Source organism: Pollicipes pollicipes, unplaced genomic scaffold, assembly GCF_011947565.3.
Source record: "Pollicipes pollicipes isolate AB1234 unplaced genomic scaffold, Ppol_2.1 Scaffold_2555;HRSCAF=2994_pilon_pilon_pilon, whole genome shotgun sequence".
NCBI lineage: Eukaryota > Metazoa > Arthropoda > Thecostraca > Pollicipedomorpha > Pollicipedidae > Pollicipes > Pollicipes pollicipes.
In genome coordinates this window covers 46,782,898-46,851,845 of record NW_023596136.1, presented here as the reverse complement: position 1 = coordinate 46,851,845, position 68,948 = coordinate 46,782,898, and the positions used below count along the sequence as shown (strand labels likewise).

General features: G+C 55.9%; 4 protein-coding genes across 8 annotated transcripts; all 4 read left to right on the top strand.

Moving 5' to 3' along the window:
- Positions 1-1,807: 1,807 nt before the first annotated feature.
- LOC119102129 (serine/arginine repetitive matrix protein 2-like) lies at positions 1,808-21,456 on the top strand. The gene is given in 23 exon segments (XM_037225487.1): positions 1,808-1,868; positions 4,156-4,269; positions 4,367-4,450; positions 4,453-4,580; positions 5,081-5,251; positions 7,367-7,465; positions 8,096-8,263; positions 8,510-8,716; positions 9,226-9,375; positions 10,786-10,979; positions 12,500-12,588; positions 12,881-12,987; positions 13,365-13,484; positions 13,985-14,112; positions 14,433-14,472; positions 14,508-14,689; positions 14,986-15,205; positions 15,489-15,766; positions 15,950-16,549; positions 17,016-17,287; positions 17,701-17,832; positions 18,552-18,642; positions 21,272-21,456. Coding segments are annotated over 23 exon segments (3,705 nt in total). The 3' UTR covers positions 21,342-21,456.
- A 2,055-nt stretch (positions 21,457-23,511) lies between these two features.
- Positions 23,512-32,093, top strand: LOC119102118 (protein zer-1 homolog). Its single transcript, XM_037225477.1, has 3 exons — positions 23,512-23,658; positions 29,732-30,454; positions 30,740-32,093. Exons 2-3 carry the CDS (start codon positions 29,775-29,777, stop codon positions 32,091-32,093), a joined length of 2,034 nt encoding a protein of 677 aa, XP_037081372.1. The 5' UTR covers positions 23,512-23,658; positions 29,732-29,774.
- A 3,464-nt stretch (positions 32,094-35,557) lies between these two features.
- Positions 35,558-44,723, top strand: LOC119102720 (serine/threonine-protein phosphatase 2A regulatory subunit B'' subunit gamma). 2 transcript variants are annotated; one of them, XM_037226189.1, is made up of 11 exons: positions 35,558-35,615; positions 36,437-36,503; positions 36,945-37,084; positions 38,581-38,685; positions 39,171-39,283; positions 39,835-40,003; positions 40,389-40,577; positions 41,450-41,586; positions 42,008-42,221; positions 42,721-42,848; positions 43,933-44,723. In XM_037226189.1, exons 2-11 carry the CDS (start codon positions 36,461-36,463, stop codon positions 44,054-44,056), a joined length of 1,362 nt encoding a protein of 453 aa, XP_037082084.1. In that variant the 5' UTR covers positions 35,558-35,615; positions 36,437-36,460; the 3' UTR covers positions 44,057-44,723. The 2 variants fall into 2 exon arrangements, with proteins under 2 accessions (XP_037082084.1, XP_037082076.1); XM_037226181.1 differs by having other exon boundaries at positions 35,566-35,633.
- A 1,110-nt stretch (positions 44,724-45,833) lies between these two features.
- On the top strand, positions 45,834-60,538 carry LOC119102689 (zinc finger protein 501). Of its 4 annotated transcripts, none has more exons than XM_037226150.1 (3): positions 45,834-45,892; positions 50,435-50,536; positions 58,652-60,538. In XM_037226150.1, exons 2-3 carry the CDS (start codon positions 50,443-50,445, stop codon positions 59,704-59,706), a joined length of 1,149 nt encoding a protein of 382 aa, XP_037082045.1. In that variant the 5' UTR covers positions 45,834-45,892; positions 50,435-50,442; the 3' UTR covers positions 59,707-60,538. The 4 variants fall into 4 exon arrangements, with proteins under 4 accessions (XP_037082045.1, XP_037082053.1, XP_037082066.1 ...); XM_037226158.1 differs by having other exon boundaries at positions 45,838-45,912; XM_037226171.1 differs by lacking the exon at positions 45,834-45,892 and adding an exon at positions 45,919-45,973.
- The last annotated feature ends 8,410 nt before the right edge of the window (positions 60,539-68,948 follow it).

The following is a 68,948-nucleotide window of genomic DNA, read 5'->3' as shown; positions in this document are numbered from 1 at the left end:
GCCCTGGGATGTTGACGGGGCGCGCCGTTGCGCACAGGCGAGCTGCGTTATTGTGGGCAGCTGTGCCGCCGCCAGCTGGCACCAGCAGGAGGCCAGAGCTGCTCCCACCGCCCGTGGGCGCTAGCCTGTGCCAGGGGGAGACGGTGCTACAGGGCAGTGTCGCAGCTCCCCCCCCCCCCCCCCCCCCCCCCCCCCTCCGCAATGTCGGCACTCGGCCGCCGGCGGTTTCGCCGCCGTACCTCTCTGAGGCGGCCGCCTCAGCGGGGTGTGCCCGACCCAGCCGGGTCGGTCGGAGCTCCTCAGCGGAGTGTACGCGACCCAGCCGGGTCGGTCGGAGCTCTCAGTGGAGTGTACGCGACCCATCCGGGTCGGTCGGAGCTCTCAGCGGGGTGTGCCCGACCCATCCGGGTCGGTCGGAGCTCTCAGTGGAGTGTACGCGACCCATCCGGGGTCGGTCGGAGCTCTCAGCGGAGTGTACGCGACCCAGCCGGGTCGGTCGGAGCTCTCAGCGGAGTGTACGCGACCCAGCCGGGTCGGTCGGAGCTCTCAGCGGAGTGTACGCGACCCATCCGGGTCGGTCGGAGCTCTCAGCGGGGTGTGCCCGACCCATCCGGGTCGGTCGGAGCTCTCAGTGGAGTGTACGCGACCCAGCCGGGTCGGTCGGAGCGTATGCAGTGGGGTATGCTCAACCCACCCGGGGTCGGTCGGGGCGTATTCAGACGGGCCATTAAGAACTTGCCGGCGCCAGATCCATAACGCCTGGTGCAGATGGCGCCGGTAATTTTCGCGTGCGAGGCAGTAGTAAATCCGTCCATTGTAGAGTTTATCGGGCTGAGTTCTGTGAACGAAAACTCGTTGGAGTTTCTCGGAATGCAATGAGAGGCATAGGGTGCTGAGATACATTCGGCCAACAGTGGGTATTGTGGGGGGGGGGGGGGGAGAACATTGCCGATAGTAATGATGCTGATTTAGTGTTTCCTCTCCCATTCCTTGTTCGTCGCCAACATGCCCGGTAGTATTGTCGAACTTTCGTCGCCGCCGTTGTGTAGTCTTCCTTCATGCCCGCGTCCTTCCCGCCCCATGTTTCTCCTTCGCCGTCGGCTCCCGTGCGCAGCGTAACCAGCCAGCCCCAGGGGCAGCTCCAGCGTGACATCCGGGACTCCGGAAAACAGGTCTTGAAAGGGAGGCCAACTTATCCGCCCGTCTTGGCCGGTCAGGCCCTCGTTTGCTCATGCTGGGACCCGCCCGTGGCTAGTCCAGCTAATGGCACGGTCACCGAGCGCTGACGCTGCAGCGTCCACCGTCCGTCCGCTGTGTCCCCCCCCCCCCCCCCCCCCCCCCTGCTCTTCCGCCTCTTCCACTCTCCCCCGGGCCGTGACGTCCTGGCTGGGTCCAGCCGTCGTGAGTCGGGCTGCGCTGGTCCGTGGCTGCCCGTTCTACTGACGCTCAGCCCGGGACGTCGATCGACCACCCTGGATACCGGTCCGCTGTAACAAGGAGAGGTCCGCCGTACCGAGGACACCGGTCCGCCGCTTTTTGTTTCAACCGGTCGGCCGTTCTCGGCCCGCCTCTCCCGAGCAGGCGCGGGCGGCGTGTTTAGCCGGCTGCTGGGCTGGCCCGCTGACTGATGGCCCTCGCCCGGCGCGTCGCGGCCGGCGCCGCTGGCAGACGGCGTCTCAACACGGTCGACCTTCGCGGCGAGGCAGCCCGCCGCCGGCGCCGTCGCCGTGCGCCGGCTCTGTTTGGGTGGTGGCCGTGAAGAGGGCAGGCGGCGCGTCGGCCGCCGCGCCCGCCACTGGGTGGGAACATGGAGGTGGCACGGGCTTGCTGGCTGCCGCGGCGGGAAGCCGACGCTAAGTCTAAGCTATGTCAGTCCTAGTCTAAGTCAGCGGTTGACATCTGAGATGACCAAGCGAACCCGGTGGGATGGGGCGGAGCGCAGGAGCTGCCACCTGCGGCAGCCGGCGTGCGGGGACGGGCACTTTGCTGGAACAGGCACGTGCGGGGGTGCGAGGCCAGTTGCCACGGCGGAGGTCAGTGGACGGCCCGCGACGTCCCCGATTCGGGGCGAACCGACGACCCGCCGCCGTCAGACCTCCCGAAGTCGGGGCCGTCGACGGTGTGCGACGGCGACCGGGGTCGCGAGCTGGCCGAGGTGCGGCGGCGCCGACCGGTCTGCGGCCGGCCGCGCCGCCGGCTGGCACCGCCGCCCGGCTATTTCCAGCGCCGCTGACGGTCGCCGGAGGTGCCGTCGGTTCGGTGCTGTCCCGTGCGCGGCGGAGGCCGAGCTTCGGACGCTGCCAGGCGGCTCCGCGGGCGTCCGAGCCCCAGCGAGGTCGTCTCGTTGTCACTCGCAGCGGCTCTCCACCTGCACTGAGCTCCGGCTCGTGTTGTTGTATGTGAATAGTAGCACCGATAAAGGCGTGCCGGATGCCTGCGCCACAGATCAGCGCTCATCTCGTGTTATTCGATGCCAATGAAAGCAGCGCGTAACCATTTGAGCTATGCGTGACTGACTCCCAAAGAACGCCGTCGGTGCGCTTGGAAGTTGATATTATGCTGCGGCTGCCGTGCGGAAGCTCGACGTGTCAGTGGGAGGCCCTGGGGAGGCCCCGCGGGGATCGCGCAACATATCTTGGCAGCGGTGGGGGACATTGAACGGGCCTTCGGCGACCAACACTGGCGCCGGGGATCGGTGACCAGCCATGACTGCGGATGTGGTGACCTCTGCTGGTTGCCAGGGGCCGCGGGTGGAGCCGGGCGGTGCGCCAGCCGGGCGACGCCCCGCGCCGTGTTCCGAGGCTCGGCCTGGCGCCTCCCATCCCACGACCGACGACCGCAGCGGAGCGGGTCGGAGCGGTCCATTGTCCGCGGCCGGTGCATCAGATCCGGCCGCGGGGCCGGAGGAACCGCCACCGCCGCCGCCGCCGCCGCCTTCGGCTGATGTTTGGCAGCGGCTGGTCCGGTAGGGACGGCCGGCGCCGGCGCTGAGTGACGGCACGGCTGACTCGGACCGGTGCGGCCGCCGCCGCCGCCGCCGCCGCCGCCGCCCTGGCGCTCGAGCGCCGCCGGGACGGACCGGGGCGGGGCCGACCCCAGGTCGCGGCCTGGCGGGGGACCGGGGCCGAGCGGCGGCCCGCAGACGGCCCCGGCAACCGGCCGCGAGACTATCTTTGCCAGTTGTTGTGAGCAGTTGGACGAGACGAATGGCAGCAGTGGCGTTATTGCTCGCAGTGACGTTGATTAAATAATATGGAAACGGCTGTTCCTAGCAGGTAATGAGGTGTGTGGGACTTGTAGCGTCTAAGCGTCAGGCTAACGTGCAGGGAGGCAATGGTCGCTGTGCGGACGTGTGCGTGTTGGAGAGGCACGGTTACTATCCGCCCCGGCGAGGAGACGTCCGCTGGTGCTAGATGTTGACGCTGGGCCTCCTGCTACCGCAACCGTCGCCCACTACGGTTTTGGCATGCAACTGCTCTGTTTTTTACAGATGCTGAGTATATCCGCCTTCCTGTGTAATATCTTATGTGATATTCGTTATGACGTGATCCTAGACGCTACGCTGTCCGTTGCTCGCTGACCGCCGACGCTGCCCGCCCGCGTGTATTGCCCGCCGCCGACCCGTGATCCGTCCGTCTCCGCTCAGCGCTCGCTGTCTGGCGTCCGTGCCAGGCTGTCTGAAACGCCGCCATCGGCAGTCTTGGTGCCCGCTCCCTTGCCCGGTCCTGACTGCCGCTCTCCTGCCCCGTCCTGACGTTCCGCTCGGCCTTCCCCCTCCCTGGACGGCCGACCTCCTGCTCCGTCCTGATGTCCTCTCCCCTGCCCCCGTCCTGACGTCCGCTCGCCTTCCCCTCCCTGACGGCCGACTCCTGCTCCGTCCTGATGTCCTCTCCCCTGCCTCGTCCTGACGTCCGCTCGCCTTCCCCTCCCTGACGGCCGACTCCTGCTCCGTCCTGATGTCCTCTCCCCTGCCTCGTCCTGACGTCCGCTCGCCTTCCCCTCCCTGACGGCCGACTCCTGCTCCGTCCTGATGTCCTCTCCCCTGCCTCGTCCTGACGGCCGTTTACCTGTCCGGCGCCGACGCCCCCACTCCGCTGCCTTGTGCTGACGCCCCCGCTCGCCTGCCGCATGTTGACGCCCGCCTCGCCCCGGCAGGCAAGGACCACGTGTGTCGCTTCATCGGCTGCGGCCGCAACGACCGCTTCAACTACGTGGTGATGCAGCTGCAGGGGCGCAACCTGGCCGAGCTGCGGCGGGCGCAGCCGCGCGGCGCGTCGGAGTGGGGGCCGACGCCCCCCACTCCGCTGCCTTGTGCTGACGCCCCCGCTCGCCTGCCGCATGTTGACGCCCCGCCTCGCCCCGGCAGGCAAGGACCACGTGTGTCGCTTCATCGGCTGCGGCCGCAACGACCGCTTCAACTACGTGGTGATGCAGCTGCAGGGGCGCAACCTGCCGAGCTGCGGCGGGCGCAGCCGCGCGGCGCGTTCTCGCTCTCCACTACCCTGCGGCTGGGCCACCAGATCCTGCACTCCATCCAGGCTATCCACGAGGCGGGCTTCCTGCACCGCGACGTTAAGCCGGTGAGGCGGCCGTGGCGGGCCGGGCGGGGACGGCTGGTTGGGGTTGGGCTTTGGCCAAGAAGCTGGGCGGTGTGAGCTGGGGAAAACTGAGCTTCAGTGTTCTAATTTTCGGCGCATGGTGAACCGGTAGCAACAGTGCTTTGTTTGGTGTAGGGATTGTCTCTGCGTGACATGAAGCTACTGCTACTGGCGTGGGTGTGGGGATGACGCCCTGGAGTATGCTTGAAAGCAAGTGTTACTCCAGGGTACACGGTTCTCGTTACAAGGTGGCCATGTCAAACGCCACAGACGCTGCAAAGCCATCACGTCAGACATGGGCAGACATCGTGCTGACTTCATGTCCGCGCGACACGTCGACGGCTCTCGCCGCGCGCGGTCCCTGCTTCATCGCCCGCCGTCGCCGAGTCTCGCGCCACCCCGTGCGCGTCTGCCACGCCGTGTTGGCCGCGCCCTGCCCCCGGCAGCGGCGGCACTGACGGCCACCGCCCCTCCCGTTCCAGTCCAACTTCTCGACAGGCCGGCACCCGCACAACTGCAAGAAGGTCTACATGCTGGACTTCGGGCTGGCGCGCCAGTACACGAACGCGTACGGCGAGGTGCGCACGCCGCGCGCCGCCGCCGGCTTCCGCGGCACGGTCCGGTACGCGGCCATCAACGCGCATAAGAACAAGGTACGCCCGGCGTCGGCGGGCGCGGCCGAGAGTGGCGAGGACCGGCCGGAGTGTGGCGAGGACGCCGCTCGACCGCGGGGCCTGGGCGTCGTGGGGACTGACGCGTGTGAACCGAGTGACAGTGAGGTGTCGTGTCAAGCTATTTTGTTAGAAGTGAGTGATTGGTGCGGTTGTTTTGCGGGCGGTTTAGGCTTTCGGTGCCTTCATGCTCTGGATCTTGTGGTGTGCTCCCTGAGCCCACTGTCCAAGAAATGCGTTCAGCTGATCATTTTGCCCCCGGTCTTCTGGCTAAACAGACATTGGAAGGCTCGGCTCTCGTGCCGTGCAAGGCTGCCACGCGGCCTTCGCCTACCCGGCTACATCAGGATTTTAGTCTGATCAGCAAAAATAACGAGCGAGAATAGCAAACCGTGTTGGTTAGAGGTGACAAGGTCCTTTGTCTCTGCCGCTGCCCATGTGCAGACTGTTCGCCTGAAATAGTCTCCCTCTCCGGAGGGACCGGAGCGCTGTTTCGCGTCGTCACTGACTGATGGGTGCAGCGAAGCGGTTCGCCTTCCTCTTGGCCCGCGCCACTCTCCTGTATTTGCTTTATTTCTTTATGGCAAAGTGGGCCGAGTGAAGGTTGCATGCATCTAACGCGACTGCGTCTCGGTTTCCTCTCCCGGCCGGATTTCGTTGACCCCGGTAACGGCGTTTGGCGAGTGGGCCCTGTTGACTTCTGCCGCGGGCTGCCTCTGCCGTATGCAAAACATCATAAGGCTAATGCGGCTCACGCTCCAACTCGGAGCTGCTGCGCCACCGCCAAAGGTCCCAAAGCCGTCTCAGCCAGGATGAATGGTCCTGCTCGTGGTCTTGCCGATCACTGGCAGTCAAACCAGGCGGAGAACAGTCGTACGGCGCACGTCTCGACGGCTGGAGGATCTCTGCGGCTTTGCGCGCTGCGCCGTTGGCCGACCGGGCGGCGGCGGAGACGGACGGTGCCGTTTGGCCGGCCGCCGCCAGCGCTGGACGGCCGCCGTTTGGCCGCGGCGGCCGGCTGGCGGGGCCGCGCGGGACCGCGGCGCGGCCGCCTGTTTTGACTGTACCTGTTTGCGGCCGTTTTTCCCCCCCGTTGAGGCCCATTCATCAGCGTGGTCTCGACGCGGGGATGCTCTATCAGTCGGTGTGTTTACCCGAATTCGCCGAACTCGTTCCGACAGTGCCAGCCGTGTTGGCTGCGGCGGGCGGCGGCCGCCAGACGGCCCGGCCGGCGCCGCCTGGCTCCGCTCGGCTGGCGGCGTCAGATGCGCGTGCCAAGTGGGCTCCCACTGATCTCGTAGATTAGTTTGTATACGTGTCCCTGAGGATTATTTACCCTCGCTTGCGTGGAATCGTTCAAGCTGCTCGCTACTTCCGCACAAGCCGGAACCGAGCTCTCGCTAGGGGACTTATGGGCTAGGTGATACCTGTGCCATCCACACAGAGTAGGTGACGGGTGGGCTTGGGTGCAGACTTTGGGAAGTTACGGGTATGGGTACGGTTACGGCTGAGATGTTTGCGAAATACCGGGTAGATCGGTTAAGATATATTGAGCAATGTTACTGCTTGTGTTTTCTCCTGGTCTGATCAAGCTTCATTCACGCCAATTTTGTTATTATCAGTTCAGAGAATGAGGTTGAAGGTAAAATGCCCTGAAACTTTTCAATAATTTAGAACTTAAATGCTGGGAAGCGGCAAATGGGTGGGTGAGCGGTGATTGCAACTGATCAGGAATGGGTAGAGGATGGCTATGACCACGGCGCCATGAGGTAGCGCAGGGATTGTGTAGAGCAATTCTCACCTATGAATGCCTCTGGCCCTCACAGCTCAACGCTCGTTTTGCAGTCGTGTCGTTCTGCACTGCCCGGATCCCCTGCTAGTGGAGCGTCGCTCATATCCTGGCATGATGCCTTTCCCGCCTATTCTGCCTTGGCGCTCCGTCAGTGTGCACACTCCCAGTGTGTTTCGGAGCCGCTCAGCACCGCCGAACGCTCCGTCCGGTGGTGGGCGCCCGGAGCATGGGCTCGTGTGCTGACACGTCACCCCCGCCTGGTCGGCGACCGATGGGGCGCCTCTGACGGCCGCCTCGCCCCGCAGGAGATGGGACGCCAGGACGACCTGTGGTCGCTCTTCTACATGATGGTTGAGTTCGTCAACGGCTCGCTGCCCTGGCGCAAGATCAAGGACAAGGAGCAGGTGCGCCACAGGCCGAGGCCGGCCGGCGACAGCAGGGACGGGCCCCGCCGTCGCCGCCCCTCGCTCCCAGCCGCGTCGCTGGCAGCGGCCTGACGGCGCTGAAAGGCGCTGAAAGGCTGCGCCACGCCTGCCGCGCCGCTTGACGGCTGGCCGGTCCCGGCGCCATGGTAGGAGTTCCGCGGCCGGGCGGCGGGCTGGGGAGGGCGCCGGCGTGAGTCGCCGTGTGGTGGACCGCGCCGACAGGCGAGCAAGGGGGAGGGAGCGTTGTCGGCGCCAGTGGCGTCCCTCCGCCTGTCGAGTTGGACTCCACCTCTGCCTCCGCTGTGAGACCTCGGCGGCAGACGCCTCGCCGCCGCGCGTGACGTCACGTCTGACGTCACGCGACGTCACCGGCAGCGGCGGCCCGGCCGTCTGCCAGCGGGCCGATTTAGCGCGCGCGGTGTGCGCTCGCGTGCGGGAGGGCTGAGTTGTGGGCGCCCGGCGTCGGCCGAGCGGGCCGTTTGGCGTCGGGCCTGCCGCCTTGCTTCTGGGTAACGCACAGTTGGTGTGGCTGTTGGCCGAGGATGGCGCAGTGGTCGTCACCCCGGCTGTGCCCTGGCCGCCGCCGCGCTGACGCCGCTCCGGCCGCAGGTGGGCATCATGAAGGAGGAGTACAACCACTACCAGCTGCTGAAGCACCTGCCGTCCGATTTCCGCCAGTTCCTGGAGCACATTCAGTCGCTCGACTACTATGACAAGCCCGACTACGCTATGCTGTCGGGCCTGTTTGAGCGCTGTATGAAGCGGCGGGGGGTCAAGGTCAGTTGGTCGGTCACTTCGCCACGCCACAGCTTTTTGTTGGGTTTTGCTATGATAGTACATCAATGAGAGGTTTTTGCTGCACTTTTGATGGTTAAAGAGCGTTGTTGATAAGCATACCGCTATGAAGAGGATTTACTTACTCATCATTTGCTTTTTCGCCTTAATTGTGGTCCGTTTTGGAGCGCATGCACACGATCCTCTTGCCGTGCTGTCGTGTCCGACGGTGGCGCGCCGTGCCCACAGGAGAGCGACGCGTTCGACTGGGAGAAGGCGGCGGCGGAGACCGCACCGGCCGGCGGCCCGGCCTCGACGCCGGCTATCATCAGCAAGCCGGCCGCCTCGTACCAGACGGACCTGGGCAGCGCCGCTTGCGACAACCAGGAGAACTACCGGCCGCCGACAGCCACCTCGGCACAGCAGCCGCGGCTCGCTACTGACACACGGGAGAAGGTGACGCCGACACTGGCACTGACACCGACACCGACACCGACACTGACACTGATACCGGCACCGACACTGGCACTAACACCGGCACCGACACCGATTCCAGCCGGCGGTCGCTGCCTGTTGCTGACACCTGGAAGAAGTGTCGCGCTAACGCCAAAACCGACACAGGCACACGCGAGAAAGTTCAGCGACTGAGGTATATACCGACACGCTGGGGAAGACGTGCCGACACCGCTTTCGGCCCTCATCCGCGGCTGGTCACCAACTACCAAGGAGGACACGTTGACACCGACGGGCACGAACACAGCGTCTTAGACTACTCAGGAAGTGACCGGCCAACTCCAGATCACTACCTCGTCGATTTTCGCACTTGAAGCGAACTTGACGCCCTGAGGCCTGCCCCGCGCCGCGTTGGGTGACCCGCCGCACACCCGCTCTCGCCACGCGGCTCGCCGCCGCGCGCAGCACACGACTCGTCTCATGCCGGCGGCTTGACCCCGCTCCACCGGCAGGTGCTGGTGGACAACAACCGCAACGCCACCAAGGTGGGCGCCGGCGACGACCCGTCGCCGAAGAAAGCGCGTCCGGACCAGGAGGGCAACCCGCCGCGGCGGCCGGTGGCCAAGCTGCGGCTGAGCGCTCTGGAGGCGGCCGACGGCACGCAGGAGGTGCAGGCCGGCGTCGCCGCGGGTCACCGACGGACAGGTCAGCCGGCCGCGGCGGCTGGAGGGTCATGCAGGGCCGCCACCGACGGAAGGATTACCGACGGACGGGTCAGACGGCCGCGGCGGGTGGAGGGTCGTGCAGGGACGGTTCACCGACGGAAGGGTTACCGACGGCCGGGTCAGACGGCCGCGGCGGGTGGAGGCTCGGGAGGGGACGGGTCACCGACGGACGGGTCAGACGGCCGCGGCGGGTGGAGGCTCGGGAGGGGACGGGTCACCGACGGACGGGTCAGACGGCCGCGGCGGGTGGAGGCTCGGGAGGGGACGGGTCACCGACGGACGGGTCAGACGGCCGCGGCGGTGGAGGCTCGGGAGGGGACGGGTCACCGACGGACGGGTCAGACGGCCGCGGCGGGTGGAGGGTCGTGCAGGGCCGGTGACCGACGGACGGGTCAGCCGGCCGCGGCGGCTGGAGGCTCGTGAAGGGACGAGCCACCGACGGAAGGGTTACCGACGGACGGGTCAGACGGCCGCGGCGGGTGGAGGCTCGGGAGGGGACGGGTCACCGACGGACGGGTCAGACGGCCGCGGCGGGTGGAGGCTCGGGAGGGGACGGGTCACCGACGGACGGGTCAGACGGCCGCGGCGGGTGGAGGCTCGGGAGGGGACGGGTCACCGACGGACGGGTCAGACGGCCGCGGCGGGTGGAGGCTCGGGAGGGGACGGGTCACCGACGGACGGATCAGACGGCCGCGGCGGCTGGAGGCTCGGGAGGGGACGGGTCACCGACGGACGGGTCAGACGGCCGCGGGCGGGTGGAGGCTCGTGCAGGGACGGGTCACCGACGGACGGGTCAGACGGCCGCGGCGGGTGGAGGCTCGGGAGGGGACGGGTCACCGACGGACGGGTCAGACGGCCGCGGCGGCTGGAGGCTCGTGAAGGGGCGGGTCACGGCCAGCGGACGGACAGGTGGATGTTCGTGCCGCGGCTGTGCCTAAGGCGTACTTTTGCTTGTCGTCGTACATCCGGTCTGTTCGGGAGGGGATTGATGTGGTGCTCTTTTAATGTGTGTTGGCCGTGCGTATGTCGGTCGTCGCGATCAAAGGGATTACAAGGGTAGAAGGGTCATGACGGAACGGAGCGGAAGGTGCAACGTACGTAAACGTCGCTGGATAGGAGTCACAAACAGATAAGTCAGAGGAGCCCATGACTGTGTAAGAAACATTGACAACCAGTACAGGTCACATCTCCGCGAACGTCGTCAGTCGCTCCTCAGCATACTGGCCCGTACACGACTGCCTCGCCATCCAGACGCCCTTCCCCCGCCGTCCCCCCTCCCCCCCCCCCCCTCATGTGCCAACGGGGTATCCCTCGGCCTGGCCCTGCTGACCGTGTCGGCGTCGTCAGGAGGTGAGCGGCCGCAGCACGGAGGCGCGCACCGGCCGCCTGGACGTGTCGGTGCCGTCGACGCCGCAGCAGAGCGGCCCGGCCGGCTCCGAGGCGCCGCTCACTGGCACCGAGCGCGAGACGGGCCGCCGGGAGCGGCGCGACCACCGGCGCCGCTTCCACTCGGCCGGCAGCCGGAACCGGTCAGTCTCACGGTCGGTACAACTCGCGCGCTCGCGCTCGTTGGCTTGCGTTTGCCGTGCGCTGGGCCCGTCGGTGCCGCGTGCCCGACTGCCGGCCCGCCTGCTCGCCTGTCTGTCTGTGTCTACCTGCCTGCTCGCCTCTGTCTGTATGTCTGTGGCCCGCGCGTCTGTCTGGCCGACTGTCTGCTCCCCGTCCGGCGGTGTGTTGAGGACTCCGCGAGCCGGCGCGCCTGGCCGCAGCGCTGCACTCGTTCGATCAGTGACGCCTCGGGCGCGGCCCGCCGCCGGCGCCGGCGTGGGAGCGGCGCAGCTGGCGCGCGGTGCATGCCGTCAGCCCCGGTCACCTCGCGCGCTGTGCTGGCCGCGTCTCGGTGGCCCGCTGGGTGGATCCCGGTAGACGGCGCGCGTTCTCTGATGGATCCCCGCAGCGGGCTCGGTCGTCCTGCGGTTTTGTAGCCGGCAGGTTTTACACAGAAAATCACGCCTTCTGGTTTGGTGCGACGTATATTGGCTTGTAAAGGCTTGTGCGGCGTAACTTCGCTTGTCTTTTGCTGTTCTGAGCTCGGTCACCGCTGTGTTGACCAGCGGAGGCGCGTTTTCCTCTGCTTGTGTTTGAGTGATCTGACGTGAACTTTTTGTAGCATAGATAGCATCCTGAGTTTGCGGACGACAGGCAGTCTAAGGAACGCCAGTACCTTGCCCGGTCGCTGTTGTACGCGGAACGGCGTAAGCTGCGGCCAGAATGACCGATCAGCAACAGTGCCTGCGCTGTAACGCTGCACATGAGCGCTGTAGATAACTCTGCATGTTCTGATTGGTATGTTTGATGAGCATGTTTACTGAATATCGTGCTCTCCAAACTTCCAGTTACGTGCTTTAGTTATGGACGGACAGGGCACTGTTGTATTAGACCGGATGTCTGGCTGGGGTGAATTCGGCGGAGTTCCTCATAATGGCGGCCGAAGGCGTTACCTTAGTGTGTGGCATGATGTACGGGAATGGCCTTCGCCGTTGGAGAATACCAAGTAAAACGCTCATTTTGGTTAGCGTTATAACACATTTGATGTAGGGTATGGATCCTTTGAATATTGTTGTGTTGCGATGCCGTCCCACTGTATCTATAGCGCCTATATTGCGTGTGACTGGCCGGTGACGGCGTCGCCAGGTTTCAGAGCAGCCTAGTGTCCCGTCAGTGCCCCCGCCTGTCCCGTCCCTGCGCTGCCCAGTGTCTCGCCAGCGTCCCCCGTCCGCGCCGTCCCTGCGCTGCCCAGTGTCTCGTCAGCGTCCCCCCGTCCGCGCCGTCCCTGCGCTGCCCAGTGTCCCGTCAGCGTCCCCCCACCTCGCCCCGTCTCTTGCGCTGTGCAGTGTCCCGTCAGCCCCCTCCCCTCCCCTCCCCTCCCCTCCCCCGTCCGCCCGCCCGCCCGCCCGCCCCGTCCCTGCACTGCCCAGTGTCTCGTTAGCGTCCCCCCGCCTCGCCCCGTCTCCCGCGCTGTCCGGCGCCGCCTGAGTGCCGTCTGTGCCGTCGCTGACAGGCTCAGCCTGCACCGGGACGTGAGCGTGACGCAGTTCGCCGTGGCCGACGACGACAACGTGTCCCAGCAGGCCACCAAGGGCGGCGGAGGTCAGTCGAGCGGGGGCGACGGCTGGGCTCGCGGTAGCAGGCGGAACGGGCGACGCCTGCCATGGCACGCCGGCCGGTGGGGTTGTAGTGCGAATTTGTGATAAGACTTGATATTACAAAGAATTGCTTAACTGCCGGTTTACGGCGTTTTGAGTTGAAAGTTTTATGTTGAGTTAGTGACCTGCAATATGCTCGGAGATGCTGGTCATAGTATGTTGTATTGCGAAATAACGATTGCGTTGCCGGTACTGGGGCCGGGTTCCGCTGACCCCGGCCCTCCTCTGTGTCGCAGGCATGACGCTGGCCTCCCAGTGGAAGTCGGGCTTCGATGACTCGGAGGCCGAGACGGACCACGAGGCCGCCGAGCAGGGACTGCAGAGTCCCGAGCACAGGAAACAGGTCCGCACGCGCTCCCCGCCGCCTTCCCCGCAGATGGCGAGGGCCGTTAGCCTCTGCACCGATGGCGCGTCGGCGGAGACTGGGCTCTTGGTGGGGTGCTCGCCTCCACGTTAACGGTTCATGGGTGGGTGTATGTAACGGTGTATCGCAATGTTCGATATTATTTTATTGGAAGCCGTGTGCGCTGGAACTCCGCAGCAAACTAGGCAGGGACTGATGGAATGCAGCATAAACGTTGCATGGACGAAATGACGCGCCTTTTCCACTCGGGGGTGTGACGTTACCCGCGTGGGCCAGGGGCGACGCCAGCCGACGTATGATCTGGCCCGCGTGACCCCGTGACCTGGCCTGACCGGAGCGCGACCTGTGCTCGGCAGGCTGCAGAGGCGGCGTCAGGTGCCGGCCGGGCGGCGCGCTCGGCTGCCGGCGGCCCGCCACCGCCGCCCAACACGTTCTTCGTTCCGCTGCTGCTCATCAAGTCGCGGCTCCGTTGCCAGGTAGCGTGAGGGGCCGGCCGGCGCCCCGCCTGGGCGACGTCGGCCGGGCAGCTGGTGCCCCGCTCTGTTGTCCATACTGTCTCAGAAAGGTGCTTGTGAGAGAAGCCGCTTCGGTTTCGGTGCAGAGTCCAAGTGATCTGCTCTTTGAAAGTTTGGGTCGCGCCGTCCGTTTCCTTGTCAGTGTCATGCTTTGAAGCGCGTTGTTTACAATGTTTTGCTTATTTGGCCAGATGAGTGGTCTGGATGGGCTTGAGTCTATTCGTGTATGTGCCATGGCCAAGAACGAGTGACTCGGAGGTATAATTTATCGGTAGCTGGGCTGTCCGGTACTGCTAAAAGCGGACAGCGGGCGCTGAATGCTTAAGACGCATACTGATGTCGAGTGAACGGCGCAGCTCACCAGCGCCGTGCGAGGACTAGCAGCGAGAGTCCAGCGCGCGCTCCAGCTCAGCGTGAGGTCTGTGCGCACCGTGCGTGACGCTGGCGCCGCTCCGCCCCAGGTGGGCGCCGCGCAGGCGTTGCCGCTCGAGTACCTCAACCTGGAGATCGCCGCCGTGCCCGTGGACAGGAGCCGCGGCGAGGGCCTGCCGCGGTCGTGGTCCAACCCCCAGCTGTCGCCACACATACGGTCAGTGGCGGCGGCCGGGTCGGGACCGCGGCGGCGGCGCAGGGCCGTCCACGACGAGCGCCTGTCAGACGTTGGGAGGGCGGCGGCGGCGGCGCATGCCGGCTCGGCACGGGGCTGGTCGTGGCGGTTTGGGGTCGTGTGTCGCGTTCAGCTCCTGAGATTGAGACGCGCTTATGAGCTTCTGCCGCCGGCCAGTCGGTGGCGCTGGCTGTCGGCTTTGCGCCTGTCGATGTGCGGGCCGCCTCTCCCGGAGTCCCCTCGGTCCGCCGGTGATGTCACGTGCCGTGACGTCACCTGGAAGCGGCGCCGGCCTCGCCGAGGGCCGGCCTGGACACGCCCATGACCCGGCTGCCGCGGTCCGTGACGCCGGCCGCCTCCCGCAGGCCGGCCTGGAGCCGCCGCTGCTGCAGCAGGCCACCTTCGATGACGTCGTTTACGAGGTGGACGTGGTGCGGAACGTGGCGGCGGTGGTACCGCCGGCCGCGGTCGCGCCGACTCCGGCGCCGGCGCCGCTGCCGCCGGCGCCGGGCTCGCACCGCGCCCCGGCGCCGCCCAAGACTCCACCGCCGGTCAACAGGTGGGGCTCCGGGGCGGTCGCGGGGTCGTCGTCCGTCCCTGACTGACCGACGGCGACGGAGAGTCGCTGGCGATGGTGGGAGGGAGTCGTTTGGCGAAGTAGTGTGTGCCTGGCAGACTAGGTGTCACCCAAATACTTCCATCTTTCGAGGATGGCTGTTGATGGCTCGCTGTCGCTGCGTGGGCTCGGGTAGAATCATCGCCACTCGCTCCTGTATTGTCACGTTTGGCCGGCTGCGGACGTCACCGCTACGCACGCACGTCCGCTGACTCGGCCGCCGTCGCCGCCGCCGCCAGGACCGTGTCCATGGAGTCGGACGTCAGTCCGCAGCACATGCTGCCCGTCTCGGGCAAGCTGGAGATCCGCGTGTTCGACAAGTCCGAGTCGCGGCGCTCGGATTCGGCGCCGCCGCCGCCGCCGGCCGTGCCCGCCATCGCGGTGGTGACGCCCGCCGCCGCCGCCGCCCCCGCCGCGGTCGCCGCCGCCGCCGCCGCCGCCGGCGCCCAAAGCAATCAGGTGAGTCGGCCGCCGTCAGCGGTTTTGTAGCCGCCGGCTGGACTTTCGTAATTGGTTTAGCCGTGTCTGACAGTAATCTAATGGAGTGCTCGGAGTTTGCGAGGCAGTCTGGCGGAGAAATTCTGCGAACTCGTTGGTCCTTTGGAGGTGGCTTATGGGCTCGGCTAATCGCCTCTCAGCTGTCAAGTCAGCGGCCACCGTTGCGTGTAGCGCGCTGCAGAGTTTGAGGTTGTCGGGTGTTGAGGCCGTGCGGCGTCTAACGGGCGGCTTTGGTCGTCCCCAGACGAACAGCGTCGCCCGTCTGGAGGAGGTGCGCGCGCCGGCGCGCTCCTCCTCGCCGCGCCTGAAGAGCATCCTGAAGAACAAGTCTGAGCGTAACCTGGCCGGCAAACTGGAGCAGGCGGAGCGGGCCGCCTCGGACGGCAATGCAATCCCCAAGAATAAGAGCTCGCCTTGCCTGGCGGAGCAGCTGGGCCGCTACTTCGAGACGCCGGCGGCACCGCCGGCCGACGTGCCGCACATCCAGGTAACGCCGCACAACGAGCCGCCGCCGCCGCCGCCGCCGCGCGCCGCCCAGCGCGCGGTGCGCTCGCCGCCCCCGGCCGCGCGCCGCGCCGCGCCCAGCACAGACACGTCATCCAGCCGCAGCCGCGACTCGCCGGCCAAGGGCGGCGAGTCGGCCGAGCCGCCGGCGCCGGCCGAGCCGCGCGCGCCGCCGCCGCCGCGGCCAGCTGACGAGTCGAGCGCCTTCTACGACGCGGCCGACGAGAGCCGCGCGCGCCTGGCCACCTCGCGCAGCCGCTCGCGCATCGACGAAAACGAGACGTCGCGCAACGAGAGTTTCGGCACGGCGGTGCCGCCCGGCGCGTCCGAGGCCGGCGACGAGCGCGACTACGAGACAGTCGGTTTCTCGTTCGCCACGGCGCGCGAGAGTCCGCGCACGGTGCGCCGCCGCATCGGCGTCGTCACGCCGCCGCCCGAGTTCCAGAACGACCCACATGACTCGCAGTCGACCACCGGCGAGGGCACAGCGCGCGCCGAGTCGCCGGGCCGCGGCCGGCGGCGCAGCGGCGGCGGCGCCGCCGAGCCGCCGCCACCGCCGCTCAGCGGCGCCGCCAAGCGCCACTCGCTGGATAACCTGCTGGACGACCGCAAGATCTCGGTGATCAGCGTGCAGGAGCTGGGCGCCGTGCTGCGCGGCCAGCGCGCGCCGGCCGCGCGCGCCTTCCACAGCGACGACAGCCTGGTGGACGGCGGCGAGCCGGAGCGGCGCCGGCGCGCCCAGCTCAGCGCCGACGTGGACGCCGAGAGCGAGGCGTCAGAGCCGCCGCTCATCACCAGGAGGTGAGCACGGCGGCAGGCGGGCGCCGGCCGGGACGGGGCGAGGTGGGGCCCGCGGGTGTCGCTTGAGAGACGAGTGCGTGGGTGAGCGGTGGCGCGTTGCCGATTGAGCAGACCTACTCAGCAGCCGCGGATGCTGTGGTCACTCTGCGCAAGTGCTCTTGCACTTTCGTTCGTGATTTTTGAGCTGTGTAGTGCGGGACAGGTGTCAGTAACTATGGTTTTGTATGCTTGTTTGCGTCGGAGACGCCTTCCGCATGCACATTTCTCTTACGTTTCGATGCCTTGACACACAGCCACAGCCTTACAGCGGCTCTTCCCTCTTCGGTTAACACGCCCTCAAACAGGCGATATGTGGCAGCAGAGATCCGAACAGGCACCGGACGTGTCTTCGCCTGGGCCCCGCACCGCTGCGCCTGGCCCGTGCCTGCTGGAGATGTCCCTGACCCCGCCCCATCCCCGTCCTCAGGCGTCACTCGGCGCGCGAGCTGCACTCGACCACGCCCACCACGACGAGCACGGCGTCGTCGGCGGCCGAGCCGGCGCCGCGCCCGGCGGCCGGGCGGCGCGGCCGCCTCAGCTCGTCGCCGGAGCCGCTGTCGGCGCCGCGCCGGCCGCAGCCGCAGCCGCAGCCGCCCTCGCTCTACGTGCAGCAGGTGCTGGGCGGCTACAGTCCGCGCCGCGAGCTGCACGCGCCGGCCGGCGCCCAGCGCTCCTCCTACAGCCCGGCGCCGAGCGGCGGTGAGTGGCGCTGGCGGGGCAAGGGGAGGGGGCGCGTGTTGGCTGTCGCCCGCAGCCGGCGTCGCTTCTCGTCCCCGCGCACGTCGTGGTGTTCCTCTATCCGTCACATATATACTTCATCGGCCAGCGGGTTTGTTGCGGAATGGCGAAGGCGGCGTCTGAGGTGGGCTGCCTCGGAGGCGGCTGAGCGCTGCTGACGGGACGCAAGGTAAGTCTGTGTAATGACCCGGTCACCGGCACCGGTCACAGCTCCGACCCTTGTACGATGTGCCGACCCAAGCGGCCTGTGGCGCCACACTGCCGCGCCAGGTCCTGCTCGCTCCGTCGCCCTGGGAGTCGAGCCGCCGCCGGTCCCGTGCTGGGCGTGCGCCTGTGCGCGGAGCTCGTGTGACTTGCCCGCCGGCTGCCGGCAGCCTATTACGACTCGCCCCGGTACGACTCGCACCTGGGCGTCTCCAACTGGGGACTGCAGAAGTCCAGCTCGTCCTCGGCCTGCCACCAGGGTTACCACACCATGCCGTCACGCATCAGGCCACCGGTCACAGGTCAGGGTCGTCACGGCACGCCGTGTGTCCGAGTGCTGGTGACAGGTCGCGGCAGCTGAGTGGTGTGACGGAGCTGGGTGTCGATGACTGCGGTTTGGCTGGAGATGCCCTGGTTTGATTCCCCGCAGGAGACGTTCACTGGCTTGGGCTTCGACCAGCGTTGACAGCGCCAGTAACTTCAGTGGCGTCGTGCGTGTTAAGTATGCAACAGCGGCTGTCATGATTACCATGCAGGCGTATGTGTTTACGAGTGCCCCATGTGGCCTCACGAACGTCCCATGCACCCCCCGACGCCGGCAGACACGGCGTCTCGGTGCAGTGCTGTTTGTTCGGGGCACGCTCACTACTCGCCGGTGGCCGCGCAGACTCGCTCCAGGACCAGTGCCGATAACTCTCATTATAATCTTGTGGCGCGAGTGCCCGTGTGCACTGGTGCCGGCTCCAGCACGTCCCGTAACCATACAGCTTTCGTGCACACATCCCCGTACCATGAACCCACGTCACCTTCCGATGCTCGGGTGCACCCGCACCAGTTCCAGTACCAGTCTCCTGTAGCCCCCCCCCCCCTCCCCTCTCGCACCGACCCCGACACGGGTCCCCCTCGTGACCGGCCGTCGCTCGTGCAGACTCGTACCGGTACCGGTACCAGTCTCTCGTGTAAACCCCCTCGCACCGACCCCGACACGGAACCCTCTCCTGACCGCCCGTCGCTCGTGCAGACTCGTACCGGTACCAGTCGCCGAGTCGGGACGACACGAGCCTAGACGGCTGCACGCCGGCGTTGCGCCGCCGCCGCCAGGGCGCCGACAAGTACGTGGCCGACGACGCCCAGCTGGGCTCGCGCTTCCAACGGCGGCCGCAACCGGCCGCGCGACGCCGTCTCCGTCCAGCCGGCCGTGCCGCCGCGCACCCGCCAGAGGTGAGACCCAACGCTTGGGCAGCGGCGGCGGTGGGAGCGGGGGGGGGGGGGGGGACCTGGACGGGGGTAAGACCCGGCCCGTGGGAGCGGCGGCGGCGGGAGCGGGGAGAACCCGGACGGGGGTGAGACCCAACGCTTGGGCAGCGGCGGCGGCGGGAGCGAGGAGGACCTGGACAGGGGTGAGACCCGGTCCGTGGGAGCGGCGGCGGTGGGGGCGGGAAGGGTCCGGAGGGGGTGAGGCTCGATCGAAGGAAGACCCGAGGATTTAGGGAGATCACGTAGGTAAGGTGCTGTTTCATGGAGGCGGAGGGCATGACTAGGACTGCAGGAGTAGGGAAGGCTTTGTGAACGCAATGAGGGACAGGATATTTGGGAAGGGAAAGACGATCAAGCGAGCGTTCGGTTAGGGCGGCAGTGTAGGGATCTTTAGACGGATAAGGCAGGAATCGGACCTGGTTTAATGAAGATTAGAGGGGCCACGACCGGCCGACTACAGTATTAATTCAATGCGACATGTGTCCTAATGTCCAAACGGGCAAGAAAACCGAGAGCGCCCCAGTCCTGTGTTTATTGTTCTTATCGACGATTTGGTAGAGCAGAGGTTAGGTTGGTGCTGTGAAGCACGCCGGAAAGCTTGCTGTAAGCGGTGTTGGGAAGGATGCAACTCAAAATAGTCGTGTAGGCGCGGGATACCGGGCTAAATTCTGCTCGGATGACCGGGGGGAGGGGGGGCTGGCAAAGATGGCGTCGGCAGGCATGGCAGCTGCCGTTCACCTTCGGCCTGCCTACCGGGGCTTCGAGCGGCCCGGTAAGTTGTGTTTGGCAGCGTGTCGTGTTGACTTAACAAACTAACTCTAACCGTTTTGCGCAACGGCCCTCGGCCTGTTTTCTCCCGCGAGGTGGTCGCGCTCCCTCCATCTGAGTCCCGCACTGGCCGAGCATATGTGCGCCCTTTCACCCTGTAATCCGTCGCCGCCTATAGCCCGCCTCTCACAACTGCGCCTGACATCCTGACGCACGTGTCGTTGTCACGCGTGTCAGCCGGCGTGTCCCTGTCACCCACATCATCCCGGCCTGCGTCTGTCACGCGTTTATTCTGTTGCGTGCTTGTCATCTTTCCAGCGGTGACAGTTTGTCGTACGTTCCCCCCTCCCAAGCGTGTCGCCCTGACACGGGCGACACGCTTGAGTGCCCCGCCCAGCGTGCGCCTGGCCGGGTGTCCCTGCGCCGCACTGACTCGCCTGCATGCGCGCGTGCCACTAACGGGCCGGGGTGGCGGCAGCGGCGGCGGCGGCGCCGGCGGCCGGCCGCGCCCCTCCGACGGGCACAGCTCCGGCGTCAGCACCGAGTCGACGCGCTCGGAGGGCGGCGCGCCGGGCCGGCGGCGCGACGAGGCCAGCAGCGACAGTGAGAGTCTGTCGGCGCGCGAGCCGGCCGTCGTGCCGCACCCGCCGGCCGGACCGCCGCCGGCCGGCGCCGAGATCGCCGCCAGGTGAGGCGTCGCGCCGGCCGGGCAGAGGCTGCCCAGGCGAGCCCGCGGAGAGGGTGCTCTAGCCGGCCTGACGGCTCGTTGCTCCGGCGAGGTGGCAGCGTTCCAGTGCGCCGGCTGCGGTGGTGGCCGTGTTTGACGGCCGGGCGGTGGTGGCCGGAGGTGGGCGGGACGTTTACGGGAGGTGTGGTGAGGTGCTGGCCACCGGGCCAGGGCTCCGGAGTGCGCCGGTGGTGCTCCCAGGCGGGACAGCGACGGGGGAGGGGGTGCCGCCTTGGGCCAGGTTCCACCAAGTCGGCAGATATTAACGTGGCAGTAAGGGGTGGGAACCAGGGGCTTGACCAAGATGTTCTCCATAGCAGGCTCCTGGCGGCCTGAATCGGGCTTTTTCACTATATAAGATGATGTTAGCGTGTGCGCGACATGGCGGGGAAATTGGAGACGCCAGGTCCCGGCGGCTGACATTCGGCGTTCGTTGGCAGTCCAGCCGCACTGACGGTAAGTGGCCCCTCCCCCCCCCCCCCCGTGGCGATCGGCACCTGCGCGCCTCGTGTGACGTGTGGCGGAGGTCCGGCGACAGACCCGGTGGCCTTGTCGGAGCTCCGGCTGTCACGGTCACCGGCGCCGTCGACGTCACGGCGGTGCCGAGCTGCGTGTCACTAACCAACAGCATGCCCTGCATTCGGTCATCGACTTGTGCCAGCGGCAGTGGAAGGGTGTCGCAGGTGACGGCGTGTCCATGGCTGGCCCCGCGTCCTGTCAAGGAAGTTGGGTCTCCAACGTGTACGGCGTAGCGCTACAGTCGTCTCATTCTTGTTCGGTCATATCACTTTCAGTGACTTCGATTTGTTGTGGATTTACCAAACTGCTAGCCCCGCACAGTCTGCCGCAGCGGAGTCTTGTTAATGCGTCGCAGTTGTCGTTGATGCGCCGCTCGCCGCGTGCAGTCTTGAGCGCTTGTTCGGTGTGCCCATGAACGTGTAGAGCCTGCCTTCGCACTATCACTGGGAGGAGCAGGCCTTACTTTACAGACGTCGGCGGTACCGGCCTGCCGCTGTGGACGAGGTCTCGCCGCTGAACCACGTACTGCCGCGCCACTGAGAGAGATACGGGAACTCCGTCTTCCTCCGGCCGATCACAGATGTCGCCACCGCAGCACCCATCGGCCACTCGACGGCTGGCCACCGAACTGAGGAATCGCTACGCCCATGATAGATGTCGTAGTGATGCCGACATCGGCAAGAAACATTGAGTTGACGCGACGCTTTTTTGAGGTGATTTCTTACGATGTGCAGGTGTTGAATCTAGTCCCCGTTCATTAGCGTTAGTCCTGCGTCTCACCTCCAGATATCTGGCGGATAGATGCATAGACACCGTTACCCAGCTGTAGCTCGAGGGCTGCTGGTGCACTGGGTTACGGCTACCTCCGATCGTCCCATTTACCAGCAGTTTCTGGGAACGTTATATATTAATGTTGATGTACCACCCGAATGCTCTATATAAACAATCCGCGTGCGTCCGTCTTATATATACCTGCATTGAAAGGCAACGCATCTATTTATTGTGACGCTCACCGGACGACCGGCGGGCAAATCATGTGATCGAGCCGTTGACGAATGCCTACTTACGAGTGAGACTGGCGTCCTGTCACTGTGTTTTGATTTGCTTGTGAGGCCCGCGGCCCGCGTTGCTGACCGAGCCTGGCCGCGGGCACCGGATCTCTGGCGGCGCGCGCGCGCGCGCGCGCGAACGAAGCTAGTCCCTGATGTAGTCAGAGGGGTGGACGCGGGCTCGCGTTGTTGGCGCGGCCGGCGGCGGCCGGTGCCCCTCCGGCCGCCGCATTCATACTCATTAGGTTGTCTTTCAAATCGGCGCAGGCAGCGCGCGCGCGCGGCCACGTCGCGGCCCGCGGACGCGGCGCCGGCGCGCGTGCCGCTCCCTGCGCCCCTTCCGTTGGGTGGAGAGGCGACGCGCAAACCCCGGTGGTCCCGGCCGCGCGCGGTATGGCCGGCTTGTGATTGGCGCCGACGCCGCCACGCGCGCCCACTCTTGTTTCTGTCGTTTGATGAGACAATACAGCTGCTTTGCTACGAGTGTGGTGTGTTGGGCGTCGCGACCTGCTCAGCCGCAGCTGGCAGCGACCGAGGCGCAGCTGGCAGTGGCAGGGGCCGAGGCGCAGATAACGGCGGCCTTGGGGACGGTGGTCATGACGCTCCGTCGGAACTCAGAACGTTGCGGCGGCGGTGGGCGCGTGATATAGGTAGGTTCCAGTTGCTGCCGGCGTGGTGAGGTACCATGCGTGCTCTGGTGCGGCCACGTACTGTGGGGTAATGAAGCAATAGTTCGCCGCGGATGAGAAGCTGTCGGGAAAATCGTTAAAGCACAAGTTTTTTCAGACTTCTCGCTTTCTGCTACTCACGCAAGATAAGGTGCACCCGCAATTCATCACGCGCTGGATGCCCATGCATTTCAGCGACTGCTTTGGGCTGTGGAGAGCTATGCCCTCCGCTTGGGCGTCAGTATCAAGTAAAGTGGTGTGTAGCAGTTGTAAATTGATGTTGGGTGTGAGCTGATGCGCTCGTGGATCCGCCGCGAGCTGGTCAGTTACGTCAGTTACCTAACTGGTCAGTTACGGCATTGGGCGCAGCGCACTGAACAGCCATTGTTAGGCTCCTGCGCCATATGGAGACGAGATAGAATCATTCATCTAGGGCGTGGGAACCGGGGCAGCTGCCCTCCTTCCCAGGTTGGACGAAGTTAAGGAGCCTAGTTTTCAACGCCATTGTCATTGTAAGCAGGGGCTCCGTCGCGGGAGGCACAAATACGACGTCAGGAATGCAGGGGAGGGTTACGCGCATTCAGCTCTTTCGGCGTGAAACGTTGTGCCTGCGGCGCTGTATAAAAACGCTTTGATGCCTCCTAGCTATTTGGCAATGGCAACTGACCCAGCACCCCTTTTGCGCTGCGGCACAGACCAGTTTTGTGACGTTGCGGAATGATAGCGCTACGCTACATCGGTTTTGTTTTTTCTCAAGTGGTTGTCCTCCAACAGCAAAAACATTGTTTTTCAAAAATGTGTTATTTTGCAAACGCTGCGACATATAAGACAGTAAGTCCTACCTGTGTACATTAGAGTACCAAGCTGCGTTTTTGTTTGCTCTATGCGGTGGCAGGAATCCTTGATATGGAAATAATCATTGTAGACGAAACTAGCGCGCCAATGGGTTCAATGTTTTGCCAGCTGATCGGCCGCGTTGCCTGATGGCGGGGGCATTGTTTTGTGATGGGGTCCTGGGCGGGGTGTTGAACCCCCGTTGGCTTTGTTGAGGAAGGATATTTCGATGCTGTACTTGGAGAGCCTTTTTGTTATGACCTAAGACTGAACACCGTTGTGTTGGCCTGAATCGCCTAATTGCAGGTAGGCTGGTTGGCTGACATCTGCGCTATGGTGGCGCCAACACAGGTAGTCGAGAAGAATGATGGCGATCCTCGTTCATTGTCATTCTCAGAAACTTGAAAACTTATTTCTTTACTTGTCTTGGGTTTCAATATAAGTGGACAGTGGATGATTGGACAAAGGTCCTGTCATCTCTTAACTAGTCAAGGAATGGCTTTTAACTGTAATGCATCAAACAATGAGCAAAGACAACATTCCTTCTATGAATGTCCATCTAATGGCTCAGGTTTGGTCTTAATTTGAATTTTAGTCTTAAGGTATGTATGGTGTGCTTGTATCCACATGGATTGCCTCTTGGTGTACCTTGGATGGTGGGAAGTGAATTTTCCTACCATTTCATTGATTTACCCTTTCATGATGGGATGTTAAACTTCTATTTTATAATACACCAAATCGCTAGAATCAAGTAATTGGGATTATATCATCCTGCATTCAAAATAGAATAACCATGTGTTATGCAATCCAGTGACCACTATTACTGACAGTCTGTGTGCTGGTTGCTGGCATGATGTTCACTGATTAGCAATTGAAACTTGAGATCCTTAGTTGTGGCATGGCTATAATGCATTACAGGATGCATGCATGTGAGGTACCACCCAAAATTTCCAGGAATTTGACTTGCAAAAAATGTCTTACCTTATATACAAACACTCTTTGTCTGCCTCCATGGGTGTCATGTGGACATACAGTGAAGGAGGTCATTTTTTCATTGCTACATTCATGCCTGGATTTTGTTCTGGCAGGAAGTTTGGCTGTGTTGAGCACCTCATGCAGATCTTTCTGAACCTCCTGATTTGCATGAGCTCTGATCCCAGAAATCCATCCTTTCAGATGATTTGGATTAAATTTAAACAAAGAAATTATGTCATAGTGATGCTCCTCCAGCCAAAATGCATTGATCAAAGACAAAAAAGCTGCAGGGAACAGGGTCAGACCAATGGGGTTGGTGGGACAACAAATTTTTGTTGTTGCAAAAGGTGCCAGGTGTAAGTGATTCATGAGCAGGTGTATTGTGATTATTAAGAAGCTAGTTATTGCATGCAAGTTTTGTGAGCATAGTCACTTCATGTTGTACTTAAGCTATTTTGAATTTAACAGCAAAACTTATGGATGCCTGTGTTACCAAGGGGAAGAATGACTTGGGCAACATCTTGGATGTCAAGGAAGGCCCAGCATGGATTTGACATGGGTGGAAATTGTATACACTTTTTGTTGTTGGTGATTGGGGCAATTTTCACAGCAACAACTTTTTATCTCAGTCATCAGCATTATGCTGTGATAAAAAGCTTGAGTGATGACCACAGAGATTTGACTGAGGTCATCTATGATTTGATGTTTGATTTTTCTCCACACAACAGTTGTTACTTTGGAAGATCCAGGGGCAGGCTGTTTATGCAGTAAGATCCACATTTGAAAAATCACTGAGCCAGCCGAACAAGCCGTTACAAAAGCAAGGTTAGCTAAGCAACAAATGGACTTGGTATGACTACTGCTAGCAGTGATTCACAAAGGATACTACTCACTCTCAGTAGTAGTCCCCTTCCCCCCCCCCCCCCCCCCCCACTGCATGTGATTCATTCTTGTTACCCAAGTTTCCACTGCCTTCGGGTAGCAGCATGCATATTAAATGACCAGCTATCTGACAAATATAGTTGTGTTACTGTCCTATATGGTGGATAATATGAAACTCTTTTGAGTTGCCTCTGCTGGGCATGTGGTGTGGATCCTGCCCCATTTTTGGATGAATGTTTTTTTTTATTTGCAGATAGATGATGGAGTGCAGTGCTGTGAAATCTGGCAGAGCTAATGAAATGCTTATTATGCATGTTCTGCTTCAAAGTGCTTGCCTCCAGTCACAGGTCATTTTGCATGGATGACATTTCTGGGATTGGTATTTTCCTTGATGGCCTTGATCAGAATTATCAATACTGCTCAACCTGTTTTCTTAGTTGTATTTATCAAGCTGGGCTATTTTCCACTCTTGGGGTTGTCCAGGAAGGTGGTGTGGGTAAAGAGGTCTTAATGAGCATTGCATGTAAATATCAAATCATTTCCATCATATGATGCTAAAGACAGCATATTATCCTATGTTCTGCAGCTGGCATGATTATCTTGAATCTCAGATGGAACTTTTCAAAAGCGGTTGGTGGTTTTCCAACAGAAATGTTGTTATTTTGCCTCTTTGCATTGCCATGGGCCCATGCAAAGAGAGCTGTCATTATTAGGGGATTGTCTCCCATCAGCATCCACAGTGGCTTGTGGCTTTTTGGAGATTATCTGCCCATCAAATGTTAATGATAGGGGCATGTCATTTCCACTTTTCTGTATAGATAGTTTTAGGGTGTCTGCCTACTTGTCATCAGTGAAATTAGTTCAAACTTACCAATGCAATGCAGCTGCATGCCTCCAACTCAGACCAGCACATCACACCTTTGAGTCAATTCTGAGTCTGATTCAAGAAGAAGAAGCTAAATGTCAGATTCATTTCCAATGAAAAAGGCCTTCAGCTCCTGGTCTTTGGCATTTTGATTTGTACAGCTGAAAATATTGACTGTTAAATGTTGTTAAACCAGTATCTCCAGGCATATGGAAGGTTGTTCACTCAATATGTAACTTTCAACTCATATTGTCATCATAACAGCCTTTAAAGGACATTTTGTCCCATAACAAGACATTGCATGCATCTGTTTGGTGATCCAATTGGCATGTAAGCTGTCATACTGTCTTATGTCATACATATACATCTTATGTCATACATAAGATGTGTTATTACCCGAATTTCTACCTCAAGTTAACTCACCAGTTGATTTAGTTGGATCAACTTTAACTTTTGACTTATTCCTTGTTTGTCTCAGTCTTATATTCACAGCTGAAGTGGTTAAGTGGTACAAGCAGAAAGCAGCCTGAATGCTTCAAACGCTTTGTGAAAATGTAGCCAACCTGATGTAACCCACACAGTGAACAAGAACTTATTGCATGGCAAGATCACCACACTTTTCTCGTTCCCTCAGTGGTGCAAGCTGTCGTAGATGCTGTGTGCAGGACTCATGTCAGAGCTTCTTCATACTCAGGGCATGGCTGTCCAGCCTCGCTTGGCCAATTTCGATGACATTTGCCTCACTCGGACTAACTGGGCAGCATGCTCTGCCGCTTGGGCGCGCGGTCCAGCTGACCAGGAGGTGAGCCGTGTCCGTCCGTGACCACGGGCGTGCTGTCGAGCTGTCCAGGAGGTGAGCCGTGTCCGTCCGTGACCACGGGCGTGCTGTCGAGCTGTCCAGGAGGTGAGCCGTGTCCGTCCGTGACCACGGGCGTGCTGTCGAGCTGTCCAGGAGGTGAGCCGTGTCCGTCCGTGACCACGGGCGTGCTGTCGAGCTGTCCAGGAGGTGAGCCGTGTCCGTCCGTGACCACGGGCGTGCTGTCGAGCTGTCCAGGAGGTGAGCCGTGTCCGTCCGTGACCACGGGCGTGCTGTCGAGCTGACCAGGAGGTGAGCCGTGTCCGTCCGTGACCACGGGCGTGCTGTCGAGCTGTCCAGGAGGTGAGCCGTGTCCGTCCGTGACCACGGGCGTGCTGTCGAGCTGACCAGGGAGTGAGCCGTGCCCGTTCATAACCACGGGCGGAAGCACACTCGCGCCCTGCGGAAGATGGCGCTCCAAAACTGCCGCAGGGCCAGCTCATAAACTATGAAAGGCTTCTGCCCAGGGGGACAAATGTTACCATTAGCTCGCATCGGGTGGTTTGTTTGTATAGCCGGTGGCGCGCGCGTACACCCCGGGTACGCCACCGGAGCGCGTGGGGCGCTTGTCGCGTGCGGCATGTCAGACTCGGCGGTAGTCTCTGTGGAAGGTGTTAACCGCCGGCTTAACGACCGCGCTGTTCGGCTGCGCTATGAAATGAAATATGAAATGGGCTCACGAGCAAGTTTTCCATTGTTTCGTTGAGTTGTTCTCTTTTTTTGCCAGAACGAGCAGGATGTTATCAACAAAGACATGGGCATTCAGCGCGCAACATCATACATCCAACAAAGCTCGCACATGTGAACTACTACCATGTTCGCTCCGTGTCGCGCCATGGCGTGGGATCACCGGGTGTGGCAATTTGAGCACCACTGTGTGCTACTGGCTTCTGGTTGGGCCCTGTGTTAGGGCCAACACGTTGCAGAAATATCGCAGGATGAAGAAAAATTCGTAACGAGAAGGGAATATGTCAAATGAATCGTGATGACATGCTGAAAAATATCACAAATTAGTCATAAACGGATTAAGATCCCGAAGATTATGATTGTTATATTACGATAAGTCTCCCGAAATAAGATCAAGATGCAATGTTTGAATTTTCTTATAAAGAAAATTACTCGCCAAATGCTTGTAACACGAAAATACGACAGATTGGACGGGACGTGCTCAAAAATGATCTTTCGGTAGGCCTAATCCCTTGAAATAATCCAAACACTTGTATTGTGGGTGCATCGCATCCATGCGACTGCAGAGTGTACGATCGCCTGCTTTATGTCAGCGTGCCACGCTCAGTTTCCCCGCACACCGCACCAACCACACTGAGTCGCCCACGTTCACGTCCTCGACACGCGGACACAGCAGCGGCATGACGTGCCGGACATGCTTCGACTGGCGGATCCGGAGATGTGTACCCGTACCCGCATGCACGGCCCTGAACCCTTCCGTCATGGGCGTGTGAACCGGCCCCGGTGACCCGGTGTCTCTCCGGACCGGAAGCGCGCACTGCCCGGCGGTCTCTGCTGGTGCCGCGCCCCTGAGCTGCCGCGTCGGTCTCTGGGTGGCGCGAAAGTGGTGGCGATGCCTCGTTGGGGGATGCTCTGAGGACTGAACGTGAGATCAGAGCAGATGGTCCCGTCGTATACCGTTCCTCTATCACGTGATCATCGAGTGATCAGAGCCGCCGTATTTAGCCGCGGGAGGAGGGACGGTCTGTGCGAACGATGCAGTGTTCCGACACAGATGGGGACATTCGCCTCTCTACCCACACTCAACGTTTTATCCGAAGTCCTGGCAGCGCCATTCCTTGTTTTATGACGCCTTTGAGTTACGCGCCACCCGGGGTCCCCTACGAGTCTGAGGCAGAGGCAAAGATACGTGTCCTCAAAACGCGGCAAGTAGTTCAGTCGCTGTAATTGTAATGTAATGTAATTTCGTTGCAGGTAATTCATTGTGCGCTGTTAGTGGCGTCGTCTTAGAGCCACCAGGGTCGGCTGGTATCAATGTAGCCGTAAGCTTTCAATGCATTTGATAGTCGGCTACATTTCGTCGTATCTGGAAAGTCTGACATGGCTAGTTCAGTACTGCTGGGCCTGATGTAGTCTCATGTGCCATTTCAGTACCGCTGGTGCTGATGTACCATGCAGGCTGCCCTAGATGTTTTGTAAACTGAAGGTTCGTTCGCAGTTTGAACGGAAGACTCAGACTGAGTGGATGAAGAGAGGAGAACATTTGATAAAAAGTGTCATGTCACGACTGTCGACACCGCATCTGGCCTGAGCCGGCACCGCACTCACGCATCTGGCCTGAGCCTGTTTTCTTTTTACCACAGTTAGCACGGACTTACCTTCTCACTACGTCATAGTTAGAACTCATGCATGGTCGTGTTGGGAACACAGATTCCGTTGTGCGCATCGGTGAATTTTCGCAAACCTTCGGAACTTTATCGTGATTGTTTTTAAGACACCACCCAGGTTTGGGACACTTCCGTCATTGCCTGCTGTTTGTGAGGTTTTGAATGAGGTGGTATGGAGCGTATGCCATTCCGCATCGAGACACGACGGTCGTGGGCGGCGGCAGTGCGTACATGTTCTATTACCAGAGTTGGGATTTTCATCGACTGCGACTCTGGATACACTTCCAGTCACTAAATAGGTCACGTATTCGATCGATGGCTATCATATCCTATTGGTGCATGGCCTGCCGTCTCCGTCTCTGGCGTGTCTTTTGGCCGTTGCCACACACTTAAGCCCCGCACGTGCTCCGCTGGGTCGTGTCAGACGAACGCCGCTGGCTGTTGCAGCGTCGCCGTGGACGGCCCCGCCGCCGCTGCCGGCGGTGACACCATGTCGGTCGTCGTGCCGAGCACGCTGGACCCGCCGGCGCTGTCGACGCTGGCGGCGCGCGCGCTCGTGCGCCACCCGGGCGCGCTGGGCTCGCGCGGCTCCAACTACCCGTGGGACACCAGCTGGCGCCTGTCGCGCTACGTGATGCTGACGGAGGAGGTGGCCGACCTGCTGCTGCGCGAGTGCCGCCGTCTCGGGCCGCCCAACAACTTTGTCTCGCTACTGTACGAGGCGGGCCGGACGCGGCGCGTGCGCCTGCAGACGGTGGACGTGCGCGGCCTGCCGGTGGACGCCGGGCAGATCGTGCGCCTGATGGCCGACCGGCCGCGCGAGCTGCGCTTCGACGCCGTCGTCGAGTTCACGGCCGCGAGTCTGGCGGCGTTCAACGAGCGCTGCGGGCAGCTGCGGCAGCTGGCGATGGTCGGCCGCATGGCGCCCACCACCGTGTTCCTGGACGCCTCGCTGCCGGCGGAGGAGCGCGAGAAGCGGCTGGCACCGGACGCGCCGCCGCTGGTCGCCTGCCCGCGCCTGCGCTCCTTCACGCTGGTCGGCTCGGCGGTGGTGGGCTTTAAGCCGAGCCGCGCCTACCTGGACACGCTGCTGCGCGCCTTCACGCAGCTCACGCACCTCGAGCTGAGCAACGTGTACTCGGAGGTGGACGCGGCGTTCGCGGCGCACATGCCGCGCCTGGTGGCGCTGGTGCTGCACAACGTCTGCCTGACGTCGCCGGAGCGGCTGGCCGGGCTGGCCGAGCTACGCCACCTGGACGTGTCGGTGCCGCCGGCGGTGGGGGGCGAGCGGCGCCCGGCGCCAGCCGACCCGGACCGTCTGCTCGACCATCTGGTGCGCGGCCTGCCGCGGCTCGAGCACCTCGACGTCTCGGGCACGACGCTGGCCGGCTCGGGGGTGCACCGCTGCGCCGCGCTGGCGCCGCCCGCGGCCTGCGACATCGTCGGCCTGGGCAGCCGCGCCACGCGGCCGCTAGCCTTCCTCGGCATCTACGGCTGCAACGCCTCGCACCGGCAGCATCTGCCGGCCCTGCGCATCGGCGGCGACATCGGCGAGGAGCAGCTGCTGAACACGGCGCGCGCGCACCGCCACCACGTGCTCATGATGCCGGACGTGCTGGAGCAGCTGGAGATGCTGCTGCAGATGAACCACGGCGTGCAGCGCTGGCAGGAGATCCTGCACCTGGCGCTGGACGCCATGGACGAGTTCGCCTTCTACAAGGAGGTGCACATCCACTGTGGCGCCATCATCCAGAATGTGACGTCCAGCCGCGCCTGGATGGCCGTGCTGACCGAGGTGGAGCGACAGCGCGTGCTGCGCCAGCTGTTCCGCTCCGTGGCCCTGCACCGCAAGTCGATCCGCGTGCGCCGCTTCATCGCCATCATCCTGATGAACTTCGACGTGCCGCGTGAGATGATGTTCAGCTTCGAGGGCTTCCTCGACACGCTGGGTCACATGCTGAGCGGCGTGCTGAACGAGCGGGACACTTTCGTGGAGCGCGTGCTCATCTTCCTGGTGAACAAGACGTGCTGTGATGTGGACGGCCAGTGCAAGGTGATGGTGGGCGAGCGTGGTCTGGTCAAGATGCTGCTGAAGGCCATCCACGCGCGCTGCCAGGAGCACAACTGCGACGAGGTGATGCGCTTCCTCTGGTCCTGCCTCTGGAACGTGACGGACGAGACGCCGCAGAACTGCGAGCTGTTCCTGAGCAACCGCGGCATGCGCCTGTTCGCGCAGTGTCTGCACGAGTTCAAGACGGACAGCGGCGAGCTGGTGCGCAACATGATGGGCCTGGTGGGCAACATCGCCGAGGTGCCGCACCTGCGCGCGCAGTTCCTCACCAAGGACACAGTCGAGACGTTCCTGCGCCTGCTGAACTACTCCACCGCCGACTTGGAGATCAGCTACCACGCGGCCGGCGTGCTCTCCAACATGCTGTCGGACGGCGTGTCCGCCTGGACGCTGGCCGAGCCGAGCTGCGCCGAGGTGATGTCGCGCCTGGAGCGCGCCATCCGCGCCTGGAACGTGGCTGCCGAGCGTAGCATCAACTACCGCAGCCTGCGTCCGATCATCCGGCTGCTGCGCTGCGACGTGCCCGAGAGCCAGCTGTGGGCGGCCTGGGCGCTGGCCAACCTGACGCAGGCCATGCCCGAGCGCTACGGTCGCATGGTGGAGGACGAGGGTGGCGCGCGGCTGCTGCGCATCGTGGCGCAGTCTGGCGACGACTCGTATCTGGTGCGCCTGGCGCAGCAGTGCCTGGACAACGTGCAGCGGCAGCAGGACGGCGCCGCCAGGCAGCCCATGAGCTGAAGCCGCCGTCGCCACGCGGCCTTCTGTGATATCGGGGCGGGGGCGGGGCGGCGGGCAGCGCCGCGGGACGACGGGGGCGGGGCGGGCGGCCCCAGTACCGCCGATGGGAAACGGGCACGGACCGGGTGCGCGCCGCGCGCCGAGCCGTCGCGCGACGGTTCCGGGGGGAACCGCGTGTGATCGGCCCGCGAATCTGGCGCGAGCTTCCTGCGAGACGGATGTGGGCGGTCAGTAGGTCTTTGGTGTCTCTGTGGACGGTGGATCCTGGCTACTACGTGATATGTGGGACAGGCGGCGCGCGGTGCTCAGAGCTCTGGAGCCCAGCGACTTTGAGGCGGGAGTGTGTGCGTGTATCCCAGGCAGCGGCACGCAGCAGGCAGCTCTTCAGTGTCTATCACGACTGGTGTTTCGCGCACGCGTGAATCTAACTACGCTCTTGTTATGCAGACTGTTGCCCTTATAGATAGGTTGTCTTCACCTAATACACTGTCGCGTGAGTCGGCCGGTCCAGCTTGGTTGGTGTTGGTATTGGGTGAAATATTCCCAGCTGGCTGCTTTTTTACAAGCGAAATCTCCGCATTATGCTGATTCTGACAGTCTTGTTTGAATGCTTAGGGTCTTTTTTACCCCTCGCGTCTCGGGACATAAGTTAAAGAGACGTTTTGAATAGCTGCTGCCGCAATGTCGTGATGCTTTTGGAAGCGAATTCCGTTGCAGCCGCCGATTGCAGGTGCATGCTGCGTCCAGCGGCGAAAAGTCCTTATTTTAAAACGTGCTGTTTACCTTACTGGGCACTTGCATCGAAGGTGGCTGGTCATGCGCGTTTGTAGAGCAAAATCACAGCATCAGTATGGTTTCGACCCCCTCTCCCTATTAAATTGACATGGAAAGGATAAAATTTTCGATTGCGCCATTTTGAAGGATTGATTTCGGATTTAGTAACCACAGTGGGCGGATGCAATAGGCTGCTCATATACGCGAATGGGTACTTACGGCGTATGCCTTGCACTTCCTAAACCAGTTTGATTAATTCAATCTTGTACGTAAATTACATGAACTTGATATCGGTAAGTATGCAAGACATTTTTCAAACCTCGCAGAACCTTTCTTGAGCGTTATCTGCTATAAAATGACAGTAAATAGCAGCTCGCCTCGCACGTCTCGCCGGCTATCCATCCACCCACCAACGCCCGGATCCGACATCTGTGGTGTGGACAAGATGCAGATGTCTGTTAGCAAGTGAAAGTCTGTGAAGAAAGTGAGGTCCATACGTCACCACGTAATCGTCCGCCTCCGGATGATTGCGTGGTGACGTCATTAAACCACTGCCAACATTGTGATGGTTACTTGGATCTCTAAGCCCGGCCATGGAACCTGTGCGTTTCCCGTAACACGTGTGGTGCCCAGTAGGCGGACAGTGACCGAAAGGAACCGAACGTGACAGAACGGAACCACAGAACCAGACGAAACCGGACCTGACTGGGCGGAACTAGATGAAGCGGTATGAAACAAGACGGGACGGGACCAATCCAAATGAAACCAGCGGGGACCGAGCAGGCCCAGACAGATGGGACCGAACGGAAGCGGACGAAATCTAATGGGACCAGATGGACCCGGACGGAATCTGGCAAGACCACACGGGATCAGATGGCACCGTAGGTGTCTGGTCGGAACAGAACTAAGCCGGCGGGAGCGGGTGGAGCTGGAAGGGACATAACCGAGGCGGACATGATCGGACGGCGCCAATCGTGACCGAGGGAAACCGGGTGGAACTGAACGGAACCGCACAGAACCGGAACGGACGGAACGTTATGAGAATACGGGATCGGACGGGATCAAACGATACCAAACGAAACCAGGCAATGCCAGACCGTACGGGACAGGATTTCATGGAATTATGTGAAATCGCAAAGGACCGGACGAAACCGGGCGGAATAGAACTGGATCAGACAGGACCGAACTAAACCGAAAGGGGCCTTACTAAACCGGACAGGGTCGGACGGCGCCAAGCGTAACCGAAAGCGGCCGGGTGGGACAGAACGGAGCCATACGCGACCGGAGGAACTGGACAAGACAGGACCAGACCGGACCGGACCGAACCGGACCGGATCGGACAGGACCGAACCGGACCGGACTGGACCTGACCGGACCGGACCGGACACGACACGACAGGGCAGGACAGGAGCGGATCGGGTGCAATCATCAGGAACGTCATCAGACAGAACAGGACCAGGCGGAACCAGACCAAGCCAGACGTGATCACGTAGGTGCGAATGGGACCAGATGGGACTAGAATGTGCGGTGCCCGATGGAACTGTACGGGACCTGGTGGGATAAGATGGAACCCGACGAGACCTGGGGCCGAGTGGGGCTGGATGAAGCCTGACGGGGCCAGACGGGACCTGATGCGATGGGACGAGATGGGACGGCAGGGGACGTGACCAAAGAAAACAAGGCGGGAAAGGACAGTCAGGGTGGGACCAAACGGGACCCATATGATCCCGTTTGGTTCCGTCCGGTCCCGTCTGGCGCGTCTGGTACCGTTTGGTCTCGTCTGGTCCAGTCCGGTACCGTCTGGTCTCGTCCGGTCTCGTCCGGTCCCGTATGGTCCTATCTAGCCAGGTCTGGTTTCATCTGGCCCGGTCCAGTATCGTTCGGTCCTGCCCGGCTCCATCTGGTGTTGTCTGATGACTGGCCCCATTCGGCTACGTCAAGTCCTATCCAATCCTTTCTAGTCCCGTTCAGTCCCATCTGGTTTTGTTCGGCCGCGTCCTATTGTGCCAGGCCCCGGCGGCATCGTCCGGTCACGCGCCGCCTGGTCTGATCCTGACTAGTTTCTTCTTATCTTGTCCGATCCCGTCTGGACTCGTCACGTTCCTTTCGGCGCACCCTTGCTCTGTCTGGTCCCGCTCCGTCCGTCCGGTTTGTACGGCCACGTCCGATGGCGTCCGACATCGTCTGAGCCCGTCCGGATGGCGTCCGATATCGTCTGAACCCGTCCTGATGAGTTTGGTAACTTCCGGACCCCTTTGGTGATGGCCCCATTCCGTTCAAAATAAGATAAGTTATCAAGTGCTTTTGCGAAGAACAGTAAGCACATAAATATGGCAGTGCGAAAAGCCTTGTTCCTCATAGAATAACTTGGAGACAGGGAAGTTTGCTATTCTACGAGAAATACAGCTATTAATACTGCATTATTTATGGTCCCATTCCGTCCGCCCGGTGCCATCCGGTCCATCTGATGATATCCGATGCTGTCTGATCTCAATATGTTCCATCCGGTTCCATCCTCTCCCGTCCAATATTATCCGGTTCCGTTTGGCTGTGTCCAGTTCCGTCTGATCTCGTCTGACTTCGTCCCGTACCGTCCCGTGCGGGACTTCAATCAAGCTGGCAGGGGGTTTATGACGTCACCGTACAATCAGCTGAAAATGTTTGTAGCCTTTATGTTCATGCAGTCAAGGCGCGCATAATCAATTGAAAGCTGCACCGCCGATTTGTGCTTCGGTTGGTGTCGATTAGGTTAGTGAGAATTGTGAGGTAAGACCAGGGGTGTCTAGCGGGTAAAACGCTATTTGTTGTCGTCACGTATCAAATTAGGCTACACGAATCTGCTAACATGCCCGTAAATGTATTGTGCATCTGCTGATATCAATACTGGGTAGATCTTGTTCCAAATTCGATCCATTCAGCGTCAGGTCGTTTTAGGAATTGCGAGGGTTGCGCCTGCCGATGCCATGCCGAAGGACATCGATGGTTTATGTTAAGAAATGGGCTTTGAATTGTGTTGAATTACCGGTGCGAATTACTTCTTTAAAAATGGCGCAGGCTAGGTTATCAGTTATTGTTGCATATATTTTTTGGCCATGATGGGCTTTTAATATATTGCTTAGCTGAAGACTATTTTGCCATAAACATGCATTTTCAACAGATTTGGTTCATGTGGTGCATAATTTCTTCTCTGCATGATACCTGTCTGCTCTTGATTGTCATGAAGGCATTGCACTGCTCTGAAGGTGTGGGTGGTAGGCTCATGCAGTTATAATCACAGATGCCATTGTTTTTGTTGATTTTGAAATGGCTGCATGTCTTGATGGCTGGCTTTTTTGCTTTTGAAATAGCATAGGTTTTCTCAAATCCTGATATATTTGGAATTCTGGATGAGAATGTCGGAGTTGCATCATAGGAGGGTTGAAACAGCAGTCTGACAGAGACAGTGACTTAGCCTGTGATGACAACAAAAGTAATGGTTCTGGAGTATCAGTAGAACCCAAAATAATGTGATCCCAGTAACACATTTTGTTTCAACGCATTGCTTACATTTGTTTTTCTTCAACCACCAGAGGAGCTGATGTTCATAAACCAAGATGGATTTGTTGAAAGAGAGGCTTCAGGAACTTGCAGCCAAAGGTAAGATGGAACTAGTTTGCCTGCTAGCTGGCACTAGATTGCCTATTTTGATGATGTGTGAAAGGTAACAGACATGAAAGGGGAAATTGTTGTATGTATTGCATTATGTGGTGATTGAAATGGTGTTGTGTGATATCTATATTGATGATTTAACAAGGTGGCCTTATAGAAGCAAACATCAGAGGCTCTAATTGCTTCTTTGAAGTTTGCTAAGATCAGATGGCAGGTGGCAACAGATGGTCTCATGCTGCTTCTGAAACTGAGTACAATCTGTGTTTCACTTATTTGTCTGATGGCCTTGTTTTCAACCACTTCTGTGGATATTTAAAGTTGTAGCTCAGGATACTACACTTATTGTGGCCTTAAGCAGTGTATATTACCTTTGACCATGTGCAATCATTGAGACAGTAGGGAAAACAACTTTCTGATGCTTGATTTTAGGACGTCTGTCGGAGGAAGAAAAGCAGAAACAGAAAGAAAAGGAAGACACCGAGGTTGAGAAGCTTTACACTGAGTGGAAGGGGATGCAAATCGAAGATAGTGATCCTTCTTTGAAAGTCATTCCTCGATTTTACATGAAAGTGTGTAACAAGTTTAGACACATGATAGGTATAACTATTGATGTGCATATGACTGACTCAAATGGAGTGTTGTTGACCATCTTTGATGATCCCTTGTCGTCCGTGTTATAGCGCCTCAGATCATACCTGGAAAATGTAGAGCTGTTCGCTTAATATGTGACATTTAAACGTACAAGCAAATATTGTACATGGCCTTTGTATGCTGCATCTGTGTGTGTTGCATCTCTGGTTATAAGTGTGTCCCCTCCAAAACACATGCTGTTCCACATACATTAGTTATTTATCCCGAATCTAACCTAGTTTTCACAATGTCAGAACCGCCTACTGCCACCGATGTGTCATATTTTTACGACCCTGGCTTCAGTGATGTTTCCCTGGCTGTCGGTGAGAAGCACGCGTGGGGCAGGCTTTGTTAAATTGCTGGGTACATCTGGCGCGATTCGGTTATCCCCGGGTGGTGCACAAGTTCTGAGCGGCTCTTGAAAGGAAGGGATGTTCATAAGGAACTGGGATGGCTCCAGCAGGACATTGCACCCCTTCACACTATCAAGGCGATGAAAGAGCAGTGAAAGAAGCGTTCGCAGAAGAAGGGGTGGTCGGCCGGTTCTTTAATGTGGGCAGTCAGTCAAAGAAAAGAAAGCCGAAGGGGTGCATTGCTGTGACCTGAGTTTGCGCGGCTCGTTCCGTTTGGAATAAGATTTTTTTAAAGATGTAAAAAGCTACTCTTGAACGGCGAAAGCAAATATGGAGTACGTTAGAGCTATCAGCGCTGCACCATGTCAAAACGGATGTGAAATGTACCAGGAGTGTAGTTTCCTATTCATTTCGGGGCTTGAGCCCCCCCCCCCATTTTGAGAGAAAAATAGGCCAACACCGTCGGAAAACCCGTTTGTTGGTGAATTCTGGGGTATGCTCCTTAATATTTCACGGCTCACTCCCCCTGGATCCACTTTGCGAAACTACGCCTCTGGTGTGTACAGGTGCGTGCGCACGACCCGCACGCACAAATGCAGACGCACGCGAAGTGGGGGTTGCCTCGAAGAGACAGCATTGCAAACATCCGATTTCTCTAATGGAATGTCATGCTCAAACCAACATTACGAGACAAGTGCTGAACCAAACAGCTAAAATACCCTGCATTTGTTATGCATGTGCCGCGAGTAGTACAACACATTTAAAATGAAATCACACAATTTTGTGGGGAGCGTTTCGCTTTTACGCTGTTACCCCGGCATATAATAAGCTACAAATTCAGTTTTTCTCCTACGTGGAAGTGTACCCAGTTGCATGCAGTTAATTGTTCGCATTTGACTTATGGTTAAGACCTACGTTTCACTGTCATGCCCACTCATGAATGTTGCATTCAGTACTTGTGCTTTCGCGGTGCATTCAAAGGCACCGCGCGTTTTAACCTCACTACGCGCGTGTGCCGGTCGCGCACCCGGGCTCTGCCTTCCGTATGCCTCTGCCCGCTGTCACCGCTTATCATGCCTCAGCTGCCGGACGAGGAGGATGCTCTGCAGCAGAAGCTGCGCGAGGAGGCGCGCGCCGTGTTCCTGCAGCGGCGCAGCGAGCAGCTGCTGGATAACGACGAGCTGAAGGTGGGTGTCCGCAACATGCCGTTTGCTGGTGCGTTCGAGGTCCCGCCGATTTGCCCGCTTGAGCGGCAGCTGCTATGCCGGCCGTCGTCTTGGGTGGAGAACGCAAGGCTGGGAACTAACTCATATTGCCGTAGTTATTATTTATTATATTTAGTTTATTTTTATTATTATATTATATTCAGGTGACGTACTTCGTGACGCTTAACGATGATGACACCTCTGGCGGCGCTGGTAGGCGCTGTACATGCTGTTGGACGAGTGTGACACCCCTGGCGGCGCCGGTAGGCGCTGTACATGCTGCTGGACGAGTGTGACACCCCTGGCGGCGCTGGTAGGCGCTGTACATGCTGCTGGACGAGTGTGACACCCCTGGCGGCGCTGGTAGGCGCTGTACATGCTGCTGGACGAGTGTGACACCCCTGGCGGCGCTGGTAGGCGCTGTACATGCTGCTGGACGAGTACGACACTCCATGTTACTCTGGCAGGCGCTGTACGTGGTGCTGGACGAGCAGCACACGCTGCCGCCGGACGGTGAGGAGAGCATGCTCGGATGGGATGACTTCTGTGCGGCCGCTGAGCGAGCCGGCGACAAGTGCAAGTAAGTGGTCATCTGAAGCCGGATGTCGTGAGGAGCCCTCTGAGGGGACGGATGACGGATCGTCCGGGGACGGATGACGTCCTCCTCCTTCTGATGTGGCCTCTGCCACATGGCAGTCTAGAGACCTTGCACCCGTGAGGTGCTGCAGTCTGGGGATCCTTGCACCCGTGTGGTGCTACAGTGTGGGGATCCTTGCACCCATGTGGTGCTACAGTCTGGGGATCCTCGTACCCGTGAGATGCAATGTTCGGCTTGGTGTCGTTTATTGCAGCCATGGGTCACTCGTCTCATTTTTCAATTAATACATGCTTGTGCTAAGATACAAGCATTTTGGCTGACAGGAAGCTTTCTAAGACCAGCATTGTCGCGCCCTCGTTCAATGGATTGCCGGCGACTGCATTGGTCATATTAACGCTCGGGGGCCGTGGCGTAACAGGGATTCGGCTGGCAGGACAGCTCAGCCAATCGGGTGAATTGAGGCAGTTCGCCGTTTTAAAAACGTGTTCTTGCACATGCCGGTGTGTCATGAATTGAACCACCGCCTTCCTCAGGCGGTACTTCACCCCGTTCGTCTTCGCCAAGCTGCAGCAGGACGATCCATATGGCAGAATCTGCATGATGTCCTTCTTCAACTACGTGATGCGCAAAGTATGGCTGCACCAGACCAGGATCGGCCTGTCGCTGTATGACGTTACCGGAGAGGGCTACCTGCGGGAAACAGTAAGGAAATGGAAGTATTCGGCTCCTTTAAGTTCAGTTCGTAATTGTGCTTCAGGTCTTGGTGGCTCAACCGGACTGTCCATTTTTACGTGGATTCGAAATTGTGCTTGCCGTTCTATCAGAAACGCTGCTGTATCATTGCATGTTACCTTAAGCCCATCTTAAAATAGAATGTGTCTAACACGTCATTGACGTGTTCTGTGCACAAGTGACGCCGCCTCTTGTGCATACCGTATGTGTGCAGGGCGCAGGCACGTATACATGGGGACGCACCACACAGCATCATGCTACGTGCTCCTTTAACAGGAAACGCCTGGGGCTGCTTGGAAAAATTATATCATCCATCTCCATGCTGTGGTTATGGCGAGGCTTGTTGCTGTTACAGGATCTGGAGAACTACATTTTGGAAATGATTCCAACATTGCCACAACTGAACGGCCTCGAGAAGTCGTTCCACAACTTCTACGTCTGCACGGCGGTCAGGAAGTTCTTCTTTTTTCTCGATCCGCTACGCACGGGGAAGATTAAGATCCAGGATGTGTTGGCGTGCAGCTTTCTCGACGAGCTCCTTGAGGTACAGCCGCCAAGCCAGCTTAGGCCGCTTCAAAGGCTTGTTTTGCAGTGGCTTGCCAGCTGCTGGCGTCACTTGTCGGCCCAGCAACGGAATACGCGTTTTGACGTTTACGGCTTAAATTCTGGAACCTTCGGGAAACAGTGGCGCTGAAAGTTACATAGTTTGGTCGCAGTCGCTCAAAATAGGTCGTGCAACATTCCCAAGAGCCTGCAACCTCTTGGGCATCTAGATCCTAACCCACCGTGCGATGGATCGACATCTCATCCTGCTCATGCTCTGTCATGTTTTGCAGCCGTCTACGTCGGTGCAGTTTGTGTGTGACCCTTTTAATGTTGCGATGTGCGTGCTGGTGATGGGCTTCTTCCCACGCGCTGCTACGAGCTCGTCCCGGCTGCGGCGCTCACGGCCGCCGGTCCGCCTGTCCACCCGCCTGTTCACCCGTGTGTCGCCGACCAGCTGTTCACCCATGTGTTGCTGGCCGGCTGTTCACCCGTGTGGCGCTGACCAGCTGTTCACCCGCGTGTCGCTGACCGGCTGTTCACCCGTGTGTTGCTGGCCGGCTGTTCACCTGCGTGTCGCTGGCCGGCTGTTCACCCGTGTGTTGCTGGCCGGCCGTTCACCTGTGTGTCGCTGGCCGGCTGTTCACCTGCGTGTCGCTGGCCGGCTGTTCACCCGTGTGTTGCTGGCCGGCCGTTCACCTGTGTGGCGCTGACCAGCTGTTCACCCATGTGTTGCTGGTCGGCCGTTCACCCGTGTGTTGCTGACCAGCTGTTCACCCGTGTGTTGCTGGTCGGCCGTTCACCTGTGTGTCGCTGACCAGCTGTTCACCTGTGTGTCGCTGGCCGGCTGTTCACCCGCGTGTCGCTGACCAGTTGCGTGACGAGGAGCTCAGCAAGGAGGCGCAGGAGTCCAACTGGTTCTCGGCGCCGTCAGCGCTGCGCGTGTACGGCCAGTACCTGAACCTCGACCGCGACCATAACGGCATGCTCAGCAAGGCTGAGCTGGCCCGGTGAGCTCTTGGACTGGTGTCAGCAGCATGCCCAGCAGGGCGTGCTGCTGGCATGACATCGCAGCGAGGGTACATATGCTATGCGTCGCCGTATGCGTGAGAATACAATGGTTCCTTTGTGACAATTTTTTGTAAAAGAGGATGCGTTTTTCACTGGATATGTGTGTAAATTGTATGATAAATTGTATGCTGTGTTGGCTACTCCATTTCGTGCTGTAAGTTCATCCCAACAAACAAACCCATACCGATTCGTGTTTTCATGAGCCTAATTTCATAAACGCCAAGCGCCCGAAATTGTGTGTGTCTTGGACTGTCCCGAGCGTGGGTTAAAAAACTACGCCAGTGTGTGTGAGACATCGCCTCCAAAGATACCCTCCCACATTAAACACCGTGACCACCAACACCGCCTCCCCGGCGGCAGGTACGGCACCGGCACGCTGACGTCGGTGTTCATCGACCAGGTGTTCCAAGTGTGTCTGACCTACGACGGCGAGATGGACTACAAGACGTACCTGGACTTCGTCCTGGCACTGGAGAACCGCCGCGAGCCGCAGGCGCTGCAGTACCTCTTCCGCATCCTGGACGTGCAGCAGAGCGCCTCACTCAACATATTCGCCCTCAACTACTTCTTCAGGGTGCGGCGCCAGCCCGATGCGGCCCGTTCCCCCGGGAAAGGGCTGTACGGCTGGGGGCGTGTGTGTTGTGGCGCGGTGCAACAAAATGGCTCATCGCGTGCGTGTTTGTGTGTTTTTGGTGTCCATGGCGTATTATTTTCTTACTTTGCTCTCTTCTCCTTTTGTGTTTTTATGCAGGGATGAATTTTGCTTTGTGTGATGAGTTTCAGCAAAGTTCGTGACCCTATACGTGGCCTTTACAGTATCAGAGCACTGTGTTTTTGTCATCACGTCTTAACGAATCAGCTAAAGTGTGTCAAAAAATAAAATTAAAGCACGTGTCTTGCCCGCCAGACCACTACGTCTTTTGAAAAGAGCACGCATCACACAGCACCTGTCAATGGGTGTGAAGGTAACTGTCCTCAACTCGGTGTCATGCACTCGGTTTTAAACGTTTAAACCGTGTAAAGCTCGCCCTGCAGCCCCTTGCTCCACCTACTATGCGTGGCTGTGTGTGCAGGCCATCCAGGAGCAGCTGAAGGCGCACGGCCAGGAGCCAGTGCCGTTCGAGGACATCAAGGACGAGGTGTTCGACATGGTGAAGCCGGCCGACCCGCTCAAGATCACCCTGCAGGACCTGATCAACTGGTGAGCCGCTGGCCGCGGACCGCGCGCCGCGTCGCTGGTCGGGGCGGCCGAGTGTCGGGGCGACGCGGCGCTGGGCGTGCGGCGGATTTGCATGCGAGCGGCTGTTCGGGACGCGCGCGTCGGCGCTCGCGGACGGTTAGTGACGCTGGCGCGCTCATCTCAGGAGTCGGCAAGGCGTGGCGGTACGTGAGTGCTGGGGGGCTCTGTGTCACTGTGTTGCGATAGGGCGTGGTGACATAAACGCATCAAACAAGGTACCTTAAAGTGTGGATGTGCCTGGAATTTAAGGACATTAGCCCTGCGATGTGATGTAATATCCGATCGCGAACTTGCAGGTCAGCGGCATAATTTAGTATCGACAGCGTGCTGCATTGCTCTTTATGCAATATTCTAAGTTGTATTTTAATAGTTGCCATTTGCATTAAGTATAAGTTGACAGCAGAATCAATCGCGATTGTGCTGTCACGCTCATGAACAAGATTTGTCTGTGATTAACGTGAGAAATGCAACATTTTGCATCGTGAAAAAAATATTTTGTGTACGGGTCGAAACGAGGCCTCTGGACGCCGACGACCCGATGTTGCAGCGGCACGAAAACAGCACGGAAGGACTGAGAGAACGGGCCGCCATACTGGCAAAGAGCGCCGAGTGCGCGCGCTCGAGCGCACGGTTCCCTTCTTTACCGATCGAGCTTATGGGTTGGTGTCAGGTCTCGACATGAAGCTCTTGTGTACGGACTTCCAAAGGCGCGTGGTCTTATCCGCTGAAGTCGTGTTGTGGACAGCAGGGCCATACTGATAGTGTTTGTGGTCAGCACGCTCGTCCGATGCCGCACGAGACGGTTTATTGTATTGTTTTGGGTCTGCCGCTCCACATTGAGGGTGCCGAATGCGCGACAAATTTCTGGGCGGGTCGGTCGCATTTTCGGCAAGCTGAGCTTGATTTGTGTCGGTTCAAGGCTGCGGTAAGCGTTATTCGCCACGCCTCTCGTGTGAACTCCAGCGCAGCTTTCGCGTGAGCTTGCCACCTTTCCAGCGTCCATGTTTCGTCGTCCGTCGAGTGCTGATGTGGGCGGTCGTTTCAGCGGCCAGGGTGACACCGTGGTCAGCATCCTCATCGACCTCAACGGCTTCTGGACCCACGAGAACCGGGAGGTGCTGGTCGCCGAGGGTGAAGACCCGACCGCAGCGCTGCTCGCCGACAAGTGACCGCGCGGCGAAGCTGCAGTACGGCGATGACCGATAGATGGCTGTGCTTTGTCGTAGGCAGTTGAAGAGGGCTGGGATTCACGTCTAATGATGTTAAATTCCAAACCTGGCGTTGTTTTGTTGCTCTTCCAGACTCTCGAGGACGTCACCGTATCGCATGGTCATATGCTTGCATAACTTGAACTTGGTTACGTTATTAGTTGATGGCGTGTGGGTTTGACTGCGTACCTGTGCCGCCGGCTAGCGATTGCCTCCCTGACATCCATTATTCATGCCTTGTGGCCTCTGAGAAGTTGTGAGATACAACAAGATCTTCCATGTGATAGCTCTCCGCTCCGTCCGTCGTAAGGTTTTCATTGCGTGCCGAACATGTGTACCACTTTGTGGTGTCACTTGTCTATTATGTCTACCATTGGTGAGAATTATACTGGCTAAGTGCAGGCATATCACATGATCTCAGATTTGATGCGGTTGTCGCTTGTAAACTATGTGGTATCGGATCTATACATCACTGCATCGCCAAGCTGAGGAAGGAAAGTGACTGTTGGCACTGATGTTGGGAAGGCATAGGGCGAGTCCTCTGCAGACATTAGTGGGGCGTCTTTGTACATTTGTCAGAGTGTTGTCTGGCGTTCAGATTTGTTAAATGCAGGTCAAGTAGCAACTGTTGAGGCGTTTGTCCAGAACAGGCACAGGCACTACTATTTCATTTGGCACATGCTAAGAGGCATGTGTATACTAAGAGGCATGTCCATTCGCCGGCGAGACAGAACTCGTCAGTGCTGTCATCCGATAGCCCTTCTATGAACCTGCCACTGGGCGCCTTCCAAGTAAGGCTGTCTGTCCACCGTTGGTTTTCGCTCACCTTCGCTGTATGGGAGAAATGGGGCGAGGTGATTAATCGGGATCTAACCGCGGACACATAAGCCTCCTGGCTGCCGCTGGACGCTCGCACGGTGGGCGCCTGGTGGGAGGGGGGGCCCGGGCGCCTCCCCGGGCCAAATGACATTGCTAGGAGCGCAACACGCTGGCATGACAGGACCGTACTTTGGTCTGTGACGGGCAAGACGCATGTATATTTTGGACATCCAATGATGGACCATGTCGGGGTAGGCCAGCGTCGGCGCACAGGGCTGAAGACCTCGGAGCACGAGGAAGGTTCAGACCCCATCCACGAAGCCAGCACCCCAGTGTCTCCAGTCCTGGTAGAAGACGATGTCCACATGGTCGCTGTCGGGGCCATGTGGACGCACGCCTGTGCGACTGCAGTACGGGTGGCATCAGTTCTGCCGTCGATGGCACGTGAACTGCGGGACAACGGCGCAGGGGGCTGAGCATTGGCGTTGGCTAGAAACAAATGAACCAGAAAGGATAGCACACCCCCTCTCACAGCATCGAATGACTTCTATTCACCCCCCGCGAATTGTTGGTCACCGGGCTCGGCTAGCCAATTTTGAGTCGGTCGCCCCCCTACATGGATTGCATTCCCGAGCGGTCCATAAAGGATTAAAAAGGCACGGTTATTTCATTTCTTTACACGTTATTGATGATTTGTTTTGTCTGCGCCGTGCGCTTTGTCTCTGTTTATTTCAGCTCAGATTGGAGAGAGTCAAGTGTTTTTGGACGATTTGCCGATATGTCCTCCCCTGGACTTGTTGCTGGAACCATCCTTGGCCTCTGTCACCGTCCCGCCCCCCTAGCGGCGTCTTCGGCGCCAATTGGAGGTGTCCTTGAAACTGGCGCAGCGGCCCGTGTACGCCAGCCACGGCCCGGGTTGCGCGGGTCGTGATGAATAGTCCGCACGGGTCGAGGCGCGGAGTTCTTGGATTGGGAAAGGTCAGCGATCCCCTTATCAGGTTTGCTGTGATCATCGCGGCTGCGGCTCAGTCTCGTGTCGTCACGTGGCGTAGCTATTAGGTGGGGAGTGAGTCACCTGGTTGGGCGTCTATAGTTGAGTAGTCTGAATAATCGAGCTCTGAGCCCGGTGATTAGATATTTATCCTGCGCATGATATTGATGCTGTTAGTCTGATGTGTTGCTTGCTGGTGTGTAACAGTATGGTTTCAGTTAGCTATCTAGGCTGTTAAGTTATATATGCATGAGTAAAGTAACTGAATTTTCTAAGGGCCATGGCCCTGCATTGCTGCATTTTCCCCCTCACAAGCATGTATGCATGCATGCATGCACGTGCGCACGCACGCACATGCACACATGCACACAACACACACACACACACACCTATAATAATGCTAGAGATAGGGGACAGATGGTCCAAGAGAAATACTGGGGTTGCTCTTGTCATGGATGGTGTTGCATTGCCGCCCCCCCCCCCTCCCTCCAATAACCTATGAAGTTTCACCCTTGGATGCATAACCTCTCCATCATGCTGATTTTGCTCCAGCTGTATGCTGTCATGAAAGTTAATTGGCAATGCTATGATTTTTCACTGTAATATCAACAGATAATGCTCAGTGCTATGAAAAGGCATCACTGTTTAAACAAACATATGGATTATCTTGTGATGCACAGAGATATGGTCTTGCATGTCAGACATGTAGCTTTGACTTATAACAATTTATATTGTTATGGGTTAGTAATTTGCCTACATAGGCTTGGTAGTCTCGTGGCATTCGTTGAGTATGCTGCCTTCGACCAGTACTGATTCGAAATTCAGACTTTTCCGAAAGATAAAAAAGCTCTTTAAAAAATTACTTGTGTATGCTCAGCTCAAGTCAACACTGACAGGCACTGGTAGTGTGGCAGTTAAGGTCTGCATCTGGGAAGCTGAAATGACAAGGCGTGGTTCACTGTGAGGATTGGTTCATTGCATTTGGATGTTATTCCTGCGGGTGTGGCAGGCAGGTGGAGCTCTTGCATGTAGTCTGAATGGCCAGGTACATGGTAAAGCCCTGTTTATGACATCAAAAACAAGTTAACATGGAATTTGTTGTGCCTCAAAAATAAGGCCCAGAATTTGATTTTTTAAAAGTCTGAAATCAGTACTTCATTCAAAAGCATTGCTGCAAATTTCTACTCTAATGACACTGCTCATCATGTTTATGTACTGCCGGCATTTTGGATGTCCATCCCAGTTGACAGTTGAGTTCCCAGCAACTGGCCTGCATCTTAGTATGCCTTGTTTTGGAATGATGCTTTTGTCACTGGATGTGATGTAAACTGTAAGATGAATGCTTTGCAAGATGATGTTATGCAACATTAGCTGTTTGATGCATTGGGCATGCTGAGTAGTGGGTGAAATGAACATATGACTGTCCAACTGGCTGTCGAAAGTGCTAAGCCACATCACAGACTCAGCAAACATGACCACATGGGTTTGGTCATCTGAGTGATAACATCACCAAAATATGAATCAGATGGTCATGATGTTGCTGAGGGTCAGGGACAGCACTGAGCATGGAACACAGAGTATGATGCACAGGGCATAGAGGGGGCTGGGCATAGAGAGGACCGAGAGGTGGATTACAATACATGGAGCACAGGGCTCGGAGCACGGTGCTCGGAGCATGGGATGCAGAATACTGGGCATAGGGCACAAGATGCAATGTGGAGTGGGCTGGAATGAACCGCAGTGGACCATAGAGCGCTGAAATCACTGGGGTTTCAGAGATCAACAGAATTACTTGGAATGGCTTGAGTGTCGCGTTCACGGAACCCTGCTGAGCCTGCCTGAACCAAACGGGGAACGGATATGGCCGGAGAGCACCGAACAGGTGACCGGAGAGGATCAGACAGGTGACCTGAGAAGACTGGGCAGATGACTTAAGAGAAATGGACAGATGACCAGGGAGGACTGATCAGGTGACTGGAGAGGACCGGTCAGATCACCGGACAGATGACCAGGGGGCACCGGACAGATGACCGGAGAGGACCGGACAGGTGACTGGAGAGGACTGGTCAGGTGACTGGAGAGGACCGGTCAGATCGCCGGACAGATGACCAGAGGGCACCGGACAGATGACCGGAGAGGACCGGACAGGTGACCGGAGAGGACCGGTCAGGTGACTGGAGAGGACCGGTCAGATGACTGGAGAGAACCGGACAGATGACTGGTGATGACTGGACAGGTGACCGAGGAGGACCGGTCAGATGATCGGAGGGCCCCGGACAGGTGACTGGAGAGTACCGAACAGATGACCGGAGAGGGCCGGACAGGTAACCAGAGAGGACTGGACAGATGACTGGAGAGGACCGGACAGGTGATCAGACAGGCGACCTGAGAGAACCGGACAGGTGCCCGGAGAGGGCTGGACTGGTGACTGGAGGTGATCGGAGAGGACCGGACAGATGACCAGAGAGGACCGGGCAGCTGACCAGGGGGCACCAGACAGATGACCGGAGAGGACTGGGCAGTTGACTGGAGAGGACTGGACGGGTGACCGGACAGGTGATCAGAGAGGACCGGAGAGTACCGGACAGGTGACCAGAGAGCACCGGACATTGACCATAGGGCACCGGACATGTGACCAGAGGACACCGGACAGGTGACTAGAGAGCACCGGACAGGTGACCAGAAGCGGCTACAGCAGCCACGTAAGTGTCAGCACCAGAATGAACCTACCTGACTGAAATGTTTTCAGCTGGACTGGACCAGGCCGAAACATCGCTGCTGGTCCTGTACGGGTCGTAGGGGACTGTGGTCATAGAAACGACCACGGAGACAGTAGGATTCAGGGGTGTATTGTCCTATGCAGATGGGTAGCTTTAACCTCCCCTCTTCCCACCGACTTCGGCCCCATCCCCCTACCAACTTGCACTACAGCCCCCCTCCCCCCCCCTCCTAATTCTTAGAGGGAAGTGGACCAAATCCAAGGAAAACTTTTCTGGCGTGTTTTGGTGGGAAGTTGAGTAATTGATCACTGGTCAGCTCCCCCTCCCCCCCCCCCCCCCTCCTCCAATTCATTTTGAGAAACTGCACCCCCAAGAGGCTTAGAAATGACTGGAAAAGACCAGACGAGTTTCAAGACGGTGGAGCACTTCACAACTCACGGAAGCTGACCGGAACAAGCTGGAAATGACTTGACGGGTACGCACCGGGGGACTGGACCAGGGCTTAGGTCTTGATCCGAGCTGTAGCCAGTTTCATGAAGAGAAGTTACTACTTACTGCGAGCTGGCAGAAGTAATTTTGGCGTTAATCCCTACTTTCTACGCCGGTTTCATGGGCCTGGCATCACTTCTCCGAAATAAAAAGTAAAATTCCAAGGCTGAAGTAATTTCCATAGCGATGCAAGCGGTTATGTTCATGGCAACGATGTTTTCGGTTTGGACCTGAGAGATCAAGATGCCTGTAATGCATCCAGAAATACTGATAAGGTTACGTGAAGTGTGGTCATTTATAGATTAACGTGGTGATGGATTTGCGCTTTGACTATTAATTCCTACACCAAGTGCGATCAATTTTTTATTCGCTGAAATACAGACATCTTATATTTATCGGTATTGTTCCGCTACTCGCAGAAGTAAACAATGCTGTTCGGTTCGTGTGTTCATACCCTGGTTCCTAGGGAAGCTGTACTACGTGTGAAGGCAATATGTACGACAACGAAAGGTCCTTGAAATAGCTGACTTTATCCTTACCCAAGGTTGTGCATTTTGTGAACTTAAATCATGTCTGTCCGTGTCATAGCAAAAAATAAAACAAAATCTCGTGAAATCCGCGACTTGTGAGAAAGAGGTTGGTTTTCATAACGGTCTGCCAGCTTGATCCACCACCGTTCTTCTGTTTGTGATGCCCACAAAGCTGCTATACGAACCGCAGTTGCATTGATTTTCTCACATATGCGTACTCGTCCGCCCCTGACATCTTGAGATCGCTTCATAGTTCAACAATCTCCCACTGCAGGTTGATTCTCGATCTGAATAGCGTGTTCCTCCGCTCCCGTATGGCCATGCTCCGGCTCCTCTATGATCACCATTGATTATTTTACGACGGGCCGGAGCATCTTTTTATTTAACTTTAGTTTCGAAGTAAATGTCTACCCCATGGTCAAACCATTTGCGTGTATGGAACCCGATGGATGCCTGGTGAAGTACAGAATAACTCCTTACTCTAGATCTCCCCATAGATAGTATAATTTTACGAGCGTTGAAGTAAACAGTCACTATTTACTCCATGCAACCGGATTCGAGGTAAAAGGTTGTCGAGTTACTCCCTACACCACATTTACACGCCATTGTGTCTATGAAACTGGCTAGTGGGCTTGATCGTGCTCGGTTAAACTAGACGTAGCTGGACAGGAAAGGACCGACAATGAACAGCAAATCAAGAGCAGAGTTCACGTGTATCAGACCGATATCCCACAGGGTAAAAATGTAATGTTATATTGTTGTTTACAGCCGTTTTCACCGTTCATTTCAGGCGCGGCCATGTGTGACCAAACATCTTCTATCTTAAAGCGAGAGCCCAACATCCAACACGAAGACCTTCCGGACCGTGTGACGTCATCACTGGGAGATATCAGTAAGTACAGCCAGAGCTGCAACAGATGAGGAATTTTAACGTTTGAGCCTTACCGGAGACCTTAGTGTGGAGTGCACCAGCTGGTTGGGGAGGGGGCTATCGGCTGTACCGCATTAAGGAATTGCGGCTGGAGGATGTAATCTTCGTCAACGGACTTTTTAAACTAGTGGATCCCTGGAAGTTTGCAAAAATAGGTTGCGGGCAAAAGTACGGACGGCATTTGTTCGTAGCCCCAAAGCACGTATGCCTAATGTTTGTCAGGTTTAAGTACGTAGAGTTCGTAATGGCAAAGGTTCGTACCGGCGAACGAACTTATAGATCAGATCCCATGATGAAATGTTCGTCAGGAGAACATTTGTAGTGAAAATGTTCGTACGTTCAAAAGTTCGTACGTAAAAAGGTCTACAAGCGGGCACCCCACTCGTTCTCACGTCGTGTTACATCCGACGCGTACGATTTGATCAGTGATACCAGTTTTTCGAAATCCTTCTGAAAAGCTTAGAATTTCGATTTAAAGCAGCCGACCCTGCGAGAGAAATGTCATTAGACTCCCTGCTCACCACTACGAAAGTAGTACATTTCATTTGCGTTACTTTGCCAACGTATGTGTTCTCTAATATTTGCCACACCCTTGTGTTTTAAAACGTTGCGTAATGAATGCTGCGAAAGCGTGAAACATTGTTTAAACAAAAATGTATTCGAATATGAAGTTTTTATCCAGGGAACTCAACGAAACATTGTGCTATGACTGATTTCTCTTCTATAGCGTTTGCCACAGTGGCTCTTTTCGAGGCGCACTTTGGCTTTTGGAATGCGAGTATCACATGGTCCATGTGAGGCACTGGTGCAAACTTCAGCCAACGAACTTCTCAGCAACAGGCCCTTGCGCGCTGAGCATTCACAAACGTTCCTGTATTCGCGCCAGTAGAGGTGTGCATGGTAGTTGCCACGACTGCGGTGTTCGTGACGGCAGGAAAGAAGCGTGATTCTGTTACAAAGTTTTGGCAGCGTAATTCGAACTCGAAAATTATTAAAGGTCGTATCCTTATTGTGCATAGACTGTGCTGCAGTGACACTACGCAACGTTATTATTAGACGTAGCTAGTCGTGAGGTTTCACCAGAGTATGTTTTTGGAATATACCTCCAGGGTGGGACGCTTCCTTCAAGCAATTGTTTGCACCCAAATATTTGAGCGCTGATGTAAGTTAGGGAGAGCACTTGTTGCACAGAAGAACGCAAGCTGAGGTTCGTACTTCAACAGCTGATGTAAGCACATAGGTTTTGTACAACAATTTCCTCAATGATGAAGTGCGTTTGACGACAGTAAAACGTACTTCTCTGCTTAACTCCGTGTGGAGATGTGTGCTGAACACTGGCATGTAGATATTCGTCTCGGTGTCAGTTGCTGGGCTAGTAGCCACTATGGGGCCATTACACTCTCGACTGGGGAGAGGAGGGAGGTGGGGGATGACGATGAACGGCGACGGTTTCAAAGGTCAGGTCAAGTATTATGGCTCACCAAACTCTTCATGACATGAACTTTACACTCTGAGACGACCTGGAAATGAGTTCGAATCAGTTGGGAGTATGCAAGACGACACTGAGATGGAGAGGACTGGAGGTTTAAACAGCAATATAAGACAGGTCTACCGCGGATCACCCGCCGAGTTTGTTGCGCTCCCCCACTATCCCTCACCCTGACGACGCCTCTGTCGACTCTTCGCCTGACGCCCCCTGAACGCGCCACTGGCGCCAGCTGACGGACGCGGCGTGTCAGCTCGCTTGTGGAATGCGGCGGGTAGAGGCGCCTAAGACACCTGGTATGCGACTGCTGATGTAACGTATATCGAAGACCAAAGGGACTGACGCACCAGCTAGACCTGCTTTGATACACCCCCTTTGATAGGAACCCTGTTTGCACCCGAGCCATCTGAGGTAGCCCGGAGCAGCGGTTGGTGGGGCGTGCCCACATGAGAATGAATGAGCCCGGGCTTTTCATCAGTTCATCACATCGCTCCGGTTGGTGCGGTCTGAAAGGAGGTTCCTGTCGGACAGTAAAGGGATTCTCCGGCTGCTTCTAAGCAGGCCCCTCATGGCTTGCGAACACCGACCCGCTTTCCCCGAGGGCGCTACCAGCATGTGAAGAATACCACCCGTGACTGTAAAGGCAATTTGGCAGTAAAGCCCCAGTCAGAAATACCAAGGTCGCTACAGCGCTGGTGTTAACACGAAACTAACGGAAAGAGAAATAAGTCCGCAATGGTGGAACGGATCACCCCAACGAAACGTGATCAGGCTGTACTGTGTACTGAAACTCGTGTCAGCTGGATGTTTTTTTTTTTTGTATTAGAGCTCTTTCGACCAGAAATGAGCATTTCAGGGCTATGGGATGAAGGAAAATGGCTAACGATAGGGTAGACTCGCATGCGCCTGGGGGGGCTAACCGCCGGGCTTTAACTCGCGCATGAGCGCTGGGTACCCGGCCGGGGTCCCCCTTCCCACGGGGCCCTCGGCCCACTCGTGGCTGACGCATGCAGCCTGCCTCGGACAAGCGGGGTGTCGCGAGGATGCAGAATGAAGCAAGATAGAGGATAAGAGGTACGGATGCTCGATGGTTTTGTGCAGGTATACAACCTGGCGAGATTCATAGGTTGAATGTTTTTGCTCTCTCATCAATCACAGAGAAATATACCTACCACCAGCGAATACCAGCCAGTAGGTAATTAACCACAAATTGATCCATCATAAACGTAGCAACTAAAACTAACAAACACGAGTAGTATCAACGGAATACGATATCATGTCCAGCACTTAGCGTGACCAAATGGCGCCATCCAGCAGCAACGAGCTGGCCTCCGTGCGCACATCGCACCGGTACAGAAGCTCACTAGCTCGCTAGATTGCGTACCTCGCACCGCGACTGGAGCTCACTGGCTCTCTAGTTTGCACACCTCACACCGCTACTGGACCTTACTAGCTCGCTAGATGTGCGTACCTCGCACCGCTACGGGGGCTTACCAGCTCGCTAAATGTGCGCACCTCGCACCGCTATTGGAGCTCACTAGCTCGCTATATTACGTACCTCGCATCGCTACAGGAGCTCACTAGCTCGCTAGATGTGCGCGCCTCGCACCGCTATTGGAGCTCACTAGCTCGCTATATTACGTACCTCGCACCATTACAGGAGCTCACCAGCTCTCTAGGTGTGCGCACCTCGCACTGCTTCGGGAGCTCACCAGCTTGCCAGAGTGGAGCCACGGCAAACCCGTCGTCTGTCTATCATTTATGGCGTGATCCCATAAATAGTGACTGATGGACACTCAGCGGGCATTCGACTGGCGTGCGCTTAAGGCAAAAGCCTGCGTGATGGGAAGAGCTAGCACGTACGCGGTCCGAAGCCGAATGGTCAGGATCTTCGTGGACGCCTGCGACACGACACTAAGTCGTCTTATGCGTCACAGATCGAGCAAAACGAGGGTGCCGGTAGTGTAGTGGTTACCGCGTCTGCGTTAACCGCTGCGCGTCTGGGAAACAGAGGTACGGGTTCGATTCCCCGGGGTGCCCGCATTTCCTGGCAGGGTGAGAGGCAGGCGATGTCATATGGCCTCAACAGTTGCTTGCGTCGTTAGGCCCCGATGACACACAGCGAGCAAAGCTATGAATTTTGTGAATGTCATCAGCTGTTACGTAGATGATGTCAAGGGGAAAGGTAATGAAATTAGACACCCTGGGCAACTGACACAGCAGCTTGGGTCAATGCTTTGGTTGAAGACCATTGTATTTGAACGAACAGATAACTCCAAAAAAGCAGAATCATCGCCAAAAAAAACACCTAAATTGGAAGCAGATAGTGGTCACCATAAGCGGGGTTGCGCGCCCATGTGCATTCCGTGGCCGTATCCGTTTAGGCTGCTGCATCGTATATTCCATGTTGGTTCCGGGAGTGCGGCCATGTTCGCTCTCCCGCCGGTTATGGTTCCCATGGCAACCCTGCGGCTCGGACAGTTTCGAGCGGGCTGCAGCCGGTGCTTCCGCTTTCACCCTGCAGTGGATTCACGTCCTCATCGGTGTTCCAGTTGCTAAGATCCGGCATAAATCCTTGAAAACGCCCGAGAACAAGTCGACCCGTGGTTTTGGCATGACAGCTCGTGACCGTGGGAACACATCGATTCCCGATTCCGTGCATTCGATCGTCCGTGTTGTTCCCCGTCACAAACGGCCAGTTCCGTGTCGCTGGCGATGGGTCGCTCACTGCTTGACCCGGTTTCTCTTCATGTTCTTTAGGTCTTCCGCAGTTATGCAATTTTGCGTTGTTCGTGTTGAGCCAGTGGGGTAGTGGAGTCGTGGTAATATTATATTTTTCCAGAAGATGCCCCTGATCAGAGACCTTACATGTAGATGACGAGCAATCTATGCTGCATAATCTTTAAAGAACGCAACTTCCTGCGGTTGAAAACTGCATGAACCTGCGACCAGGGGTTGTTAAGATATGTAACGCTTAGAAAGCCCCCCCCCCCCCTCCCCCCCAGCCGAGCATGGTCCGGGCGCTCAAGTTTAAGCTTTACCGTAGTTCGAGGACGATTCGCTGTGCCTGCGGTCTCGCTGGTAAGCAGGTTATTCAACTTGGTTCTCTTCCAGACACCGAGCTGGAGACATCCGATCTGCAGCAACAGCAGACGGATTCCGCACAAGATCTCCGTGGGCTAGACATGGGTACTAACTTGAGTGAATTGGTACGCTCTTGAGCCTGTGTTGCCGGTAGTTTGTGTCTGTCTTCCACCGGGAGGATTTGCTGAGGGTTAGCCTGTCTTCCCTTTCTCCTGGTTTGCTCACTGGCGTATCGAAGATAATTCGGTAGGGTATTGGGACAACGATATCGTCCGTAGTTGAAAGAAGAAATGAATTATTGTATGATCACGGTAGAATCGGGTTCGACGAAAATCATCAGCTACGTAATCGTAGGCCGCTCGTTGAAACCGTCTGAAGAGGTCTGCAATTGGCCGTAAGCGAAGATGATGTCCCACTTAGCATCCGGTAAAATCCACGGTAGCTTCATGGAGTGAATTTCGAATGAACTATGTGCAGAGGTCTAAGTCAAACAAAACAGATCAATGCAATACAAATCAATAAAATACAAATGAAATCAGTTCAAATCAAACAAAGCAAATCAGTCAAACTTTTCCGTCAAATACGGTGGAACTTCATTTCATCCAAAGGTTGCCGGCAAAGTTCGGATTTTTAGACGTCGAATTTGGTGCATACAATGGCGTTAGTGGGAAAATCCTCATCTCTCTAGGTGTACCTTCAAAGTGAAATTGAAGACCAAATGACGGCAGACTCATTTTCGCCTAAATGTATCCACCTATATTGGATTGTTAGCATCGAAACTTTATCCAGCACATAAACTAGCGTCCGTCAAATGTCCTTGCCTCTTAACTTAAAGTCATTCTTAGTTGTCACTATGACGAGGAAATGCCGGGAACTCTATCAAACCCGAAAGTTAACCCGGTTGAATGCGGGAGCTACAAGTGCTAGATTCTTATTTAGCGTCATATATACAGCCGTGAAGCGGTCCTTACCACCCAAGTTTCAGGCACCCGTCATTTGACCTTAATTTGACCTTCAAGGTTAATTTTCGGAAGTCAGGACCTTTTTTATGCGAGAATCGTTTCAAATTTTATGAGCATGTATATTCCAAAATAATGTGCTCGATTGTCTAATGCTCCGCGACCGTGGGTGACTCAAGCTTTGAAGCGACACTTGAAGCCTGATGACTCAGCGCATAGCGCGTTTAGTACGTAAGCGTCGTTTGAATTAGGATCGGCAAACACATTTATGGGCACTACATGACTGCTGCATTCGACGAAGCGATAAAACCTCAAATGCCACTATTTTTTTCGAAATTACCATTCAATGGACCGAAGAAGGTGAAAGGTGAAGTTAAAGAAGGGCAAGAGTGATATGAACTTCTCATTTCTCTTATACTTTTATCTGTAGAATTGACTTTGAGAGGTCGTAACTCATCGACGAACGTTAGTAGATGCGCAAGAAAGATCCTGACGCCTAGGAATCCGAAATATTCTGAAGACCCCTCGGTATTGCTTAGTCTACTTGTTTTTGCCTTGAACTCTAGCTTTCATGTCGCATGATGTTGAAAAGTAAAGATCAGATTCCTGTCATGCCGTAATGGACCATTTCATGCGTTTTCGTCCAAATCGGATTTCGGCACTAAATGACTTTGTAAATAGACTGGTAATTTCATGGACATAGGGCATGCGGCAAACGTGACTGAGCCCTCCAGCTTCCTGAAAATTTAGCGTTGGTCCTACCGCCATTGACTTGAAAAGAACCAAGAATGGCTACTACCCCTTAACATAGAGACCTTCCGTTGCTCACGCGGTGTTTTGTATTTGAGATCAGTTTCAGAAAATGGCGTTGGCCGCTTCCTAACTGGTGCGCCGATGGGCGCACAACTGTGGAATCTGCTTGCAAGGTGCAGCCGCTAAGTTGACCAGCACAGTGCACTTGACATTTGGCTACGCAGCACGTCGTTATTTCCACTTATTGCTAAGATCTGACATCCGTATTTATTACGCGCTCGGGCAAGGGTCAATTTACCCCCCCCCCCCCCCTCGGAAGGTCCTTCCAGGATGATTTCCGACCGACGCGGCGTAGCCGCACCGAACTGCATGGATGTAGATCATTTAATGACGGATCTTCTGGTCTGCAAAATCTGACGTGCATTGTATGGTTGATCACCTATAACGGGTCATAGGTGTCATATCACCTCTTATGTCATGTTATAGGTCACAGGTCATAGGTCATATTACTCAGGTCATGGCTTTTAGCGAGTGCAAATGAGAAATCATTCAGAAATTTGCAGCGATGGAGTGTTAGACGAAGCCAAACATCTCTTAGACATACTCTTAGACGATGAGTCGATTTAATTTAGGAATTCGACTTAATTCATAGACCTTGGGTCAGCTATGAAGGTAAGGCGGAGGTCAAAACCGAGTTGTTTATTGACTGGAGAACTTGCTTCTTGGGTTCATATTTGATGCTTATTTCGAGTGTGTTGGTCACACGGACGTCAACAGATATATTGGTTGGACGGATTGAAGGTTAGATTTCCTTGACCCAAAATGACCCTGATCCACCTTCTGTTTTTAGAACATACCACCTAACGAAATCCTTCATGCCTATCTCAATTCAGCAGTCAAGTGAATCTCACAGGTTTCTGGTCACCGTGACCTTCTAAACATCAAATAAGGGCACTGGCCGGACAGGAACGCCGATGAGTTTTTGCTTAGAACAGGTACTTGGGTGAAAGCGGCTGCATGATGATGTCTAGAATCAATGGACACCGATTTGGAGTTTGACTTTGCTCGACCTTATTTGACCCGGATGTCATGACCAAGAGATTTTAAAGTTTGGTAAAAGATGGTTTAAATTTGTCATAATTTTTGGTTTTTATGTCTTTAATTTTAAAATTACCAGTCCCCCACAGCCAGGCGCGTCGTATTCAACCGGTCGGGCCGCGCGCGTGTGCGGCCATCTGTCGGATCGGGGGCTCTGTGGGTTGTGCTCGAGAGCGTGCGACCGTCACACACTGGCCCATGTCTTTGCCACCGTCATTGCTCGTTCTCTCGGCCATGAGAATCTCTTTGTATCGGGACTAGGCTTCGACCCGTCCTCTCCCCCCCCCCCCCCCCCATTTGCACGCAATGTGGAAATTTTGTATTTACCTTGTGATCTGAACGGGGAGGTGAATGTGGTGATGTTGCATTGTTGCAGGAAAGCCCTCCTGATCGCTGTGTGTGCACATGGCTGACAATTTACGCAGCGTCATATGATCAGAATTCCAATTTTTCTGTTTATAAATGCATGAACCAGTAATCTGGCTGCAAAGAGAAGTGTGACGTATGGGCTGGGCCGGACCGGGCTGCTCAAGCTAAAATGTTCCCGTGTATGTCTTACGTTCTCGGCCTGTGGTCTCATTCATAATCCTGCGATACTCATTTTGCTCTCGGTGGTTATGTGGTTGTCAGGTTTTTGTGCGAAAATGTTGAACAATTTCTTTTAGACATGTGTCTTAAGAACTTCCATGTTCACAGGGCTGTTGGAACAGGACTCGGTGAAACAGCAGGGCGCAAGTATCAGGACTCGAGATATCATTGGGAAAAACGGAAAATATAAAGGCTCACTCTTTTCGAGACGAATCGGAAAGTGCATGAATAATTCGTTTGGACCGGGGAGTCAAATGGTTAGCGACCTGATGGACGCTGACAAAGAACAAACAGAACCTGTCACTAGCACTGCATCTGCCGGAAAAAAGACCGCATGTTCTACTGGTCGTGAAGACGAGAACCTGATTCTAGCACCAAAATCCCGCAGGAGGCGCTACCACTGTGAAGTTTGTGGAAAATCATTCATGACTGACGTTTCTTTGAAGGTTCATAAGAAAGCCCACGCCGACGGCGTCACAGAGGGTCAGCGATGTGAATTCTGTGGGAAAAACATCCGTTCAAAGATACCAGCAGTACTGCGGGTACATTACCGAACTCACAGCGGCGAGAAGCCGTACAGCTGCGGGACGTGCGGAAGGTCGTTCGCGCAGAAATGTGATCTGAGTGCCCACCACCGTATTCACACTGGTGAGAAGCCCTATCGGTGCGGGTTGTGTGGCGCAGCTTTCACGCAGCAAAGCTCACTCACTAGACACAACCGTATTCATACGGGTGATAAACCGTACCACTGTGATGTCTGTGGGAAGTCGTTCACCCGGAAATCGTCGCTGGTTGTTCACTCTTGTCTTGACACGAAAGAGAAAACCCACCGGTGCGACAGCTGCGGGGAGTGGTTTTCTCATCTGCGCGCTTTCAGGCACCACACACGCACCAAGCACGGTGAGGGACCGTATTCGTGCGGCGTCTGTGGAAAACAGTTCACTCTTAAAGACAGCCTCATAGTGCACGGACGTCTTCACACAGGAGAACGAGCGCATTGCTGCGACATCTGTGGGAAACGGTTCACAGTAAAGGGGGAGCTCACGAGACACTACCGGAGGCACACGGGCGAAAAGCCATATGGGTGTAAGGTGTGCGGTAAATCTTTCACGCAGAACACCATCCTCGTCAGGCACAGACGAACTCATGCTGAGCGTGAATAATGCGTACGGGTAGGACCCGTCGACCTTGGCCAACGATTTTACATTCCTTGCGGTCTAAATCAATCAATTTGATATATGTTAGGTATTAATCATCAACTTTTTTGCGATATTCCTTTTGTGCACTGCAGTGATTCCAAAACACGGGACAATTGCTTGGATGCCGCAAGTGTTTGCACGCTTGCTTCGTTCGCTCTCTTAAACGTAGACATTTGATTTATCTGTATTGCAGGTGGATGCCGATAGGTATATGTCATGCTGCGAGATATGTAGTCCTTTCCGCCCTCGGAAGAGACCGTCGAAAGCTGTCACGTTTGGGCTGTACATCTTGCAATGCTTAGGCCATGACGACCCTGTGTCGCGCTTTAGTTGCCTTCTGTTCTAGGGCCTTGAGTTGCCTTTTGTGCGACTTCGTGCGTGGGATGTCGCAGGCATTCGAGCATTTCGGGTGACGAAGCTGAATTCTTCTGTGGGTCTCTGAGATGAAGGCTGGAAGTGGCTGCCGTACGTCCGGAACGTTTCATGCCATTTACTGGGATCATGTGATGCGGAAGTAAAGTATTATCAGTGCAGCACCAAGTTTTTTATCACGTCACTATCCAGCTGTAGTGTGCTGTTTTTTGTGTTTTTTTTTGTCGAATGCAACTATTTGTTAGAGCAGCGTTCGTGGCAAAATATTGCCTGTTTCCAGACTGCAAAGAATGGAATGTTACGACATACTCTGCTAAACTGAAGTTAATGTCGCATGCGTTTTTGTTACGATCTCAAAGGAGACTTATGATCAGAATTCAGGAAATGCGACGAAAGCTTGAGAGAGAGAGAGAGAGAGAGAGAGAGAGAGAGAGAGAGAGAGAGAGAGGAGAGAGAGAGAGAGAGAGAGAGAGAGAGAGAGAGAGAGAGAGAGAGAGAGAGAGAGAGAGAGAGAGAGAGAGAGAGAGAGAGAGAGAGAGAGAGAGAGAGAGAGAGAGAGAGAGGAGAGAGAGAGAGAGAGAGAGAGAGAGAGAGAGAGAGAGAGAGAGAGAGAGAGAGAGAGAGAGAGAGAGAGAGAGAGAGAGAGAGAGAGAAGAGAGAGAGAGAGAGAGAGAAGAGAGAGAGAGAGAGAGAGAGAGAGAGAGAGAGAGAGAGAGAGAGAGAGAGAGAGAGAGAGAGAGAGAGAGAGAGAGAGAGAGAGAGAGAGAGAGAGAGAGAGAGAGAGAGAGAGAGAGAGAGAGAGAGAGAGAGAGAGAGAGAGAGAGGAGAGAGAGAGAGAGAGAGAGGAGAGAGAGAGAGAGAGAGAGAGAGAGAGAGAGAGAGAGAGAGAGAGAGAGAGAGAGAGAGAGAGAGAGAGAGAGAGAGAGAGAGAGAGAGAGAGAGATATATATATATATATATATATATATATATATATATATATATATATATTTCTAACCCTCGTGAATTTGAAAAAAAATACTTGTTTAGTACATGCATTACCAAAGAAATGATGAATCACGCGCTCTGTTCGTGTCTCCCAGTTCGATTCGGTGTGTGCATCGCATTCTAGCGCGTACACACCAGAAATATCTTATCTCCCTGGCGCTTTTCCGTTCCTGGTCAACAAAATTATAAGGTAGAATCAATCGGGCTTGCCGCCGGAACTCTGTATAATACCACGCACCGGGCTCAAACAAAATAAGCGGTCTTCTTTGTACTTTGTTGGCAGTCAGTCAAAAAGGCCAGATAGGGCTCGCGATCTCTTTCCTACATCCTCCGTTCAACATTAAGAACTGTGAGCAAAGGACGTGCCGCGCCTCTGGGCATCCACTACAGACCGCTTGGATCAACAGAAACAGCAAAAAGACAGCATCTACGAAGACACTATTCACCCCCTCTCTGCACCAGGCAGGCGGGTGGGTATTTGTGGCGTGCGAAGCCCGCCTCGGGCATACTTTTATCAAATATGTGGTGTGCGAGTTAGAATGCAAGTTGTGGGGGAGGTGTGCCGGGGAACAGGACGTCCTGTGGGGTTATCACGGCTCGACGAATGTCTGCAGTGCAAAGGCAGCAAGTTGTCTGTCACACGTATCAGTGATTGCGCAGGTTGTGATTTGTTACGGCTTGTATTGTATGTTTTGCGCCTGATGGAGCGGACTGCTGGCTCATGGATTGAGATTATTGGTCGCGACGGTGAAAGCTGTACCCCTCCGCCCAATGGGAGATGGTCGGCGCCGGCACCTGTATATTGTGGCCGCTCATGGTGTGTACCTTGCCGTCCGTGTGCATGTAGAGTGGAAATCAAATAAATTATTGCGCTGGAGCACCAGATAGGTGCGTCCCTGAACGGGGCAGGACTCCGGTGGGTATAGGGTGGTAGGTATAGTGTGTGGCCACCTGTTGATGAAAGGTGCACCGGTGTATGGGGTAATGTTTGCGATGTTTTGGATGGCATGGCAGGTCACGGCACTGTTTTCTATATGTTGGTCACTGAGGCAATATTCCGGGTAAGCGAAGAGGAAGAGATTGATTAAGTAGCGGGGTTTGTGCGATCTAGTCGCATCTGTATTGCTCTTTCGCCTTTCTGTTGGGAGGAAAGCAAGTGAATTTTGAACACGGATAGGGTGCGGGGTGCGTAGTTGAATGATAATGTGATGACCATGACGTACTTGTGCTTCTTTTGTTTTCAAGCTGATGAGGGCAAGTGGCCGAATATATTTTGTACGTTTTCGTCGCTTTCCGTGGATCTCGCGCACAAGGAAACGTCTCAATTTCAACGGCGTTATATGATGGTGTTCATATTGGCTCTCGGCGTTACCTTTACGTTGAGAACACGTTTTCGTCTGCTCTGCTTGATGTGAACGCTGCGGCTTTCATTACCCTGAACGTAGCGGTTGCGTGCGTACTACGAAGGAACGTTGCGAAAAACAACACGTGAATCATCAGTATGTAAACCGTGTAAACCTATCAGAAGAAGAAGAGTTATGTCAGTAATATGAATTCGGACTTCTGATTCTGACAGTTATCAACCTTCAATGTGCCAGGAAGTGCTGTTAAAGCAACGATATCAAGCTGACTGGTGGTATCGTCGATACCCCACGTTCAAGCATTGCTTGCATAGCTCGAATTGTCGAATATTGACAACTTAACTATTTTTTTCTCTACAATATAGGGGAAAGCGGGGTAAGACGGACACCTTAACGGTTTTTTGAATATGGCAAGTTCATAAGTCTGTCCAGAAAGTCTTTAGCAGGTGGATACTGAAGGCTGGTCAATTCTCTATCTCTTATAAAAGCGCTGGCTTGATACCTCTTCATGTTAAAGTGTGATCCTCCTAAATATCAGGCAATGTTTTTTCCTCATTTTGCCCCTGGCTTGGGGCAAAACGAAGCAGTATTCGGAGCAAAGCGGACAAGTGATGAGATTGAATAAGCGAAATAAATATTTTCAAAGTTATCACTTTTTTTAATGAGAACGCATCAATAAATGCATTGATCGGTGAGTAGGTATTTATCTGGACATCCAGTAGCTATATTGCTTAAGTTTGGGCTCTCATATTTTGTTTGAACCATCCCACTCCATACTCCTTTCCTCAATATGATCCCACGAATAAAAGTTATAATGGCCAGCAAATATGTATTACAGCTTAGTATGAAGCGACAGCCATTGCCGCATGGCTTAGACACAGAATTAGAGGACCACAGCGTGATGGTTTGACAATGGGACGAAAACAATGAAGTCTCAAACACACAAGTCATCGAGCAAAGTTCGCTCAGGAACACTCACTCGTTCTTCTCATCAATCCACTTCTTAGCCACTGTGAACGCAAAACACGAAAAGAGCACAGCCTGGTGGACCCGCCAGCAGGTATGACCAATGGCAAAACTAGACAAGACATCAGCCTGCCTAGTCATCCCGGCACAGTTCGCACACGAACACGCACTCATCCTCTTCATCGATCCCTGCACGGGCATCGTGCGCCCATTTATCGCAGAGAGCACATCTCGACCAAGACTCGCTCGATTTGGACATGGAGAAGAGAGATCCACAGTACAGACAAGCTACATCTTCTTCGTCCGAGGACTCCCCAAAGGTAAGCTTTCGCGGCGTACGCTTCTTTTGTTTGCGTTGCGCTTTCTGAGTTTGTACTCTCTTCCTTTTTCGTCCCTTACACTGACTTCTGCCGTCATTTTTATTTCCTCCCTGTCTACCTTCTTTTCCTTCGATTCTTTTCTCGAGTTCCTCCTTGTATGGTGTGCCAGTCAAGACTCACGTTTTACCGTTCTTTCGTCCTTTACCTCTCGCCTCCCTTGAGCGCACTTTTGGCACAAGGAGGATTTCGCGGAGGGACGCATAGAAGCTTGCGGGTGTATTGTTCGACCTTGGGAAGCATGGCTCGGTCCAGCTGAGCATGACACTTCTAGAACGTCATCTTCGTCATCACTAGACCTTGAGAAATCATCTGGCAGTGCCCCAGCGGTGAGCAACCTCGCCGGAGTTTCGGCATTAGTCGAGCTTCCCTGCCCCGATATTCCAGCCTGCGTTGCGTCTCCGGCGACAGTTTCCGAGGACTCCCGAACGTTCGTGCTCACCGAGACATCAACGTCAGAGGGCCCAGGCATGGGCAGAGGAGCTGCTGCTGAGTTGAGACCCACTGGTGCGTCTGCGGTGCCGGCCAGCGAGATGTTCGTTGTTTCTGCCGCTGCGTAGTCTTCTTCGCCAAACACATGGCGGTTTGTGGGAAAGATCCCCGTGACTTCGAAGCCCTTCAACGCCGTCTTCACACTTGCCGCCTGCACGTAGGCTGACCCGATCAGCTCCCCCATCTCATACAGACTTTACCAGGGTTGTTTCGGAGCCACGTTCTCTGACCTTGGAAGAAGAAGGTGCTGACGGGAAGCATGAACATCCGGTCCAGTGGTTGAAGGCGGTGTGAGGTGTGCGGAGGAATGGTGAGCATCACCACACCTGCTTCCCTGCACAGCAGGATGGCTGCGAGGCTCTTGGTGTGGCTGGCATGTGCATCCAGTATGAGAAGGACTGGATCCTGTTTCGAGAGCTTCGCGTGCTGTATGAAATGGTCAAGCCATTTCGCGAACAGCTCCTTCTGCATCCGACCAGACTCATAGTACAGCACCAGGCTACCTGGGGGAAGACCCTTCTCCAGCTGCTGGTTGGCCCTCTTTCTTGGGAATATTGCACCTATAGGTATGTAGCTCCCCGCAGCGTTAATACACATCACTCCGGTAACCAGAGTGCCTCGTTCCGCAGATGTCAGGTGGCCGACCTGCTTGCACCCTTTCCTCGCCAGCACCTTCTCTTGTTTTGTTGCGGCCGTGTCGAATCCCGTTTCACCCATGTTGTAGATGCGTGTGGGACCGAACTGGGCAGAATCCATCTGTGACTCAAGGTTGTCGAAGAGCGCGTTGACATTGACTGAGTTGAACGCCGCGGCACGAGCAACGCTTGTGGCCTGTTGTGTCCTTAGTGAGACCGTGCGGTTCCTCTTGCGGAAACACCGTATCCACGCCTCCTCTGCCATCTTCGTCACCGTGTTGAATGGGTGAGTGATTTTGTTTCTGTCTGTGAACTCATATGCGAGCTTCTTGAGGTCAGTCAGCGTTATTCCGAACATCCGGTTTTGGAGCTCCATCATGTGCTGTACCAAATCTCGCTCCTGAGCTTCCGTGAAAACAGGTTCGTGTCGACCCAGGACCTTCTCTGTGGCCTCTGTTATTGACATTGCCCGTGTTTTTTTTTCAGCCGTCTGTCGAGAGTCGACTTCGGGACCAGAAAGCGGCCTGCCGCTTCTTTGGTGGACGCTTTTCCCACCTTGACTGTTTTGATGGCCTTCGCCATCGTATCCTGCTTCCAGGATTGCTGATCGGCTTTTCTCTTCGGTCATTTGCCCCTTAAGCCCCTCCCCCCTTCCCATCCCTCCCTGGACCCGCCAGTGTACCTATATTCCTTTTTATAAACTAGGAAAACGTTTATCTGCTATGGAAAATTAAGTACAATTATCAAAGAAAAACACTAACTGCATGCTTATAACTAGTTGGTTATAGGGCATTTCATTCCTTGTGTTAAATTAGTCACGTTTAATATTAGGGGCGATATGATAAAACACCTTCTATGTAATACTATACAATAAGTCAGTCCTGATGTTTAAGGAACAAGAAACCGTTGAACTATTAAATAATTTAAAAACAAAACATTGAATCGTATATGTTTAAAGGGAATGTAAGGCTTTTTCCCACTTTATTGGAGTTGGCAGCGTTTCTGGGCACAACATGATAAATAAACATTAAAACTTAATACAATTTGCTGGGTCTTGCCCACAAGCAGAGAAAAGAAAACTTAAATTTAATTTTTACGCCAGTTCTGTCAGACAGAATACCTGTGCGTTAGTACAGTGCCAGTGCCTGTGCATGCAGAGAAACACACCATTTAAATGTACGGAAAAGTACGAAATGTACTGTGAGTTTTATGCAATAATGACCAAAAATGTATTAACTTTTCACCTTTTTCATAGCCTAAGCTACTTTTTAGGATACTTTTTTCATAACGGGTCGGCCGAAAGTCGTTGCTTGTGTGCTGACTAACAAGTAAGTTATAGAGGCTATCAAAGAGATGGGCAAATGTGTGATACTGAATCGTCATCACAGGTATGTACTTACAATTCTTATGTTCACAATTAAGCTTTGTTAAACAACATAATTACATTAAATTAGGCCTAAAGGGAACGATGAATATAGAGCTATCACATGCGCGCCTTCAATAACTTATAAACGACAAATCGCAAGGCCGCACGTTCGCAGTTTGACGCAGTACTTCGACCACTATTTAATCATAGAACTGAAACAGGATCAATTCACTTGTTTCGGGCTTTACTCATGTGCCTGCTACTGCCATTGAAACATTGTGTACATGGGTTATTTAAGCCAAACTTTCCTTGCGATAGTTATATTTCAGGTGGGGCAAAACGGGAGCTTCCGTATCCTATTTTCCCCCCGAGAGCCCATTTTGCCCCAACCATTCTGCCCCATGGACGCCAACAACACAACATGATTCGACACGCAACGAAAACTGGCCCGAAAAATTCACAATTGCTCACAAGGAATCTGCATGCATACACCACCAAAGCGCAGCAACTTTGAATTCACGATTCATTATACTCGTAGAACAAACAACGTTCAAATCACCATAAAAATAATAACAAAAAATGGAAAGCCAAAACTCACGTCCTCCTCCAACGATGGCCGCCGACAGAAAGGCCCAGCGCACGTCATTTCTGTCCCCTGTCAGAGAAGCTTTAGCTTAAACCATTGATTTCCGATGACGCCACCACTAACAGCCGAAATCGCGGGGTGCCCGTTTTACCAGGGTGCCTCATTTTGCCCCGCTTTCCCCTAACCCATTGGAATCATCTTCAGGACAATAGTAGCGCCTGTTGTTAGAAAGTCCTGACCTTTCCAGGTCAAATGACGGGGAACTTAGCCTCCCTTACGTATCTTTATCCTTTCCTGGCTCCTTATCGTAGTCCTAGTTCCTTTCCTAGTTCCTTATTCTAGGTCTGACCAAAGTCCCTTGTCGTTCTGCACACTCCCTAATGTTCGTATTATGCCATGCATGTCAGCCGCATAACAGTTACTTAAATGCGCAATCGATGTGTCTGAAAGTACAAATACAAATGCAAGTGACCAAAAGCGCGATCTCTTTGCGCGCTGGATTCGTAGAACAGGTCTCGGTACATGAGCGGTAGCAATGCTTGCTGAGAGTCCATCAGAAAATGTAAGTCATGCTACTTATGTCTCAGAATGCTGTGTGGTTGATGTATAAATAATTAGGTAGAACACTTTTGAAATGACACTTTAAGAGATCATACTTTTCAGGTTGAATGTCGCCTTGAGCGTGAGAAGCCCACTACCCGGATGTAGACCAATGTCGAACCTTTGCAGAAGGCACTAACCGCTTTTGTTTTGGTGTCAACCCAGAAAGAGTGCCTTTGAACTGGAGGTACTGAGAGAACATTTCATAGTCAAGATTCTTTTTTCCACCGTTTAATGCAGACGTCCTGTTCCATCAAAATCTTAGGTTTTGGAGGAAAGTACCAACGCTGTGAATGATATGTATTTAGTGCAAGAACATATTTGGTTTGTCGTTTATACGTGACGAAAATCTAGGTACTCCACTCAGCTGAGGCTGTTCTAAGATGGCCCTCGGCCATGTCTACAATACAGTGCACACGAAATGGTACCTCGGCTAGAGCTCATTGGTGGCGGTCAGGGTGCGAGTGAGAGCTGATTGGTGGCGGTCAGGGTGCGAGTGAGAGCTGATTGGTGGCGGTCAGGGTGCGATTGAGAGCTGATTGGAGGCGGTCAGTGTACGAGCGGGCTCTGAGCGCACATTGGAATGACCAATTTGTGCCTGCGTTAACCCCAATAAGTTTTTGGTAGTTGTAACTTCTGGCATTGTTTGACTACTTGTCGATGCATCTGCCTGCCTTTTGAAAAAGTTGGTCTCGTTATTGATCTTGCTATTGTTAGACTATTGTTAGACTCTATCGTTAGACTCGACCAAGCAGCAGCAAACCGACCTCTCGGTCCCAAGTCCTGGGCCCGCTTTGCTCATCCGGTGATCGACCCTCCCCCCCCCCTCATCCCCCCACCTCAACTCTATTTGTATTCTCTCAACGTTTGTACGCTATGTAAATGTTATTGGAAGAGCTCAAAGTGTAAACGCACTGTGGCATCGGTGCTCACAACTGCACCTGACGGCCGACTGTGCGTGCCACGCTGGAGGACTAGTGCGATCTTCTACGCAATCATTCATCTAGGGCTGGCATGTGTTGTTGAAGCATCCTTTAGAGTATTGGATCGCAGTTCCCAGAGGAAGTCAGATGAAAGAGCGCGCGGCGAGAAGCAAGTCGTAAAGAGGCCTGCCAACCCATCGGTCTCGTATCTTTTAAGGGGTGGCCGTCTTGACAACCAAGATAAAGACGTACCTGCAGGCGCATGGTACATTGCCAGCTTGCTCTCAGAAATGGCCTCGTGGAAATGGATGTTGGGAGAGCGTCAGGGAGTTGTTTTTGGGATGCAGCTCATGCGGGCTGGGCATGCATCATAGTTCACGTCATTTGCGCCGAGGACTCCGCCTCGTCCGTTCGCACCAAGCTCCACTTGAAAGCAAGCACACCGCGGTGTATATCTATTGAGCTGCTGTAATGGCGTCGCTTGGCACTGGCTCACGATCCCTAGAATGGCACAACAAGAACAAGACCGAGAACACGCACG

What these genes read in the sequence shown, in the direction of transcription:
- LOC119102689 (XM_037226150.1), top strand. Translation starts at nt 50,443, where the DNA reads ATGTGTGACCAAACATCTTCTATCTTAAAGCGAGAGCCCAACATCCAA. An exon ending in GTCATCACTGGGAGATATCA is followed by an intron (nt 50,537 to 58,651) that starts GTAAGTACAGCC and finishes CCATGTTCACAG; the next exon opens with GGCTGTTGGAACAGGACTCG.
- LOC119102720 (XM_037226189.1), top strand. Translation starts at nt 36,461, where the DNA reads ATGGATTTGTTGAAAGAGAGGCTTCAGGAACTTGCAGCCAAAG. An exon ending in AGGGCTACCTGCGGGAAACA is followed by an intron (nt 40,004 to 40,388) that starts GTAAGGAAATGG and finishes TTGCTGTTACAG; the next exon opens with GATCTGGAGAACTACATTTT. An exon ending in CCCTCAACTACTTCTTCAGG is followed by an intron (nt 42,222 to 42,720) that starts GTGCGGCGCCAG and finishes CTGTGTGTGCAG; the next exon opens with GCCATCCAGGAGCAGCTGAA.
- LOC119102118 (XM_037225477.1), top strand. Translation starts at nt 29,775, where the DNA reads ATGTCGGTCGTCGTGCCGAGCACGCTGGACCCGCCGGCGCTGTCGACG. An exon ending in GCGGCGTTCGCGGCGCACAT is followed by an intron (nt 30,455 to 30,739) that starts GCCGCGCCTGGT and finishes CGGCCTGGGCAG; the next exon opens with CCGCGCCACGCGGCCGCTAG.